The sequence below is a fragment of the Ailuropoda melanoleuca genome, chromosome 10 (assembly GCF_002007445.2).
Source record: "Ailuropoda melanoleuca isolate Jingjing chromosome 10, ASM200744v2, whole genome shotgun sequence".
Lineage (NCBI taxonomy): Eukaryota > Metazoa > Chordata > Mammalia > Carnivora > Ursidae > Ailuropoda > Ailuropoda melanoleuca.
Genome location: NC_048227.1, coordinates 73,944,103 through 74,016,191, shown reverse-complemented (window position 1 = coordinate 74,016,191; position 72,089 = coordinate 73,944,103). Strand labels below are relative to the sequence as shown.

At 35.8% G+C, this 72,089-nt stretch overlaps 1 long non-coding RNA gene across 1 annotated transcript; it reads left to right on the top strand.

The window, feature by feature from the left end:
- The first annotated feature begins 36,830 nt into the window (after positions 1 to 36,830).
- Positions 36,831 to 56,935, top strand: LOC117804063. Its single transcript, XR_004628251.1, has 3 exons — positions 36,831 to 36,895; positions 44,180 to 44,252; positions 56,759 to 56,935. It is a non-coding gene; the product is annotated as an uncharacterized LOC117804063 (long non-coding RNA).
- Positions 56,936 to 72,089: the final 15,154 nt, after the last annotated feature.

The window sequence follows — 72,089 nt, the reverse complement described above, 5'->3', positions numbered from 1 at the left end:
CCTTTGGGAGTTTCTAAGACCCTAACGCAGATTTAACTGTAAAAGAACACATATGCAAATGGGTACTAATGAGAATAAGTGATGTACCAGAAAGAGAACAAATGTAATGAAATTTTTATGTTGCTTTGCAATTATCATTTGAATTTTAGGACAATGGCCTCAGTAGGTGTCTGTTCTTTGCTGCAACTTAAAGAGCTTATAGGTAATAGGATTATGGTCCTACTTTCATCTGTGTGAACTCCTTCTTCCGCAAATGAAGAGCCAAAGTCTTCTTTTCACCCTCTGGGCCTCTTGCACTGGAGTATCTGTACTGATCATAGGCTCTCTGTTGAACTTTGGACCTGGCTAATGTGAGCAAATAGGACCAAATCAAACTCCCAGAGAAATTGTCGACAATTTCCAGCCGTCATTAATGTTCAGTGCTCCCTTGGATTTTAGCCACGTTCTTACCTTTAATCACTGGACACCCTTAGGATAATGCAGCACACCTGGGACTGGGGATAATTTACCACTTGCAGATGGGTTAGCACTGCAGTTCACTTAGACAGAGTTTTGCATTTATTCTGGGTCCCAGAGGCCTTTCTTTTATAGTGCAGTTATATCCACTAAAATTATAACTTCCAAAATTCTGTTCTATTTTATTGCTCTTGCAAAGTATTTATGACCTCTACTGCTTAAGTGGACATTTTTAGAGATTTACTGCTGAAAGCTTTCAGGAGAACTGCACAAAATTGGTGCTGCTGGTGCTGAACTATTACACTGAGATTCTGTAGGAACTTTTTATAAGATGCCAATGGAAAGTGTATTCAGGTTTAGTTTCTGATACCTTAAGAGCAAATCATATTGAAATATGGGAAGTTTATTTTGTGGCGCATCACTATCCAGTAGATTTAATATGCACCTCATATTGTGTAAATTAATGTGTTAATTTTTTTTCTCTTATTTTAATACGATTCCAGGTAGTCAGAGATTGAGTTATTTCCTAACGTGTTAGGAAACTAGTTAGTTAATTGTGCCTTTTTTACGTTTTTATGCATATATTCAAGAGAGACCTCTTTTGGCAACTCCCTGTCCACTTTTCATATCAGTTTCCTTCCCTACTAAGCTATTCAGTGTTCTCATATAGCCTTGGCAGGCAGAATTTCCAGGAAGTGTTACTGGGGAGAGTCCCAGGAAAACAGGGGCAAAGAATTCTCTGGGTTGAATTGCCTTTTTCTGTCAGATTGAGGGATTTTGCACAATCTAGACTAGAACACACAAGAGAAAGGAGTGTTTGTTTCAACCATACCTAAAGGCCTGCGCTGGGAAGAGGATTGGCTGGAGAAAAGCTGAGCCCTTGCCACACTTTTGTCACCAGAGAAGAAACAACTGGACATGTCTCATTAAACTGTCAGCATCTCCTGGTCCCCTCATCCTTGTTATGACACTTCCATGGGCACAAAAAGCCCTTATTGTACCTTTGTCTTGAATATACAGATATATGAGCAAATAAGAATACTAAGAGAGCATACTTGTTCTTTAGGACTCCTGGGGACTCCAGGCTATAAAAACTAACATACACAACATGCATGCACATGCACACACACACAGAGGGCTGGCTATCTATACTGATGCAGCGTACATGGATATTTTCAACAAATCAACTACAGAAATTCCATCTGACAATAATTTCTAAGTAATGCTTTATGTTTTACTGATACTATTGGCTGTGACATGATAAAATTTAATAACAGACCCAATCCAGCTGAATCACTTGCTGACACTACTAGCCACTCAACTGTCCCAGCTTTAAGACTGAAAATGGCCCTTCCAGATGCTCAGGTCACTCAGGGCCATTTCTCTCAGAGTTGCATGGATTCACTGCCTTCCCCAGAACCAGAAACAGAAACTTCCAAGCATCACTCATTTAGTCATACTAGGGAAGCTGGGGGTGGGGGTGGGAGGAAGAGATGAAAGAGACATATTAAACCTATTTGGGCACATGATTTCTCAACTACCCTCATCACTTCCTCTACGTCTCTGCCTCCACCCATACACCCTCCCAGCCACAGTGAATGACTATTTCCTGAACACATTATGTTTCTGCATGCCTCATGCTCTACAAAATACGATTTATTTCAGGCCGGGGAGTACCTAGTTGTCCTTAGGAACTTACTCAAGGGTTAAATCCTCTGTGAAAAGGTCCCTGACTCCCCAGGCAGAACTCATCATTCCTTCTTCTATGAGCCCCTAGTACTTATATTCATTAACTCAAGGCTCTATTGTAATGTTTCTGGGCCTTTTTCAGTTTCTTCCACAGACTAAAAACTCTTTGAGGTCAAGAATCATGTCTTTTTTCTTCCTGGTAACCACCTTTCCATTTTCCTGGTCCCAATGTCTAATACAATGAAGATTTAGCCCAGAGAAGTGTTACAGTGTATTGAATGAATTGATGACTGAAAAATGACCAGAGAACTAAAGTAAGGGAAGGATAACACATACTCTCCAGCACCTAGCCATAAATCTGAATTTGCTTAGTCGAGAATGCTTGGAGGCTGGTTGATCAGAAGTATCCAAAAGATGCCAGGGCTGGTAAGGCCCTTTCTTTTTCTTATTTTTCTTTTCCTCTTCTTACCTTTAGTTTTAAGTAATGCTGCCTTAATTCTAAGCATATTTTTCCTGTATTCTCTATTCTTTTTTCTCCATCTAAGATCTCTGTGCTTTTCCTTCTGTTTTCTCAGCATGTCTAAATTTGCAGACCATCTGTGGAAGGAAATTGATAGACTCAAAGTTCAGGGGTTCCAAGAATCTGCTACCTTGAGCCCTCCTATCCTCAAATACTTGATCCTGCAACATTGAGCCCAAAGTACACACTCAGTGAATCTCGTTGGAGAAGACAGGGTGGACAGAACTCAAACAAGTGGTGCCCAGGGAGAGGCAGTCATGGATCATGGAAATGACCAAAAGTCACTTTAATTTCAAGTAAGTTCCCAAACCACTGTGCCTTAACCTATTTTTTTTTTTTTTGGTGAAATTATGTAACTAAATAAAAAAATAAAGAATGAAAAAATGACAAATGAGAAATAAATATATTTCAATTTCAAGCTGACAATTTTTGGGTGTTTACTATGGTGCCTGCCCCATTCTAGGTGCTTCACATATACTATATAATTTAGTTCTTACCACAATGCAGTGAAGGGATTTAGCCATTTCTCCATTTTTCAATGAGGGAACTGAGGTAGACAGAGGGGTTAAGTAAGTTGCTTGAGCTCGTGCTAGTTGGTAGGTAATGGAGAATGGTTTCAAATGTCTGCTAACTTAAATCCATGCAGTGCCACCAAATATTAACAAAAAGGTAAATTGTAATACAGTATTATAAAAGCAGTGTTAACAGATTAATGTATTATTTATGCATAACAACCTCCCAGCATAACTACCCAGCAACTTGTCATTATGTAAGGATTAAATACGCTACTGTGATTTTAATTTTAAAGAATAACAAAATCTATGTATAAATGACCAGTGTTCATAATTTTTAAAGCTCATGCTGTATAGTTTCTCAATTTGGCTAGCCTCTATGTTTCATATTTTATAAATGCTGAAATTAAGGAATAAAAATGCCTGCTGAATGGGCACAACTTGTTTTGTTTTGTTTTAAGTTAAAACACCAGAATTTCTGATTCCAGGTTTCTCTGTCTTCAGGGTCACAAAACCATGTTGCAGGACATTTGCTTTTATGTTGTTTGACTTCTATAAAGAGGTGCTAACCTCTTTAATGTGAATATTGAAGAATTTGTAACTTCAAATAACTGAGCAGAATTACCAAATGATGCCTGGGGAACTCACTCAGTGTAGATTTAAAGGAAGTGACTGAGATGTTCTTAAGAACAATAGATAAATTAATTATTGAGTGCTTCTTATGTACCAGGAACTGTTCTAAGTTGTATTTATGTATTAACTCCTTAAATTCTCTAAAAATTCTAAGTACCTGCAACTGGTTATTTTTTAGATGAGGAAACTAAGGCTAAGTTAAGTAACTTGCCCAAAGTCACAGAGCAAATAAATGAACGGGTCAGAACCAAGATTGGAATATTGGCAGCATTTGGTCCAATCACTGTACATACTTCTTCACTATGCTAGATTATCAACTTTTTGTAGTTGGATAAACTTAGCCAATGTGAAATGTAACTATTAGTCCAACGTATTTTGTTAGTCAGACAAATGACCAAAGTTATATCTCAGAATCTGGGAGTCTAGAGTATTGTCTAGAGTAACAGTCAGTGTTCCAGTATCACTTATTGACAAGCAACCAAAGTTTTACACAGTCTTTCAGGAGATTCTGGATGTTAAAACATGAAGCTTTTGAGTTTTGGTAAGAATAAGAGCTTTAAAAGTCTATTTTTTTTTCATTTTATAGTAAGTCCCAGACCAAGAGCCTACAGATTTTCTGAGTTATTTTTTCATTAATGTTATTGCAACTAAGCTGTCCATGGTAAAGTGTACATATTTAGGAAATTTTTTTAAAGATTTTTATTTATTTATTTGACAGAGATAGAGACAGCTAGCGAGAGAGGGAACAAAAGCAGGGGGAGTGGAGAGGAAGAAGCAGGCTCATAGCAGAGGAGCCTGATGTGGGGCTCGATCCCATAACGCTGGGATCACGCCCTGAGCCGAAGGCAGACACTTAACTGCTATGCCACCCAGGCGCCCCAGGAAATGTTTTTAAACCAAATTATCACTTCTGTGAAGAATATCTCAAGTCACACATCTTTAATTGGGTTCAGAAGGGATGTGGGCTTTAGCATGGTGGCAGTGGGAATGGACATTCACCATTTATCTGTCAAGTCTTCTCTAATACGCTAGTAGACACCCTTTCCATGATGAGGGGCATCTCCCCCTTCTTTCTTACTTCATTCCCTCCTTCAGCCTCAACCGCTTATTCATCCTGCTCTACTCCTGGTCTTTAATCTTGCTCTAGCTAGGTAGGGCAGGTTGTCTTTATTAGTCCAAGTCTAAGAAACATTTGGAGCTTTGTGGGTCATGACAGCTAGAGGACTGAGTGGGCATTCTTGGAGTGATGGAAAAAGATGTATGTCGATTTATAGTAAGAATGGGATACAACCAGTTACATTTTTTTCTAACAGTGCAGGACACTTTGAAATTTGTGGATGAAGAGAAAGAAAAAATGTTATGCCAAAAAACTAGGTTAGTTAAAATGGATTGGAAAAAAAGAAAAATATATATAGAAAGAGCATGGGTAAGAAAGAGGAGAAATACTACAAGAGGCTTATTAAATATAGAACCATGGAAAAATGAGATGAGATGGAAATGAGGATAAGAAGTATAGCAAAGATTCAAGTAAAAAGGGCATATTTCTCAGTCATAGGCATCTAGGTTTATTTCCAAGGATAAAGTTTATTTCCAAGGGTGAAGAGAGAAGGATGACTGAGGGCCGAGTGGTATAGAAGGTACCCTCTGTCAGGAAGATCCCGTTCTATTTGGTTGACCACAGAAGCAGAATTAATGGACTTGCTGTGCCTCTGGGACGTTGTCTCTTTTATATCTGTGTGAAAACTAGAAAAAGAAAGAATGTTGGTAACAGCTTCTTGGACCTGTATTTTTACTGAGGGTTTGTATAGGTTAAGTGAGCCATTTCTAGGGTTTCATACAGAAGCTGGGTGAAAGGATCTACTGGGAATTTGGCCAAGAGCAGTTTATGAAGTTCTGGTATATGACATGGGATCTATACTATCCCACTTGATTAGAGAAATCCAGAAGTTTACCAAAGAGCTTAGCATTTAAGGACCTGTCCTGGTATTATCTGACACTATCCTGTTGGGGCTTTTCCTGGTACCTGATGAGTTATAAAATATATTTGATATATGAGTGTACATCTATATAAGCTTATCCCTATATACAAAAAGTAAGTTGATCCAGAACATTTTGCTCATCCTTTATTGGTTTATGATACTACCTGTCTTAGCACAAGATGCTAACAAAATATCATATACAGGGTGACTTAAACAACACAAATTTATTTTTTCACAGCACTAGAGGCTAGAAGTCTGAGATCAGGAAACCAGAATGGTTGGGTTCTGATGAGATTCCTTTCCTTCCTTGCCTTGGAGACAACCACTATCTCACTGTGTATTCACATGGCCTTTCTTGATGAGAGAGAGACAGAGAGAGAGGACAGAACAGAAGTTCTCTTATGTCTTTCCTTATAAAGATACCTAATTTCATCATGAGAGCCTCATGGCCTCATCAACCTGATACCTTCTTAAGGCCCCACTTCCAGATACCATCACATTGAAAGTGAGGGCTTCAACATACAAAAATCTTGGGGAAACATAATTCAGTCCATAGCACTACCCTTTGGAGTGAACTCTCTGCCCTATTATGTTCTTAGAACTTACTGAGGTAGGGTGCAGTCGTTATTTATTATTACATTATTTGGAAAGGCAGGACTAAGTAGACATGTCAGGACAATGCTTTCTTTTAATCAAGAAATGCTCATAGAATAAAAATGTGCAGGTTGTGACCTTGAAGAGTGAGTTGTGCCATGTCAGCAAGGGTCTAAATGATATCACTAATATAACCACTTTGCAATTTCTGTCAAAAAGTTTTTCTTTTATTCTGTCCTAGTAGCAATGATTTATATGGAAATTTGTATTTTCTCTCATTTTGTTTGGAGCTTCACAATGCAAAATCATTGATAAATATTTGATAACAGTTATATGATCACTGATGATAATATCCTATAAGCCAATAAATTAGTAGAGTTCCTGTTATAGAGAGTTTGATACTATGGACTAAATCCTCTTCAATATCTTTACTGACACTTTGCTTAAAGTTTCTAATTTTGTTATTGTACACTAGAGCAGTCTTACCCACTAAATTGCCTTTTTAAAACTTTTTCTCATATCACAGGCTTGATAGCAAACACAGCTTTCATGTGTGATAACATACAATTCTATAGTGTAAAGAATAGGCTCCATATGTTTTAGGTATTTGAGACCTATCAATTAAATTCAATAATTGCTTATTATTCATTGGGTATTGAATTCCACAAGCCTAATTAAGTATTTATAATTTTATTTTGTACATGTTTATTTTGTGCATTACATGTTTGTAATTAATGATGTTTGCACTTATTCGTCAAATTACTGTGCTTTCTCTTTCCCTCTCTTTTATTAAATGGATTACGTGTTTTTGCCACATGATTCTTTTTTCACTAGTGATTTTGGCAATTTATACAACTAATTTGTTTTTAATATTAATTATTCATAAAGGCTTAACTTATGTTGACCTTATGTCTGTTTTTGCTTAGGTGTATTATATAATTTTATCATTTACCATAATTTTATATATATAATCATATCTATATATCCATATATATTCATTTAGATGAATTTATGTAATCTCTGTGAAAAGGTAAGAAACTTAGGACATTATAAATTGACTCCCTCCCTCATGGTCATACTCCCAGCCCTCTACAAATGTTATGTTAAAATCACCAGAAGGCTCCATGCTCAGCGGGTAGTCTGCTTTTCCTTCTCCCTGTGCTGCTCCCCCTGCTTGTGCTCTCTCTCAAATGAATAGATAAAATCTTTAAAAAAGAAGGGGGGGGCGCGTGGGTGGCTCAGTCAGTTAAGTGACTGCCTTTAGCTCATGTCATGGTCTCAGGATCCTGGGATCAAGCCCAGCAGCAGGCTCCCTGCTCAGCGGGGAGTCTGCTTCTCCTTCTCCCTCTGCTGCTACCCCTGCTTGTGCTCTCTCTCTCAGATGAATGAATAAAATCTTTAAAAAAATAAAATAAAATCACCAGAGATTTTAGTTCCAAAAATCTGATCTTGTTTGATTTTTCCTTATGCTTCAACAAATATTTAAACTTAACTAGGATTATTGGTTTCTTTGCTCACCACTTTTTCTGGTGGCCTAATATTTCCCACTTCTTGGACTTCTCTTTCCTGTGTTATACTTAGGAGTGATTTTTTAGAAAACAACTGCGGTTGGTAAACTTCCTGAATCATCGGACACCAGAAAATATGATTATTTTGTCTACAATTTGAATATTAGTTTAAGTGTAGTATTTTAGGTTTAAAACCAGTGTTTTAGTGATAACATTAAAGATAGCCTCATTACCTTCTGGCTCTTAGTGTTGCCTAGATGATTTTTGTCCTTTTTGTTAATAGCCTTTTTTTTTTTACTCTAAAATCCTGCAGGATTTTTCTTTTTATCTTTAGGATTCTGGAACCTCAGCAGGGTGGCCTAGATATATTTCTATTTTTATTCATCTTGCTTGGTTCTCCATAAGTTCTTTCCATTGTGCCGTTACAGCCAACATTTTCTTCTATAATTTATGTGATTTCTTTGTCATTTCTCCCATGCCAGCCTCTTTGCTCTTGTTGGAGCCCTTTCGTTTCTTTTTTTTTTTAAATAGGCTCCATGCCCAGTGCAGAGCCCAGTGTGGGGCCTGAACTCCCATGAGCTCAAGACCTGAGCTGAGATCAAGAATCAAATGCTCAACCAACTGAGCCACCCAGGTGCCTCGTTCTGGAGTTCTTAATAAATGGATGTTGGAATTTGGTTTTCCTCGTCTATTAACTTTTCTCTCATTCTTTTTATTTCTTTGTTCTTTAGTGTCGTGTTCTGGGAGATTTCCTTGACTCCATCCTCAGCTCATGGATATTATCTAGTTGTGCCCATTCTCTGTTCAATCCATCTACAGAGTTTCACGTGTTTTTTTGTTTGTTTGTTTGTTTGTTTGTTTTAAACACCTCAACTTCCTTAGCTTTCTTTTCCACAAAGTCTATTTCCTTTTTTATGGATACAGAATTCTCAAAGAGCTGAGGATACTTTTAAAAGTTTGTTTTATTTAATCTTTCTCTTTTTCATTGTTCTCTTTTTACAGTTGTTGTTTGCTTTCACGAAGTTTCTTGGTTTTGGTTTTCTGAAATTATTGGTAATTCTTTTGTTTTCTGAAAATTTTGTATTCAAGTATCCCTGTCTACTAGACTATGGCTTCTAGTTATGTTTATCATAAGCTCTATAGTGATTTGAGGTGAAAATACTTCAAATTATATAACTACTTACAGACTTCTTTCCTATTTTCAAGAATAACTATAGATTTTTTATTTTAAATATAGATATATTTAGATATGGTGATATTATTTTGTGATATTTTAGACAAAATAGCAGCTAGATCTATGTATTCCTTTCTCTGTATCGATCTAATCCTCTTTTAAGTACTTTGAAATTGTTAAAGATTATCATATTCCCTTTCTTACTGTACTCATAGGTAGATATAGGTATAGATATAGTTAGACATATAAGTAGATATTATTTTTCTTTTCTTTTATGGTAACTTAGGTATATGAAGAAGTGGAAATGTATATTCATCCTGCCATATTGATCTAATGCTCTCAGTATTTTGTTAACTGTTAAAATAATGATTACCCAGTTTACTCATCTGGATCACAAGCTCTTAAAAAGTACATGTTGAATCTTCTGTTTTCCATATTTTCTTTGTACATGACATGTTTGATAAACTTCTGCTGAATTAAAATGAGTTAAATTGAATATTAAAGTTCCCTAAGCACCAAAAATTTTGTTTATTACATCTAGACTAAGCATGAATCTCTGGAGAGAGATTCATAGAGGGAATCGTAACTTTTCTTAAATAGTAAGATGAAATCAATCAAATAATAGCTCACTGAATCAGGTAACTAATTTCAGTGATTTTTAAAAATGTGCGAATCAACAATTTGATCAGCTGAAATAATACCATGTTTTAGTTAAAGGGTAGTATTTTTATGCATGAATCAGATGGTCCTAAGTTCTTTAATTTGCCTCACAAATCTTTCTCAGTAAAAGAAAATATAAATCACTGAAGTTATGTCTCAGTTTTTAATTATTTGAACTCTTTCCATTGGATCCAGGCAGTAGTGGTCTCTTTCATGGGTGAAAAGAGAAAAAATTAAAAATAAGACTTTCCTATTTTTTCCTATATGTTATGTCTGATTTATGTCTATGCCACTCTGAGTGAATTTTAGATAATAACAGGAAAAGTGGAAGTGACTCTCAACATTTATGTGGAATTTTTCTTCCCAAATATAACAGTAAACAAAAGAAATTCTCCTTTCAGTTAAAGAAACTCTGCACTAGAACTATGCTAGTCAGTAAGTCTCTGTATATATCCTAACTGTATAGATGAAGCTATTAAAATTCAGAAAGATTCCCTTCACATTTATTAAGATGGCTAGTATTAAAAACAAACAAACCAGAAAGAAAATAATAAGTGTTAGCAAGGATGTAGAGAAATCAGAACTCTTGTTCATTGCTGGTGGGAATGAAAATGGTGTGGCCACTGTGTAAAACAGTATAGTGGTTCCTTAAAAAATTAAAAATAGAATTACCATATGATCCAGCAACTCTACTTTTGAGTATATAACCAAAAGAATTAAAAACAAACACTCAAGCAAATATTTGTATACTCATGTTTTTAACAGCATTATTCATAATAGCCAAAGGTGGATGCAACCCAAGTATCTATCAACAGAGGAATAGATAAACAAAATGTGGTATATACATAGAATGGAATATGATACAGCCTTAAAAAGAAAAGAAATTCTGAGACAAGCTACAACATGGGTGAATGTTGAGGACATATGTATGAGGACACATAAGTGAAATAAGCCAGTCACAAAAATATAAATAGTGTATGATTCCATTAATGTGAGTTACTTAGAGTAGTCAAATTCAGAGAGACAAAAAGTAGACCCATGTTTGCCAGGGGCTGAAAGGAGGAGGGAATGGGTTGTTGTTTACTAGGTATAGAGCTTCAGTTGGGAAAGACAAAAGTTCTGGAGGTGGACGGTGGGGATAGTTGTAAAACAATGCAAATGTAGTTAATATCACAGAACTGTACACTTAAAAATGGCCAAAATGGAAAATGTTATGTTATGTATATTTCACCACACACATACTCAGAAAAGTTAAATAACATTCCTAAATTTCTGCTATTGGTAAATTGTAAGGTGAGAATTCCAATGCAGGCATGTCTTCATTCATTCAATCAGCAAACTACTGTGTTCCTAGCATATGACAGACACTATGCTAGTGTTCACAGAGGGTGAAAGAGAGATCCCTGCCCACTTGGAACTTACATTCAAATTGGAGGGGTGAGACAATAAGTCAAAATAATTAAAGTATAAATTTTGTGGTATGTGAGAAAGGTGATGAGAGTTTCTGGTAAAAAGAAAATTGGAACAAGGTGGGAGGAATTGGGTCTGGCAGCATAAACTAACTTCTAAACTCAGGCTTCATCCACAGACCTATGTTGTCTGTCAAGATATAGTATTTCAGAAAAAAATATGGAAGTTTTCTTTATTTTGGATGTGTTTTTGTTTTGTCTGTTTTCCTAGTTCCTGTAAGTACTTTATTAAGAAAGTAAAAATAAGGCATGTTTTATTTCTCTTCAGAATCAGAATAGAGCTCTTTAGAACAATGCATTGAAATAATATTTCTCTTGTAAGAAAACCTCAGTGTGTAGGTTATTGTCCCTCTTACAAACCTAGGAAATAAAAGACATGTGGAGCTCAGAGAAGACATACACCGTAAATGGGAAAAATGCTATTGAACAATACAAGAATTCTCAAACTTCCAAATATGGATAGTTATACATCTGTATGAAAATCCTAGATCCGGATTTTGCCAGTTGTGGATTTTGTCAATCATGTGGCCTTTAGCAAGCCAGATTTTCTTATAAGCAAAAAGAATATAAAAATATCAGCTCTATTCAGGGCTGTTACAGGGCTACTGTGATAATCAAATAACATAATATTAGAGAACCAGTTTGTTATTTGTCAAGCACTATGTAAAGATGACTTAGGCAGTGGTAATAACATTATTACAATATACGCTTTACTTTTCACTGAATATGAAGAGCTGATTTTGGAAGACCCACAGTTGCTCTAAATGCAAACCAAGGCCTTAAACACTCACAACACAAAAGAAAGAAAGAAGAATCAACTTCTTCCTACCCAAGTGTCAGTGGAAGTGCCATAGCTCTACTTTCATATGATCTCATTGGTGTGGACTGAGGAATTGCTAATGGAGCCATCAAAATCACAAATCTTTACAAGCAGCCATTTTATACGGATTGTATGATGTTTTCTTGATTTTAGCATTTATTTTTCTCTTCTAGGGAAATAATTCTTTCCCTTTCATATTTATAAGGGTGTGAGTTCAATAAGTGGTAAAAATCTGGGGACCAAAAAAAAAAAAAAAACCAATGCATAATTTACAGTCCAGTGTATGCATCTAATGCCAGTACAACAGAGCTCTAATTTACTCACCAAATGAAAATGCTTAAGTTAAATAGGAATTAGGTCACTCATTGATGTGTAAGTATACATATACACTGAGGCACTGGTCCCACGCTGGAACTAAGTATGACTATCCTAAGAGGAAGTGACTGCATGTGTGCAAGACTGAGAACTCAATTCATGATGCAGCTTAAAAAAATATTAATGCAATATATAGGTAATGCATATATGTGTGTGTGTATATCTATATCTATCATCTATCTATTATCTATCTATCTATCTATCTATCTATCATCTATCTATCTATCTATCTATCTATCTATCTATCTATAGTATCTATTATACCATAGTGTAATGACATATATTGTTGTTGGATAACTCCTGGAAGATGGTGTCTAAAAGACAGAAGTCTTGGTTACCCTGTGTCCCTATTGTTTTCTGTAACACTTGGCATGTGGATGGTAGAGTATCACAGCTCTTATCTCCTGCAAAATTCAGCGTTGAAAGTCTGAGTGGTCAGTGATTTGTAGAATGACCCAGGCAATGCCTGATGGCAAAGGATATTTGCTCAGGGGAGAATTTGGGAAAGGCTTAGAGGATACCTCGCTCCAGCCAAGAAGACAAAGGTTCATGGCATGGCTTAGCCCTCTTATGTGTAGTAGAGCACTACCTCATTTCCATAGTGGTTTTTGATCTAGAAAACTCTAAGTTGTGCGTACCCAAAACCAGAAACCAATATCGGTGGAAGGAAAACTCAAACTTAAAGGCCTATATATTGAGATGTCACAAATATGACAGGTAAAGGGAAGTGAGAAGAAACTGAAATAGAATGAAGCAGGGGAAAAAAGGGATGAAAGAATAACACACTGCAAGTAAGGACAGAGATTTGGACATGCTTGCTAGCCATGCTTTATGGGTGAAAGTCCTCTATGGAGAGTTTCCACAGTCATCCTTAGAGCCTTCCTCTTTATTCGCCCCAGGGCATTCTTCCCACCTCTTCTTCAGATCCCCTTGCCCTCATTTGCTTTCCCTTCTTTCCCAGATTATCCCTTTCTGATTAGCCTTTTACAAGGTTAACTTGGATGGAAAGTCTGTCCAGATCAAATGAAGTTCACCTCAAGACATGGCCTTCTGTATTTTTCTCCGTACATCTAAGTCCTATAGCAACTGGCAAGTAATATCCCTCATCTTCAACTGTTCTAAGTTCCGAGGACATAAGAGCCCCAGTAGAGTACTCTGGATCCCCTAATTCTAATTAGTTGGGGAAATTGACATCTTTAGAATTTTTTTTTAAATTACATGTGTATGTTCAGCTATTCATGTACAGTTTAGTTCATGGGAAAAACAAATAACTTTGGTAAATGCTATTTCAGGCATGATGAGTTTGGTGTAAGTATATGAGACTGCCCTGTAGCAGATCAGTTTATGGGTCTAGAGTTCAGGTGAAAGTCTGTACAGAAGACATCAATTTAGGAACTATCAGATCTCTAGGTTCTGTTTCCTGCTAAATTTCTCACATACTTTCAGTTATCATTACAATATACAGATATAATCATGTCTTTGCCTATATACAAAATCTTCAATAAATCCCTAGAATATGAAAAATAGAGTTTTAATACTTCAACATGGGCATCAAACACCAAAATTTAGCCCTTTATAGACTTTTCTATCTAATTTCTCCACCACTGGCTTTCCACAAACATGCTTGGCAATATCCCACTTTCAGACTTTTCCTTAAGTTGTGTTCTCTCTTTTAAGATTGCATTTTCCCCTAATATCCAACTTCTGAAGTCTAGTCTCTTCATCGAGGCCCCTTAAAATTTTCGTTCTCTGATAAGAAAGAAATTTCTTCTGCACAATATTTTTAATAATGAAAATTTTATTTATCATGAAGCTGTTTGCCAAAAATTGTTCCTCTATTTTATCAACATATTTATTTACCAACTTATGTCTGAACATTTTTATTCACTCTCTCAAGAAGTCAGAATAGCATATTTAAGATAGATTCTGTGCTGTTTGGTGGCTTTCATATTTTCAAAAGGAAAAGGTCTGGCTCCTCCAAGAAGTCTTTTATTCCTGTAAGGTAATTAATCTGCATGAAGAAGAGGCTTTGAATGAGAAATTGGAGATGAGCATGGAAAATATACAGTTATAAGTTTTATGGTAGAGTGTACCCACCAAAGCTAAGCTGAGGGAAAGTAAGTTGCCTCTTATGCTCATAAAATTATAGGGGACAATTAAATAGATCATTAACTAATTAATATAAAAGACAACTCCAGGGACCTGGGCTGTCCTTGGGGACAGAAGAGTAGAAGTGGTTATGGATACCTCAGAACTGTAAAGTAAAAAAAGTACTTTTGTAAGCAACAACAACAATAAACAAAAATAAATATAACCTATTTAATAGCATGGGATTGTGATGGAATATGCTACATTTAAAGAATAACCAGCATTTCAGTACAGTGGAAGTATCATGGGCATATGACAAGTTAGGTAGAGATTAGAGTTTGAATGAATTTGTAGACCATATTCGATGTTTGGATAATTTTGGGGGAGTGGGAGAGGAAGAAGCAGGCTCATAGCGGAGGAGCCTGATGTGGGGCTCGATCCCATAACGCCGGGATCACGCCCTGAGCCGAAGGCAGACGCCCAACCGCTGTGCCACCCAGGCGCCCCTGATCACAGGATTTTGCCTGATGTTACATTATATCATATGCCTACTTCCACTTCATTAAAATTTTTCATAAATACTATTTTAATGACTACATTCTATAAAATTAATATATCATGATTTGTTTAAGGATAACTTGGATGTTGGGTATTTAGGTATTGTTTTGTTTTGTTTTTCACTATCACAAACATCAAAACAGTAAACACCTTTGTAGACTTTACTTGTGATTATCCATCTCTGATTATTTCCTAGTAAAGGTACTTCTGAGGTAAGATTAGAAGCATGTTAGGTTCAAAGAAGCCAGACATAAGCATGGCCCTATTCATCTTTTCTTAGATTAGAAAAATGTTGGGTTGTTACAACAGCCTATTAATTAAACTCCCGATTCCAGTCTTGCACCCCTCCAATCCATTCCCTATATTAAGCCAAAGTAAAATTTTCAAAATATAAATCGGGTCCCATCCTCCCTACTAATCCTCATTGCAAGGTTTCCTTAATGTGTCATGTATAAACTATTCACACTCAAGAGTATTTTAAGACTTAATACATATTACCAAATTGCTTGCAGGAATGTTGTGGTAACTCATACACTAACAAGCAGTGTACAAAGTATGGATCTTATGCCTTCACTAACATATGGTATCCTCATTTGTCACACATGCTGTAATGATCTGTAACTGTTTATCTCTCTCATTAATTTATTAATTAGTTACAATCAGGAATGCTGTCCTATTCATCTTTGGATTATAACGCCCAGTGCAGTGTTAGTGAACAATGAGTGAATTAATACCAAACACAAGTACCTCATCTGTATGTAGAAATTAAGATCCTTTTATCCTTTGCTCTGCTGAGATTTAGGGAGAGACAGGGTCAAGGCCAGGAGTTGAGGGTTCAAACAAGGGTTGAGGTATCAGACACGGGGCCAAAGGTCAAAGTAAGTAACACATAAGCCATTAGTTCAGGACATCTGACAAAAGTCAATCTCTTATGGATGATTCCATTCTCATTTTAGATGCTGTAACATATGTACTGTTTATTAAGTAATATGTAGTTATTTGACTGAAAAACTCAAGGTGAAGAGATCAGGTGATAATAGCCCCACTTCAGTTATGCTCACATGAGGGAAGTCTTCCTATTGGAACTAAGTGATACAAGTTTCATATGCAAAGCAGGCAGTGTGCAGGGGAGGGTCATTCACTCCCATGAGAAGCCTCATGGGTATGAATCCTCTCTAGAGCAGTGGGACTTTCAAACTTTAATACGTAGATAAATCACTGGGGAATCCTGTTAAAATACTAGATTCTGATTCAGAAAACCGCTAGGGTCCTGGTATTCTGCATTTTGAACAACCTTCCAGGTGATGCTGGTGTTGCTGATACATGGACTATGCTTTGAGTAGAAAGACTCTAGCATATTTTCTCCTTCTTCACCAGCTTAATGAGAATTTTACTACTTATCTCAAAATACTGTTATCAGACTTAGATATCAAAAATCTAGGCAATGTAACAGGTTATATAAATACTTCATTGATGCTCTTTGTACAATTATCATTTTGTCCTTTTCAGTGGGTCTCAAATTTGGCTAGACATTAAAATCACCTGGAGAGTTTTTTTTTTTAAGATTTTATTTATTTATTCGACAGAGATAGAGACAGCCAGCGAGAGAGGGAACACAAGCAGGGGGAGTGGGAGAGGAAGAAGCAGGCTCATAGCGGAGGAGCCTGATGTGGGGCTCGATCCCATAACGCCAGGATCACGCCCTGAGCTGAAGGCAGACACTTAACCGCTGTGCCACCCAGGCGCCCCCACCTGGGGAGTTTTTTAAACATACTCATGCCAGGGCCTCCTTTAGACCAGTTAAACCAAAATCTTTTGGGATAGAGACCGGGCATGATTATTTTTATAAAGCTTCCCATGTGACTTTATTGGACAGTCGTGTGATAAAGACACATGTCTTTATCAACTTTCCAACTGTCTCCAAAGTTATAAGAAAATTTTAGTTGTTTCTGTAACTAGGTCTTGGGGCTATAATCTTCCAATATAAGGTAACTATGTGCTGATGAATTGAGGGAGCATCTGAATTCTGAGAATGGGGCTCCAGACCCTCCTCTTGCATACCAGGTACTTTGAAGAGGTGTAGGGAATCACCTCATGAGGATCCATTCTTTGGGCATTAGGGATCTCCCACTCAGCAGAGCATCAGAAATCAGACTCACCTCTGGGGCTTTGCACATATATGGATTCCCAGATCCCACCAGTGGGTAGACAAAGCACTAACATCTGCCTTTTATTTTAATTTTAACTCCTTTAAAATGTTTCTTAGGGATTCTGATGCCCCGCTAAGTTTGAAATCACAACATAAATATATGCTAGAGAAAGAGAAAGTGAAATTCATCTAACATGTCTTATCATAATATCTTTAATAGTGAACAAAGGTCTAGCTGTATCTTTAATATCACAAATAATAGTCATTTCACTGAAAAAAAACCCAGATATTTAGTCTCAAATAGACAAAATACAATAATTAATAGATTTATCACTTTTTACCTAATTTGGAGGGTTCTGCCAGCAGTGCTATGACCATAATTTGGGCTCTGAGAGACACTTAGGCCTTCCTTGATTGTGTTTTGCTGTGCCTTGAGCTTTTCAGCTCGTATATGTATTGATAGGCCTCATAGAAAAAGGCTCAAAAAGTGTTCTGTTATGTTTTAACTATAAAGTACCCTTTAAAGAACTTTCTCTTTTATGGGAACATCCAATTGAAGTGTCTTGTGATGATCAAACACAATTATTTACAGAGGAGTATATTGCTTCAGAAAGTATAAACCACCAAAGACAGGGTCCTTGACCTGAGAAGCTTAAGCTTTAAGATAGGGGTAAACACTTGTAAGATAACAGTAAAACAGAGTTGGTCTCAAGGTTGTAGAAGGATCAACCTGGAGACCGTGGGCAAGCTGAGTGACATTATTCACTTGCAGTGCTTCGTGAAGTACACTGACTTCTAGAAAACCTGTAGTAACTTTGCAACACAGCAGTAGCGGAGAATTTGAGGTTTTAGTTTCAGGCTTTCACAGGGAAAGTTGAAAACAAAACGATCACTTTAAAGTGTGGTTTGTTTTAGCTTCAGTTAACATTCTATAGATGAGATTTATCACTAGTTAGGCCAGGTTGACTGCTAATTTGGTTTTGAAGATCTTATGGGTGGATTGTTTTGTGATGCCAAGACTTTTTTGTAGGTCCATTTAATGTCCAATGTTTTCTTTGTTAGATTAAGATATTTATGTTTTATTTAATTTTTTTTGCTAATGCAGCCCAATATATTAAATAAATATGATAGAAGTTAATCAAATGCTTATGAGTCTCAATTTAATTTGCAATTAGTCTTTCTGAGTATTTTGGCTTTGGCTCCATAACATTAGTATAGGAAGGAAAAATAGTCAAGTCCCTAAGTGATATTTGGTCATTAATAGTTTAATGTGTGTTTGTTTTTCCTTCCAGATTTTTATTTCAGAAAATAAATCCTGGATTATGTTCTCAAAAGAATTAAAACTATTTGTGTGTATCTATTCCTTAAAACCCTCTAGGCCTTTCTCCCCCTTCCTTGTGGTTCTTATAAAGGTTTAACAACTGGCAGCCCTGGAATCTGATGACCTCTTTCTTTCCTTTGACTAGATAAGGTAGCACAGCTGCTAGTAAGTTTTCCCACAGACTCTGCCAATGGTGCTGGTGGGGAGGGGTGTCCCTCTCTGGACAGAGAGGTAATTTGATCTTCACACAGATCAGACCTGAACCTTGTCGGAGTTGAGAATGTGTGCTATATTAAATTACATTCAGTGTTTTCTGTTCTACTCCTTGAACTACTGTTCACAGAGACCACCCAACCTACAGCCCTCTCTTGAGCCCATGGGGAACCCAGTTATAACTGTCCACATGGCCATTCAGCCAGCAGGCTGTCTGGAGCTGGCTCCTTCAGAACCCACTGATAATGTTTCTGGCAGAACAATTTCACATTTCCAGTGAAATCTCATCACATAAGGAAAGTTAATAATCTTTGGTGAGAAATGACTTGTGCTATGAACCTGCAGAGCAGGAAATTGAGAAGCAGTCAGGCAAAGTTTAGAGATGAGCAGTCTGGTTTTGGTGCATTGCCTTTCTTTAGGCGGCCCCAACTATAAGCCATTCTGTGTCTGTATTTGTAGCTTCTTGTGCCCCCCACCCTTATCCTCTAGTTCACTGATTTTCAAACCCTAGTGTGTACCAGACTCAGATTCCAGGGCTTCCACAGAGGTCCTAGAATCCACAGAGAGATTCTGATTCAAAGTCTGGTGCTACATGGTTAACAAACACCAGGTGCTTATGACTCACATGATCTAAGGATTACACTTTGACAAAGGCATTACTAACAGAATGCTATCAGTCAGTCCTCTTCCCACATATCAAGAGGAGTATATACTTCATAGATTATATTTTACTATGAATTAATGTGTGATCCTACACTCAAAAAATAAAATTTTGTTGGGGGATATAGAGAAAAGGACCTATTCCAAGATAGGTATACAAAAACAGTAATACAGTTGGCCATATATAACTTTTGACTCCCCCAAAACTTAATTACTAATAGTCTACTATTGACCGAAAGCTTTACTGATAGCATTAACAGTCAACACATATTTTGTATACTTATTATGTACTGTATTCTTACAATAAAGTAAGCTAGAGAAAAGAAAATGTTATTAATAAAATCACAAGAGAAAATACATTTGCAGTACTATACTGTATTCATTTAAAAATGTGTATAAGTGGACCTGTGCTGTTCACACCCATGCTGTTCAAGGGTCATCTGTATAGACTGTAAATGCTGCATAAGTTAACAAAAGTGACACTTAATATGATCAGCTGTGGTCATGGAAATCTTCCTAATGCTTTAATTTCTTTATTTTTGGAGAAATTACTTTTGAAACAGAGAATTTTAAGTGGGAGGGAATCAGCGATTTTTTCCTACAATCCCAGCCAAATAGAAATGAGTTTGTTAATGGCTTCATTTATGAAAGCAGAATACACTAAGTATATGCTATGTGAAAGACATTTTTATTGTTGTTGTTCTTGAAGTCTCTTCATATCTACTCTGGCCAGAAATTAAGTGTTCACCATTCTTAAATTTCTCTAAAGCAATCGAACACGTCCAGTATATTTGAAAAGGAAAAAAGACATCCTCTAAAATTAAGCTCAAGGAAAACACTGGGGCTCTTTGAAAGTCAATTCACTCTTACAAAGTCTAATGAGGGATTTAAAGACATTTTAAGATGGCTCAATTTATTACAACAGCAACAACTGGTATTGTTACTGCTACTTTTGCTACTCATGAGGGGTTTTTTAGGTACTGAAATATAAAAATGTACAATGGTACAATTTTACTTAAGTCAAAATAGAGTAGTAGAAAGATTCCAAGGCTGTGCATCAGGGGACATAGGTTCTAATATCAAGGCTGGGATTCACTAGCTGTATGACCTTGAATAAATAAGTTAATTTTTCTGTATCTCAGTCTTCTGCAAAATAGAGCTAATAATTTTTATTCATTCTATCTTCAAGATTTATTAGGAAGGTAAGTAAATGTAATAGTAACAATCTTTGCATATTAACTAATGTGTTTGAATATAAGGTATGATTTTTAAAATATGTACTTCCAGGTACGTATGCATACACATATTTTTTTCCCCATGCAAATCCACAAAGTAAGCTATATGATGGAATTAAGCCTCTTGCAATGAGGCTTTGTACTCTCTGGTTGCCTTGGGTGTACTTTTCTCCTATCCCTGTTCTCATCCTTGGAAATGCAAGAAGGTTCACAATCCTAAACCAAATTAGTACCAGCTTAACTGGGTTTCTATAAATACTATAATAAAGTTAAGATACACAATTACATTACAGCAAAGATGATTAATAGGTGACGTTGTTATCAAGGGCTTTACTATTTTCTAGTGATTTCTTGATATTAAATGATAATGTCAAGTGTGGTTGTTTTTTTAAGATTTTATTTATTTGACAGAGAGAGAAACAGCGAGAGAGGGAACACAAGCAGGGGAAGTGGGAGAGGGAGAATCAGGCTTCCTGCCAAGCAGGGAGCCCGATGTGGGGCTTGATCCCAGGACCCTGGGATCATGACCTGAGCCGAAGGCAGATGCTTAACAACTGAACCACCCAGGTGCCTGACAATGTCAAGTTTTAATCAAATAATAAGAAAAGTTAAAATTTAAAAAGTATTTTATTTGCATAAACATATTTTCTTGTGGTATTCCCCTAAAGAGAGTGCTTCAGGTTCACGAACCTGGGATTCTGTCACAAATGAAAGGATCCGTATTATTAGCAATGGCCATTTCTAGTTGGGTCAGGGAATTTTAAACTAAGATACAGACTCGGTTGCTTTTTTTTTTTTTTTTAATACTGAACAACTACTATGAGCAAGACACTATACTTGAGAATGTAGGGGATATAAAAATATTTAGTAGTGTTACGAGTGAAAAGTACCTTAAGTGAAACACCAATAAAGAGAAATGGGAGTTCAAAAGAGTGACATCTCTTCAGAAACTTGGAAGGATCAGCTGTTGATTTAAAGATGCTAATTTGAACTAATTTGTAAAGACAAGAGGCTTCAGATACATGAGGAAGGTAGAGAGGGTATTTTAGGTAGAGAGAATATTAGAACCAAATACATAACGAAGGAATAGTGAAGATATATGTTAAAAAATCCATTTTACTCATTTTCATTCAAGTCTCAAAGCAGGTAAGGAACCCCTGTTATTAATTTACTGATCACTTACTGCTAAGGTCTGAAGGCGTCACCACCAAAATTTATATATTGAAATCCTAACCCCCATGATGGTATTAGGAGGTGGGGTCTTTGGGAGGTGATTAGGTCATGAGAATGGAGCCCTAGTGAATGGGATTAGTGCCCTTATAAAAGAGACCCCACAGAGCTCCTTTGCTTCTTCCACCATGTGAGGACCCTGAAAATACGCTGTTTATGAACCAGGAACAAGCCTTCACCACATACCAAATCTGCTCACGCCTTGATCTTGGCCTTCCTTGCCTCCAGAACTGTGAAAAATAAGTTTGTTGTTTATAAACCACCCAGTCTAAGGTATTTTGTTATAGCAGACTGAATGAACTAAGATATTCACATTTATAATGTTCAGGGGAAAAAAATGTCTAATTAAAAGTCGGGGGAAAATATTGACTCTACATTTTAAATCTGCTTCAAATAAAACAGTTTTGTTGTAAATGCTCAATTTGAGCTATTTAAGAAAACAGTTTCCCAGCTGTTAGAGACACTGTAATAGAACACACTCCAGAAATTGCTGGAGCTGCTTTCTATCCTGACCTAACTGTGTGAATCTGGGCATGTCACTTAACTTTGCTGAGTCTCATTTTCCTGGGGTGTGTGGGGTTGTAAGGGGAATTGAGCTAAATGGTCACTAGGATCCATCCCAGCACTAAATATTTACAAATTCTTATTTCCAGCATTTGGAGTTATTCATACATTTTAATGTTTAGTTTCTTTTTTTTTTCTCCAGAGTCACTAATGCCAGTGCCCTTAAGTTTTTCTTCCCCCCACCTCAAAACCACACATTTCTCCATTGCTTCTAGTATTAGAAATATTATGAAACTAAATTAGGTAGGCTAGATATCATCTATAAGAAATCCTAGGTTTATCAAAGAAAGACAGAAAATGAGTAGTTATCACTGGGGTATTTGCACATATATGTTATTCATGTGATACAGATCTTAGGTGCTCTGAAGGTGGGCTTTTTTGGAAGCAGTCTCTCCATACTCAGAAAGAAGTTGAGAGTAGCCTCTTTCTTTCTAATGGAAGACCAAGGGCCCCAGAGTCTTGAAATTGATTAATATTTCAGACTACAGTTAATGTTGAAGAACTAGGAATAAGGTATAAATATATTAATAAATTATTAATATATAGTAAAGCTTATAATGTAGTAGACATTGTACCAAAAAGATTTGTTCTCATTTAATTCTCCTAATGACTGTGTGAGGTAGATATTATTATCAGTCCCATTTTACTAATGTGGAAACTGAGACTTGGAGAGCCTCAGATAAATTGCCTGAGAGTAAACACTGGCAGAGCCAAGATGCAAGACTAACTCTAGATTTCTTCTCTTTATTGCTTTACCATAATCCCTTGTATCATTTAATTTGATAGCAAATGGGGACCACGAAGTATGCTAGCTAGACAGTTTTTTTTCCTTCATTATTGGTCTCATAATAAGCTTCACTTATACTATTTTTTAAAATGTATTTATTTATTTGAGAGAGAGTACACACGTGTGTATGTCTGTGAGCAGAGGAGGGACAGAGCGAGAGGGAGAGAAAGAGAATCCCAAGTTAGACTCCCTTCTGAGTGGGGAGCCTGACAGGAAGCCCTATTCCAGGACCCTGAGATCATGACCTGAGCTGAAACCAAGAGTCAGATGTTTAACCAACTGAGCCACCCAGGGCCCCTTACTTATACTATTAAAAGAAGAAAATAAGGTATTTGAAATGTTTAACTCCGGTCAAGAAATAACCTTAATGACTAAACCAACATAGTGTATAGTCAGGACATATTCTCTGCTCTTGCCCTTTTCTTTCTATTTTTACTCAGTATGGCATCATTCCATTGCACACCTAACCCCCAATATTAGAAATATCTATAGGTAGTAGAATTAACTGTGGCTTCTAAACAAACTCAATGATTATAGAGTGAAATGTCCCTGTCCAAGAGGCTTTTCACTTGCTTAAACCTATTATATAAGCTGCCATGTTTTCTTTCAACAGTTTTACAAATATTGTCTTTTATTGGCTGGAAAAAGTGGCCAAAAGCATTTACACTTTTTTTTTTTTACCTTGTAATGTTTGTAAGTTTGAACACAAAATGCGATAAGATGCTTTGGAATCTTGGACATCATCTCTTCCTTTGGAGCACATGTGGTAGAGCAACAAGACAGGGTATTATTTCCTTGCTGGAATCACATAGAGCCTAGTCAGCCAAGGTAATTTCACAGTGCCTGACCAAAACACCTTGGCTGCTGCCCCCACACATGTGGGAGATGTTTTTGGCTGAGGACGATGGCTTGAGTCAGTGATTGCTGAATGCCCTGTATTTGGCATTCTACTTTTCATGTAAATAGTAGGGAGAACAGAGCAGGCCTTCACGACTGTTCCTTTATTGACTGAGAGATTTGGGTGAGTAAACATCTACCTAGTTGTTAACTCCATTGAGCTTTTTTGTAGGTTAGTATTTTGTACTTTCTCATTTTGAAGTTCTAGTTGGTGTTGCTGTTTCTTTGATATTCATTGATCAAATATCAATTTGATGTTTCTTTCTAAGCTACTCTGATGCATGAATTCAGAAGCATATATTTGGCACATTATTTCTCTATGATTACCTCTTATATTTTGTTTAGCTTTATTTTCTTAGTTAGACAAAGTTTCTTAAGAGCATGTTCCAGATTCTCAAGACTCATATTCATTTACTATTTGTTGAGTGCTTAGTACAGTACTGAGTGTATAACAAACATCCATTAAATTTTTAATTGATTGAGTTCACTTGGCTATTGGCTGACTCCATGGAAGTAATAAATGGGTATTTAGAGTGGGCCAATGAGCTCAGTTTGTAAAAGCATAGTGTGGTTGTCCGCTGGGGTTGGGTGGGTGTTGATCCCACGGTGGAATAATTTGATTTATGAATGTTGGCTGTTGTATTCAACCAACCTCCTCACGAAAGTGTGAGAGTAGTTGCAAGAAGGAGACTGTAATTGAATCAAGAGTAAATAGCAACAGCCTCAGGGTACTCTCTAAAATAGCGGTTCAGGAATGACCCTCAGATACTTGAAAGCAAGCAGAATAGTTAAATAAATTTCTTTCTTTCTCATTCTCTCCATACCTCCCTATTTCTTTCACACACCCTCCCCTTACCTCTTTTTTCTTTCTTCAAAAAATATTGAGCCCCTTCATGGACCAGATACAGTTGCTGGAGGTAACAAATATAATGGCAAAAGAGATATACCCTGACTTCACTGTTCACATTTCAGTGGAAGAAACAGACTAGAGCTGGTGGGGGGAGTTAACCAAGTAACAGAGAATGAATGATTTCTGTGAAGGGAATGGTATGTGCAAAGGCCCAGAGGTAAAGGAAGGAAAGCCTGATTAGAAGAGACAAAATAATGTTGGTATAATTTGGGGTAAGGAGAAGAGGTATGAGACTTAATGTTGAAGTAGTATAAATGGACCACATTGTAATGAAAAACTTCATCAATCCTAGTAGGGAATTGAGATTTTATCCCTTGGAAAAGAATCAGGATTTTAAGCAGAGGAATGGAATGCTCATATTTGCATTTTCATAGCTCAGACTGACTGGGCCAAGGACTGGGGAAAGACAGGAGGCACAAGATAGGATATTAACAGTGAGGATTGAAATAGCTGAATGGATTTGAGGGATACCAGCAGGACTTGTGGACTGTTTGGAGAGGAGAGTAAGTTAAGGATATATACGTTTCAAACTTGAGTCAGTAACACCAGTTACTGAAACAGGAATCAAAGCAGGAGTAAGTTAAGGAAGGGAAATTAGTGAATTAATTTTAGCCTTGATGAATTTGAGACGTAGAAATAACTTTAAGGTCAAAATGCACAATGTACATTTCTTGTTCATAAGGAGCTTGTCATCATATTGCACATTTTCATAGGGGTTAGTTTTATATTGTTCTTTGTGACCTTCATCATTATTAAATAGTCAACATTACCTACTTGCTTTGCTTAAACAAAGGCTGTGAGGGACACAAAGACACATAAAATATGTCTCTTCCCTCGTTGGAGATCAGGGCATGGATAGGTAGATAATAACTACACTAAAAAACAGAAAACCAACAAAATCATGTTCAATGAAAGGCTAATATGTATTGCAAATAACAAGTGTTACAGGATTGCCAAAGACAGAGAGGCTAAACTGATTAGGGAAGGTACAAAATAAAAGGTAATGTTGGTCTTGATAAGGTATAGACAACGGAAGGTGAAGAAGATAGGCATTTTTAATTTGGGGGCAGAAGTGAAGGAAAAATAGACAATTTTATTCATAGTTTTAATGCAATGTATGTCTTGAAAAATAGTACTACCAATGCAAATACTGGCCTATCCTGTTTGTTGTTAAAAGAATGATAACTTACCAGTACATATCCATTCAGGTCTGTAATTTCTGCTTTGGGCATTAAGACCTTGCACCTATGTAAGAAGTTTACTAAACCAGCCATGAAGTGTGGATTCTTTTAGGAAAAACCAGATGGGTAGAGATTCTTTACATGGATTGGCTTTGCCCAGCCTATGTTTCTGATGTCTTAAATAGCTCTATGTAAGGAAGTTCATTGAGAGTTTGTTGTCCTCCCTGTAGTTATTAAAAACAAATTGAAGGTACATTAATGTGGGACCATTGGCCTTTCTATATTTAAGGTAGCCAAATAGAATTAAAATACAAAACTATTTACTTGGTGGGCAAATGTAGTCTAAAGGCCCATGAATTAGGGCAATTCTGTCCAATAGAAATATTAAGAGAGCTACAAAGGGAGTCGCATATGTAATATTAAATTTTCTAATAGCAACATTAAAAAAAGTAAAAGGAAGCAGGTGAAATTAATAGCACATTTATTTAAGCTGATATATCTGAAACATTATCATTAAGCTGATATATCTGAAATACTATCATTTCAATACCTAAGAAACATAAAAATTATTAGTTAAATATTTTACATTATTTTTAATATGAATTCTGTGAAACCAGGTATTATTACATATTTATAATTATATCTATCACATCTCAGTTTAGACTAGGCATATTTTAGGTCTTCAAGACGACTTGACCACCCTATTGGATAGCACAGGCCTAAAGGTTAGAATGGCAAACCTTACACTTTCACCCTTTTACCTGAACTATAACATTCAGGTTGCTAATTACTGCGCAACTTTGGTTGGCTCTGCAGATGCTTTAACTCTTGGTGAAAAGATTCTCAGCAGCAAAAGAAATAAGGGAAAACACACAAAAGAGAATTAACCTCTCTTAAATATCTTGTGGGCTCCAGGCAAAGGGCTAGACACTTCATATTCATTATCTCATTAGCTACTTCATCAGCTGTTTGTACTGAGATAGGCATATGCAAATAAATCCATAAACAAACAAATAAGCAAATAAAGAATTAGTTATCACACAATATATCCAATGGAGAAGGACATTGAAATTCAGAGACATTAAAAAAATTACCCAAGATTACACAGCTAATAAGTGGCAGACCATGAATAGCATCTAGATCTGTTTGATTCTGAAACTCATGCACTTTCCACCATACTTTGCTGCCTCCTAAAGCACATCCCTGTTTTGGCTCAATCAAACTTTCAGTAAACACTGAATCACCATGATTTTGCAGCGGAGAACAAGGTCTTAGCAAGATCTTATAATAAATACCGAAGGAGAATTATTTTAAAGACATGTTGCTGGATCTGGCTTCTGATACATCCTGAAGTTTAGTGAGGAAAAAATAATTCCATTGGATTACTCAGGAAAGGCAAGTAAGAATTTTGAGGAGGAAAACAAAAAGAATAGGTTAGGTCTGAACAATGAGTAAGGGAATCTCAACCTTAATCCAGATTTTGCATTCAATCCACTAATGCACCTTAAACTCACTTAGAAGATTTGCTATTCCAAACATCTGAGGAATGAAAGGAGTTAGTTAACATACAGCATTGTGTAAACAATATCCAGTCATTTTTTACTGGGTTTTCAAAAACTACCTTCTTTGCTCTCTATCCTACCTATACGACCCTAAAACCTCATGGAGAATGTATCACTGCGAATAGATTCTCACAGAATCTAGCATAGAATAGTGGTTCTCACACTTTAGCTTGTGTAAGAATCACCTAGAAAGCTGATCAAATACAAATTCCTGGAGCCCACCCCTGGATATTCTCATTCAGTAGATCAGAGGAGAGACCTGATAATCCGTATTTCTTTCTCTTTTTTTTTGTCTTTTTTCTTTTTTTATAATCTGTATTTCTAACAAGCTCTAAGCAGTTGCTGATGCTGCTGGTCTTGGAGCAACACTTTGGAGCTGTACAGGTCTAGATGGTGAGGATGGGTAAGGCAGCAGAATTATAGTCACTTTGTCATTAGCTCTATGAGAGCTGCTTCTGAATTCCTGACCTTTTCTCTTTTTTTTTCATTCCTCCTGAACTCCATAGATCCTCATAAAGAAGATTTCAAGCTGTTCAAAGAAAGATCAGGCCCAACTTCATAAGACCTTAATTCCTATTTGAATACTGAGTTTCTGGCCATAGAACACTATATGACAAAGGTAGATTCAGTGCTGGCCAGTCAAAGGAGAAAGTGTAAAGACATTATCAAAGAGTTCTAGAATCTCCAAATTTGTACAGATCTGGAATATTTATATACTACAACACTGAAAAAATAAAATATTAAATTGATAAATGCAGTAGTCTCTGAATTGCAGTGAGTGAGATAAGACAAAAGTAGAAAATTGGCATGTGTTATGATTCTCAAAAAAAAAAAACAAGAGAGAAATCTGCTTCTACTATCAAGAGTACAATAGCAATACCTTTATTTTGGGGTTTTTCATGAGTAATAGTGTGCGATTATTTATTAGTAACATTTTTTAAGTATCATACGAAAAAATTGGGATTGTTGAACTCATCATGCTTCTCTAAAGACAAGATATTCTGGGTTTCTTTTTTTTTTTTTTATTGGATTTCTGGACCATGAGGAAGTGTGATAAAAAATTAAAAGCAAAGACAAATACCATATGATCTCTCTTATATGTGGAATCTAAAATAAATAAATAAATAAAAACCAAGCTCATAGATACAGAAAACAGATTGTTGGTTATCAGAGGTAAGGGGTAAAGGATAGGGAGAAATTTTTTAGTTTAAATAAGTAGTTTAAATAAAAAAAGTAAAAGCCAATTTAAGTAGGGAGTTGACATCTACTTTTTTATCTTCTCATGAAGAAAGTGAAGAAGCTTATCAGATGTAAGGACAATAAGAGGTGAATGGCCAATGTAGTTGATTGTAAGATTTCTGTCCCTCTAAAGTAGGTAGTTATTAGAATGTCACACCTTTGGTCTTGGCTTTCTACCAACTCCTTTACCACATCTGGTCATTTGCTTGAATATCTACCATGACAAACAGCCTATTTTCTCTTCTGAGTCATTTATTTATTTACTCATTCAACACATCCCCAAGTATTTCTTGAAATTACTGAATGCCGTAAACTGTGCCAGGCACTGGAAGGATAAACAAACCAATCGTCCTTTTCCTCTAGTTCTTTCTTATGTTGAGCCACAGTCTCTTTTAGTGCTGCTTCCAATCTTGGGTATGAATTTTATCCTCAGAACTATTCAGAATATGGTTTTCAAGGCACAGCATTTCAATATCTTAAGACAACCAACATGCCACTTTGGGTGGGGGTGGGTCCTTCCTCCATTGCTGTTTTATTTTTTTCCTTTCATTTTTGGAGAAGTGAGAGTGGGAAAACTTCCTCCTATGGAGTCATCTTTGGTTTTGAAGAATGAGGGAGGCCATAGGGAAAACAATGGGGAAGGGAGACAAAACTGGTTGTTTAAGGTGGCTCTAGTTTAGCTTCAAGGGATCGCAGTATAAGGCATGCTAGATGTATTTTAATATCATCCAGCCCAGGTTTCCGAGGTTAGGAAGCAGAGGTTTGAAGGAAAATAATGAATACGTATTGGCTAGGGGGCATCTGGGTAGCTCAGCCCATTGATTGTCTGACTCTTGATTCTGGCTCTGGTCTTCATCTCAGGATGGTGAGATTGAGCCCTGTGTGGGGCTGCACATGCAGCAAGGAGTCTGCTTGAGATTCTCTCCCTCTACCCTTCCCCCTGCCCATGTGCACTCTCTCTCTCACTCTCTCTTTTTCTCTCTAAAATCAATAAAATAAATCTTTTTTTTAAAAAAAAGTTCATGCATTAGATGGATCTAAATAATTGTTAAAATCCCTTTGACCTGAAAATCTAGGATTCTTCTTTAAGTAACTGTCCTTTATTCTTCCAATAATACATCTCTACTTTTTTGTTGCTGTGGCTGTCGTTTCTGACCAAACCTTCAGTTAGACATAGTCTGCAGCCAATCGTAGTATTCCTAGATCTTCTAATCTGAAACCCTTACCTGTGTCCCATGTTCTGGTGTTATGAGACATGTATGGCAAGATTTCTGACTTACAAAGTTCAAAATATATTTTATCAATATTTTAAGCCCAGATGCCATTAGGGGACTAGATAGAACAAAATGTGGGACACATTTTATTAGCTTATTCTCCCTGGGAGAAAATTGCCTTCCTCTCTTCTACTTTCATTTGAATATGAATCTTTCTTGATGGACAGGAGTTAGGTTTCTTTATTTTCATGGGGAAGAAGAGGTGGAGGCTAGAAAAGAAGTTTATTTGAAATATTTGCACAAGTCTTTGATACATTAATGCATTCAGTCCTTTGAAATGAAACCTATTTTTGCCTTTACTTCTTTCTTTATATACATATTGTGCCGGAAAACTATAATTGGAAAATCTTTTCTACCATTTGTCACCAATTTGGTTGCTTCATTCCAAGCACTATGCGAGTTTTAAGAGAGGGAAATAAAGAGATCATTACATAGCAATGTTGATTTTTCTGCCTATCTAAAAATAATGAGGACCATGACACAATAAATTTGAGTATGAGGAGCAGCATTGCCCCTGAAGATGGTCATGATAAATAGGGCTTGCTGGGCTCATAAACATAGGCACTCTGGATACCAGCAGTTTGGACATTTATATCCGTCATTGTTCAGTGATGCTGAATTTACATGGAATAAAAAAGTAAAATAATTAGCTCTTTGACTCTGAAATAAATGCTGTCTAGAGTAGTTGTATGGTTGGCACCAAAAAAACCATTTGAAGTGGGCTACTTTCTGACATCAATGCTGAAAATGTAGTCAAGAGCTCAATAAGACTCCAATAGGAGCTATAAAAGTGTGGTTATTTAAAAGTGCAAATCTGGTATATCTTTCAAGTATTAAAAACAGACATTCTCCTTGGCAGCTGTCAGAAGAAATGTGTCTTAGCAAATTTCCTGACTGAACTAAAGTATTCAGCATTTACTTAAAGATTTTGAAGCTATGGCCCAAATTGTAATTAGCATATTTGTTACTGGCACTGAATTCTTTCTTTCCAGGAAACAGATGTAAGAGCAGAGCTGAAAGTGATAAAAATTTCATTCTTCGTCAGTATAGAAAACCATTCAATGATACTTTTTCATTCCTACTCTTGTCATTCACAGTACAAATTTTACCAATATTTCCTACTCATGCACAGAAACAAGCAATGGCTAATGCTCTGAAAAGACATGCTCCATGTTGTTAAGGTGACAGGCAGTCATTGCTATGCCGTTTAATTTATATCTTGAATGCTTAATACCATAATGCTTTTGGCCGCAGTGAACCCAACTGAAAATTTGAGCTATTGATGGCAGTTAATATTCAGATAAACCTTGAAACTGACAGCTAACCAGAGGGAAGAGTGATGAGATTTGGCGTCAATCAAAATTCTAAGTGAAATGTAATATTTTGTTCTAACTTCTTCTTAAAAATATAAACCTTGCAACTCAGGAGTTGTTTTGGGTCTATCCCAAGACAGACGGAGATGAACAAAGACCTGTTACTTATCCAGTCACAAGAGGCTGCCTTTCTTTAACTGGTCTCTGAGGGGCTGAGTATTAGTCCTCCTGGCACTGTGGAGAATATTATTCTACTCAATCAATCAACCATTTCAGCCAAATAGCTCACTTGGCTAATTTTTCTGTTTTGGTTTTATTAGATTTGATCAGCTTTTGGAATGACTTTACTAAATCATCTGGTTGTACCATTGGCTCTGATTCATTGTTTGGCTTATTAGAGGCCCTCAATATAGTTAAAAACCACATGCAATTCATAGTAGACCAAATAAATGTATGTGGATATCTGTGCATATTATATACAAGGATTTATCCCTGCCTCTTACTTTTGCTTCATCTTCGAGTTGGGGGAGCTTTTTAAAGCTTGTCCATCTTTTAGTGGCAGAAGGTATTTACGATATTCTCATTGATGTGTTCCCCTCCTCTTCTTCCTCATCTTCATTATTCATCTTAAACAGTGGAAAGTCACAGAATAAATGGGGGAATCAAGAGTCTTTATTTTTATTCCTTCACATATTATGTAGAAGAAATCAGACAATCAGCTTTTTCTTTTCCTAATTGAATGGCACACTTTTGAACACATGTTATGTGTTGTTAAACAAAGGAGTGTCTGGTAACTTTCAATGAAAAGTCTGTCGACTTTTACTGTGGCTGAAATTACAGCTTGACCAAATTCTTCAGTGAATTTGATGTAGAAACTCTCTTTGTCTCTCCTCTTTTCTTTTTCTCTTTTCTCCTCTCTTTCCTCCTTTTCATTTTTAAACAAAATCCAAACATAAAAATGCCATTTTCCAAATTATACCCCGGGGTACTCATTTACAGCTTATTTCTAAATCTAGGGCAGATACCCCTAAGAGGTGATCAAAGAGATGGAGGATCTTTTCTGCTGTTACGATAGATTTAAAAGTTGCAGATAATAAAGTTTTAGAATGGGGTGATGATGGAAGAAATAATATGTTATTTGATGCATGAAGCTCATAAATGTCTGAGAAGATTCTGTTGGAGAAATATGGAAAAAATATGGCAATTCAGGGAATTAATGAAAACAGAAATCTGAATTAAATGGAAACGGGACTGGTTTACATTTCCACCTTCAAAGTTTTGGGTGTGGGAATGAGCCACCTGACTGAGATATTGTCTGAGTCAGTATTAGAATTGTTCATCTATGTTACAAATGACTTAGCATTATGGGTGAGGCTGAGTATGGCATAACAACCAGTTTGGTGTTGGTGACTACTAGAATTCAGAGAGGGGAAAGAATTTTCTAGGTTTGTCACTCAGAGGTTGAGTCTAGGTGCTTATTAGGAAGGGAACATATAATTTCAGGTCCAAGGTGGGCACTTTTCAGAGTGAAAGGAAAAGCCATTAATATTCATGCTGAGACAACACGCGTAGACTGGGCTGATCCCAGGTAAATTGGATATATGTCACCCTACTTATAGGCAGAATGCTGTGAAGCAGACCTCTCTGGGGAGATCTCTGGTGTAGACTGTCAGAATTACAAAATATTTCCAAAAATGTAGTCTTACTTGTGTCACAATTTTTTATTGAGGTATAATTTACATATGATTAAATTCAGAAATTATTAATGGTCAGCTCAATTATTTTTGACAGTTATTGCTATGGACTAAAGGTCCTCCCTTCTCCCACCAACTCATATGGTGAAGTCGTTAACCCTCAATGTGATGGTATTTGGAGATGGGGCCTTTGGAAGATAATTAGGTTTAGATGAGGTCATGATGGTGGAGTTCTCTTGATAGAATAATTGCTCATATAAGGAAAGGAAGAGACACCAAAAGTTCTCTCTCTGCCATGCATGTGACAACACAACAGGAAGGTTGCCATCTGCAAACTAGCAAAGAGCTTGCACCAGAAACTAGGAACTGAGTTGACTGGTATCCTGATGTTGGACTCCTAAGCCTCCAGAACTTTGAGAAATACATATTTTTATTGTTTAAATAAATGTTTTATTGTTTAAGCCACCCAGTCAATGGTACTTTGTTACAGCAGCTGAAGCTGACTAAATCGCATACACCTGGGTATCTACCAACTAAAACAAGATACAGAATAAGCATAACGGCTTTCAGATTCATCTATGTTTTCAGATGTGTCAGTATGTGCTTCTTTTTATTGCTGAGTAGTATTCCATCATGTGTATGACACACAAGCAAGCACACACACACTAGCCATTTCTATTATTTGGTAAGTTCTATGTGTGACCTGTGACTTAGATGCCTTCAAGCCCCACATTTTTTCCACTATTCGTATTTTGGAGTTTAAGGAGGATTCAACTTAGACTATGATATTGGTAAAATAGTTGAGTTCCCATGTTTCAGTTTGCCCATAATGGAGAATTAATATTCAGCCATTGAGGGGAAAATAAATAAAGAAATCACACATATTAACTAAGTCCTTAAAATCTATCTTATTTTATCCACAAGGTAACCAACTTGGTCTATACCTTGATCTTCAGAGAACATTCAGCCTTTACTTTATGTATACTAGATATAAATTCCAGTATCTGGTCAAAACTACACTCTCTGGAATTGGTAAGGTCGATAGCCTTAAAAAACAACATCAAAATTTGACTAAAAGGTTCCATAAAGAGTATAGTTGCCCTGATTATGGTAGTAGAAGTCATATTAAGATTATATCTAGCAGATATAGGAAGAGAGGGGCATCAACCTGATATTTCAGTAAATATAAGATCTATAGATAGATGATTTGTGCAGGAGGGGGAAAGTGAGGGCTCAGAAAATATTTCTATATTTTGATAATGAGATAGGTTTTTAAAATCTCTATACAACTTGTAATTATATTATGCCATTGGTCTTATAATTGAAAAGTAAAAAAAGATACTATATATATATATATACACACACATACACAGTTATATATATATATATATATAAAATTCAAGTCCAGTTTAGGTAGGGATTATAAATATATTAATACTTTCCACATCAAGCTTTGCATACGACTAAAATAACGAGGTATTCCTGGACATATATCATTTTTATGTGAAAATCATAACCAGCTACCATAACAGAAGTGGATTGCAACCTCTTTTTTATTTTGGTGAAGTGACACCTTATGGTATGACACAACATATTCACTAAAGAAACTTGTGTATCATTAACCTTTTCCTAACATCAGTTTCCACACCTTTGAACAGGTCTTTCCTTTTGGCTTCCATGGCTTGTTAGGGTACTTGAGGCATTTTTAGCTAGAGGAGTTTTACAGCTTATGTAGCATATTTAGTGGCGAATTGTTTTCAGATTTATGTGCCCTACAACAAAATATCTCATGGCATAAATCTTAAGTACAAACTAAGGAGGCAAATCTCTAATTGTATGGTTTCCTTTAGCTGGCATATTCTTATTTATTTCCCATACTTTTTTGTAGGTGTTATTCCAATACATGGATAACATCCATGTGTTCCAAGAGGACTTGAATTAGAAGAGACTTTAGAGATCCCTTCATAGATGAGGAAATAAGTCCCCAGAGGCCTAAATGACTATCTTGGTTTATAATTTAGGTACTGGCAGAGCTGAGATGCCTTCCTCTCACTCCTAATCTAGGGTTTTGTTTTCTAGCCTATGCCCTACTACCTCTGTCTAGCAAACTGTACCAGGCATTTATCCATTCAATAAAGTTTGCCAGAACTATTCCAAATGTGTAATGTTATCATCAGCACAAGGGCGGGTGATCAGACAAATTATGAGTAATCCTGCTCTTCAGATGTGATAGTTAAGTGACAAAGTGAAGGCAGCATATTACTGATGTTGACACCATCAACGTGTTACAACACATTAAAGGACAGAAGCAATAGGATACTTTTACCTAGAAAGAGTGAGGAGATGTTGTGCAGGAGTAGAGCCGTAATTGGAACATAATAATCATGAAGAAACTGGCCCTTCAAAATAAGAGCACAAGTGACAGCAGTTAGAGAAATTTAAGGTCACAACAGAGTAATAAATCTTAATGTTTAACTGAATGAATCACGTGGCCATTTTAAAATATATGCTATCAACAATCCTTTCAAGTAGGCCTTTTGAAGTTGGTAATTTATGACTGTAAGTGTTAGACTGCTTGCTCTCACCATCATACCCCCAAAGATCACCCTGTCGGCTGTCCAACAGTTTATGCTGCTACTGCTTTCCATCCCCTTAGTAGATTTTCCTTTTATTTTGTGTCTACTTTTTATGGTGATACACGTCTATTGCTTCCTGTCATTTCCTGGGTACCTTCTATTAATTTTAGTCAATGATACATAATTGCTCTTTGTTAAGTTTTTCATAGACCTCAGTCCCAGAAGAACGGGAAAGTTAAGACACTTATCACCCTGTCTAGTATTCAAGGTGATTGGGAGTTATTATGAAATTGTTTAGGTGATGTAAATAATTTTCTTTCTTTTTTCCTACAGACATTAATACAAAACAATATCGACTGCTAATTCTCACATGGTTAAAGATCTGAGTAATGTCATATGGGGTAGAATTATAGAGTTCTTTCTTTAAGTAGAAATAGTACTTGTAAAGAAGTGTCATAGATACCTTGTTATTGAGGCTTGCCTAGAGGTGCAAGTGACAAAGATGAGCCCTGGGTAACACTTTAACCTTGGAGTAATTCATACTTCATCTATGTACTTTCTATATATTGTCCTTAATTTTGTAACGTGACAAAGTCTGACAGAGTTTGGTTAAAGGATTGCTATAATAACGATAAGCATGGTTGATAGAAACTGCTGGAAATAACGAAAAACTTTGTGTCATTCTTTCCTCCACATAATATGAAATGGTTACCTTGATTGTGTTTTCCTCTGAGCTGCCGTTGTTAACAATAGAACACAAGAACACTCTGTAGTACCTGTAATCTGATAAAAATATATCGCTGTTGCCCTTGCAATTAGAGTGCTACTGTAGAAAAAAAATGTATGCCCTCATTACCTTGTAAGCCAGTAGAAACAGTTGAAAAGTGTGGAAACATGGCCCCTGTCTCCTTTTCTCTTCCAGATCTTACACAGATGCATCTAAAGGAGGGAACCTAAATTTTACACAGAATCTTAGGTGCGAGGAAGTCTAGAAAATATGTTGGATTGCAGGAATGCACATCATGGAAGGAAGAATGGAAGAAGCTGGTAGGAAGGTAGGACAACCAGGACAGGGGCTAGGGATGGGGGGAGAGAGATAAGCAGAAGCCAGATGGCTAAAGGCCTGCTAATCATCAGCTCATTAACAAGTGTTAACTCTTATTCTGTAAGTTACGGAGGTTCACCACAAAGCCTGGTAGTTCTCAGTTTCTTCCCTTTTTCATTTTAACCAGAATAGGAATTTCTTTTCTTTCACTTTTAATTTCTTGTTTTGGAATACATTTGGACAGATGCTTGTGACACCAGGCCTCGTGGCAGAGGACCCAGGAACATGACACTGTTCTTCCTTCCAAGGTACCAGGAAAAATGAAAAAACCTTACATATTCCTACCAAACTGAAGCAAAACCCTTATGTGATCAGGCAGCAACTGATGCTGAATTAATACTCCTTTAAGAGTTTATGAACACAGGGGTGCCTGGGTGGCTCAGTTGGTTAAGCATCTGACTTAGGCTCAGGTGATGATCTCAGGGTCCTGGGATTGAGCCCCTTATTAGGCTCCCAGCTCAGCGGGGGTGGGGGGGGTCTGCTTGTCCCTCTATCCTCCCCTTCCCCCCTTCCCCCTCCTCCCCGTGCTCATGCTCTCTCTCTCTCAAATAAATAAAATCTTAAAAAAAAAGAATTTATGAACATAAATAATGTGCTACCTTTGCATAATGTTAAGGAGAAGAAGGTTATAGGGATGGAATGCTTTTCCTATCCTCTAAGGCAGTAATAGAAATATTTGATATTTTGCAACATTTCAGCTGAATAAAAGGTTATTCACAAGGTCACCATACATAGACGCACAAAAGGTCTTATTCCTGTAACAGCTTCTAAGTGCACTCTTCAAGTGTTTAGCTGGAGAAGTCCTTTAAACATCACCTACCTACTTTCCTTCCTCTCAAGCAGTATTGTATTTGCTCTTACTGGAGGCAAGGATATCAAAAGCAACCCTCAATTCCCCACCCTCAATGCCAGGCAAATCTTCCCTATCTCTACCCTAAATTCGTTCCATGTAATTCAAACATATTTTGTGTTTGTCATAATAAATAATTATCAGTGAATGTATAATAGCATTTCACAAGCTAGCAGGTATTAATCCCCTTAGTTGTTTTTTGTTTTTTTGAGAAAATATCTGAATTTCATATCTTTCCTCTATCCTTTTCTAACATTTCTTTATAGTTGATTTTAGGAGTTCCTTCTTAGATAGGTTGATATTAATACAAATTGCTTTCTGTGACCCTACCCTCAAAATATATGGAGGACAATGTACATGTTAACTGTCATTTTAAAACATAATTCTGGGAAATGTGCTTACTTCCAGTAGGCTGCAGTTTTTCTAATATTTTATATGAATTAATACATTATATATATATATAATGAACATACCAAGAAACTAAGTAATTTATCAATTAGTCTCACTGACAACAGCCTTCTCCAAAAAGTGAATTTAAGCCTCTTTTCTTCCAGCTATGCCTTTTTTTCCTCCAAACCCTGCTATAACCTGGGGAAAAACTGCTGATTTTTATCCTTCTGTATTCAATTCTGCAATTAAAATATGAACTTTTAAACCTAAAAATTCCAGTGGAGCGTTGGTAAATAGCAGGAGCAACGCATATCCAAGGGTGTTCACGTTTCTGGCATGTGAAGGCCCACAGAAGAGGGCTTATTTTATATTGGTCTTTTGTATTTTTACATTTGACTGATTGAGTCAATGGAAACCAGCCCTAATTGTTGCTTTATAGGCGGACGATGTTTTCCATCACTGGCACATACTGAACTAAACCTTTGGGGAGTAAAACAGGGTTGGGCTGCTGTTTTCTGTTACTCTGCAAATCAGAAAAAGATTGGTAGTTCTGATTAATCTTTTATTTTGTTTAGTTGCCTACACAACACCCTGCCAAATTACTTTATAATAAATAATAAAAGTCACTGAGAACTATGTGTTTATTCTCACCACCAATTCAAATAAAAGGTTTTCTGTAAGTGAGTTATTTCTAATAAAGCACAAAGCTAGAAGAAAAATATTAAAAGCAAATTTGCTGCATGGCTTTATGCTAGTAGAACTGACAAACTTGAGAAGAAGTTCAACTAATGCTAATGTGGTTTTAAAGGTTCTAGAAAATCTAAAGGCAGCAAAGCAATTCCAAATGTATCTCTCCATCTTGTAAATGACATTTAATGAATAAACCTATTAGGGTAAAGATGATGTTATTCAGATTCTCCACAACAGTGGACTTCAGAAGTATAACTCATTGGGTATGTTAAAATAACATTTTTTAAATGTGCTAAAATAAAGCAAGCATTAGACTTTAAATGAAAAAAAGATTGCATTTAATAGCAAACAGAGTGTAATGTTGCCATACGCACTTTCTCAATGGGAAAATAAGTTAATGAGATCATTCTTATGCAAGAACGTGGTGAACATCAAAGTATGATTACTAGTACGCACACATATATATTTTGCAAAACACAGAATTGCTTATATTCATTTTTGTTATTAATATTTTCTTAGCATCACTACTTCCATTTTTACAGATGAGGAAGCCTTAAAGTGGTTAAATTAATTACTCAAGATAAAAAATGAGGAAGACTTAAAGTGGTTAAATTAATTACTCAAGATAAAAAATGAGCCAAGATTCATCTCACCACCAGTGATTGTCATGTGGGACAGTTGTAATTCTGCCTCTCTGCGTCTGTATCTGGAGTGATACAGCCAACCCACTGAAACATGATGGCCAAAGAATTATTAGCAAATGTAACATCTGGAAGTTGTTTCAATAGTGCAGGATGTTAAAGCAAGTGTGTGGGGGTAATTAATTGATTTAGCACATTTAAGGGAAGTTTCTTCTCAATTACAATACTTACTGGGAAATAATGGTGTACTAAAGAAACAGCATATTTTCCATGGCTAGGGTTGCCACTATGCCATTTCTTTCTCCCTTAGTGAACGACGTAGGCACTTAAGTTTAGGGTTTGAGCCATAAAATGTATCTTAAAACGCTGGTCAATAGGATATTGGATAACTTTCTGGAAATTTTCAAAAGATCTGCTCCTAATACATTAAATTATATGGCTTCAGATGTATTTAGTTATTTTGTTTAACTGTTACAGTGACTTCCCTCACCTAATAATTCAAACACCTCTTAAACTACTGAATAACCATTAGGATATGCATTGATTCTATAAGCTGCAGGTTACAAGCGTATTTTACACAGTCAAGAATTTTTAGAACTCAAAGGCTTCCTCTATTATTTGTTAAATGGCTACTTTGCTGAGGGACAAAACTGTACATGGGTTCAGCCTGGTGGCATTAACAGCAATAAGCCAAACCCAAACAAAACAAAACAAAACAAAACTATAATAATCACATCTGGGTCCTGTGGCAAAAAGAGTTAGTGAAGTATGCTATGGAGCCAATATGTTTAACTGAAGCTAAAAATAATTGGAACATAAAGGAATGGAGGCAGTAACAGTTTTCTAAAACACTTAGCTCCGGATGGAATTAGAATAATTTCCTGACCATATTGTAAAAGTCTTATTTGATAACAAGATCAGCCCTGGTTCCTGCAAAAGTATCCTATTTTGTGTGCAGTCTAATAATTCAAGAGAAATAAGGAAAAAGAATTGGACAAAATACCTGTATTAGGAGCTGAATTAGTTGATTAAATTAACACTTTTGACCATGTATTGTGTGCCAGGCAAAGGAGTTTGCAGAGACAAGTAAGCTGCAAGAAAAAGTGAGAAGGGTTCAGGAACAAAGTGCTGTGGGAGTACACAAGAGAGGGACCAACCCTGCATAAGGCAGTGGGGGACACTTACTGAGAGGATGACATTTCTGCTGACAGAGGGCAATGTGTGAACAGGCTCAGAGCGAGACAAAAGAAGTAGCACCTGGAAAGGCTATCCCAATCCCTTGTAATGTTTTATCATCTTTATACTGGTGAATTCATCACATTTCAGAGTCTAGACTCAGCCCCGCAGACTTAATAATTCAGTCTGTTTAGTATTCCAGTCTTGGAAGAATGGAAGACGCACACTCAAACCAGCAAACCTTACAAAACATGATGTAAAGGACTGAAATGCCAATTTGCTCACTCACTACAATAAGTATAATTCAATTAGAAAAGACCTTTGTGCCATCCTGGACAGAGAAGTTTCTACCCATGTAGAACACTAGAATTACCAAAAATTGCTTAGTGAGATTTGGATCAGAACAAAGAAATCAGAATGCATGTGAGCCTTCCATTTTGATAACGTGATGTATCTCTCTGGGATGTTCCGGCTCACATCGTACAACGCGTATAGTAAAGCAGCAGGATTTGAAAAGATACTAAATCTGTTTGGGACATGTATTTGGCCCATCAGTTAGACATTCATGTGAAGAGATGCAGTAGAGAACTGGTGTTTGAACCTGGACCTCAGAAGAGAGATCCTTGTTGCAGGTAAACATCAAGAACCAACATTTAGGTAGTAGCTGAAACCATGGAGCTAGATGAGAGAGTGCGTACATTGAGAAGGAGTGTGCAAATTAGGGAGATAAATGCAGCCATTGTTCCTCTAAAACATTACCCATATAAAGAATTAGGTGGAACAAGTCTGCAAAAGAGAAAAGGTAAGAAAGTCCAAAGGGGTAAAAGCTGAAGAACATACAGTCAAGGGGTTTCAGCAAGGGAGTGATCTACGGAGAGATCAATGGGAAATGAAATACTGGCATGGCGAGTGGAAGCTACTCTTTTTTAGAAGATAGTCAGTGAAAGAAATAAAGGCATGGCACTGACTGGAGGAACATTTCCAGAAGCCTCTCCCAGGAGCCCTAGTAGTACCTGTGCGCGGCCACATTTTAGCATGTTGCCCTGCAATTGCTGATTTTGCCCACTCCTGCAGTTTGAAAGCAAGAATCTGCTCATGGCTTTCCAGAGCATTTGGATGCACAACTGAGGAAGCATTCTGTAAGAGTTGAAAGGAAATAGTTAATAGAAAGAGGCAACATATAACTGACAAAGAAGTAACTGACAAATCAAGGATGATGGTTTGCTTCTAGAACAGGATCCAGAATACAACTGGAAACTTCATTTTTTAACAAAAGACCTTTTTCCCTCTTCTGAACTGGAGGGAAGTGAGGTGAGGATGGGTTCATAGTGAATGAGAAGTACAGACACGGGGCCCAGAAGCCAACGGAATTCATTCTAGATAGCTTTGCTTTCCTTAGTGATGTAGGATGAATTTATTGAGTATCTAATAAATGCCAGACACATGTATTTCCTAATATCGATTCATTTTGAATCTCTATTCATAAGAGAGATCTGTCTTTAGTTTTTTTTTTTTTTGTATAATGTTTGTCAGATTTTGATGTCAGAATAATCCCATATCCATAAAATAGATTTGATTACTTTCCATATTTTTTTCCCTCTGTTCTGGAACAAATTATATAGAATTGAGTTTACTAGTTCTTTTAAAGTTCTAAATAATGCACTAGTAAAACAATCCCTAGAGAGTTTAGAGCAATTTTTGAAATGTTTTTCATTATACCTATGGTTATTATTTAATTCAGATTTTTCTAATTTTTATAAATCTTTATTGTCAGTTTATATCTTTCATGAAAATAATCCATTTCACCCAGTCTTACGTATTTACTGCATACATAGGGTCTTGTATTGTAATCTCATACATTGTATTCTATTTGACTTTTGTACCATTTCTCTTTCTAATTCTAATTGTTTTCTCCTTTTTCTTAATCAGATTTTCCAGAAACCTATCTATTCTAATTTTATTGCCAATAATTCATGGGCTCATTAAATTTATTTTTTCCTGATTTTAATCCATTAAAATTTGCTTTTACAATATTATTTTCTTTTTTCTTTTATTCTTATTTATTTTATTTCATTGTTTTGTTAATTCTTGTTTAATAATGTGTATGTTTAAAGTTGGGAAATTTCCCCTGAATGTAGGCTTTTGCCTTCGATTCCTCCAGGACTGCTTTGCATTATTTTATTTCTGCCAAATAAGTCTTTGATCATTTTTGTATTTTTATTTTTATTCTATGTCATTGCAGCATAGCAGCAAAGAGTTGGATTTTTCTACCCTGATCTGAAAAGCTTTAAATAAGAGGACTTAACTGGTTCATTTTGAGAGTCACAGATGATATTTGGCCTTTCTCTCTGACATTATTTCATGCTTTAACATTTATTTTTTCCTTTTAGTACGTGAGCTATGTCTAATTCATTCATCTAGTTTTTCCCATGTATTTGAAAGTTCATTACATTTAAAAGTTCATGGTTATTGATTTTTAAATCTAGTTGTTCATTCTAATTTAATTCCGATTGTTTAACTCTACTTGTTTTTAACTCTACTTGTTTTAATTACCAAAAAATAAACCTGTATTTTCTCTTTTTATAAAATTAAAAAGTAAAATGATAAGAAAATAAAGAAAATAAAGGCAAGAAGGAACTGCCCGTAGTTATTAAAAGTTTAGTCAGGAATGGAGGGGAAGAAAGACTACTTTTCCACATAACTTCTTTCTTTTAACCTGTTTTAACATTATGCATATGCATATATTAACTTCATAATTTTGTTAAAAGGAGAAAAGTATAATATAAGAGAAAGAACAATTTATACTTTTTTACAGACTTTGTAAAACAAAAAATTTGGTGATTTTTTAGTACGCCTACCACTACTACTTGGTAACCTTGCAAGTCAAATCTAGGATGATAGAGCTGGGCTGTTTTTGTTACTGAATTATATTTTAAATTATATATAATTTTAAGAAAAATTTTTCTTTGGATTCAATAATTCAGTCATTTAAACCCTTATTTTCCCACCCTTAAAATGCATATTAGTAATTACTCTTTCAGTCACAGAATGATTTTGAGTAACTTTTCCAGGAGGATGATATGAATGGTATATTTACTGATCTCTTATAGAACTGATCATATTTTTCCATTTCCTCCTTATGAAATTCTCAAGTCATATTTTCTCCTCTCACAATGTTACTTATCATTCCATTTTCTTCCATTTTGTAGGGGACAAGTCTAATTGTTTCTTTGGACATGTATTGGAATAATTTTTGACATATTTAAGAAGTATATTTTTTTCCTAGATTTCCCACAGCTCTCCCACCCACTAAATCAAAAATAATTATCATTATTCTGGACTAGAGGAGGGCCTAGACTAGAATAAAGATGTGATTATTCAGCTTCGAGTTTCAAATTAAAAGCTGAGTCTATAATGAGACACTAGTGTTCAAATGAAGGCTTTGTTGATTTTCAATAAATTCCAAAATTCTCCCTTTAACTTTCAGAGTGAATCTTGAAGCCTGATCACCGTGTTTTACTATAAACCAAAATAGAGCGAGAAGCATGATTTCACATAAGGTAAGCTCTAAGAGGAAGCTTTGATAAGAAGCAAGGAATTATTAGACTTTTCTATTTGTTCTTTTGCATTCTTTACCCCTGCTTTAGGGTCAGGTCTCACCGCATCATGGAATGTGGCACAGTAGAAATAGGTGCAAGGGTTTAAAAGAAATTCCTCAGCAAAAAGCTTATGTATCTCTCTTTTGAAGGAGTAGATGAAAATGCTGAAAAACTTAGAAAAATTCTGAGCATTTCCTAAAAGAAAAATTGGCATTTCCTAAAAGAAGAGTGGTGTCAATCAAATGGTATAGTAAAGATGCCTGAGGGAAGTATCTAGACAGAGAGGCTTGAGCTAGAATCCCAGATATCTGTTGCCTTTGTTTGGCATTTAGGGAACTCTTGATTGGGGGAAGAAACAGCAGGGCTAAGAGAACTGACCGGAAAAGGCCCTGAGTTCTAGACCAGGAGCCTGCAAAAGGCAGGGATCTCTTGAACTGAGGCTATACCAGGGTCAGAGACTTCAGCTCCAGGTGTCTGCACAATACCGTAATCTGAAACCAATGATGTACGATATGTTGGCTAATTGAATTTAAATTAAAAAAAAAAAAAAGAAGCAGTTGAAAACAGCAGCTACTTGCTAAAACCACTGCAATATGCCCAAGAACCAGGTAAAAAACAAAACAAAACAGAACAAAAACTTACTTTCCAGTGGAGCAAGCGAAGGTCGATGCAGATTAGAAGCCACTCTGTTACCTCTGTCCTGTTATGAGGATACGGCTGCTTTTTCCTGTGCCTACATACCCTTTGAGGGAAAAGGAGGAAAAAAGAATCCTTGAAAAGGGAGAAATAGTACCTGAAAGAGAAATGCTTGACAATTTAACCTGAAGGAACTGCATACATCAGATAAAACTAAAATTAACTAGTTTCAACAGTCTCTACCTTTTAACTGTATGTGACAAGTAGTTTTCTTATCAAGATAATGACAACCATAGAAATTTTTAGTGTGTAAATTTACACATTCATTTGTAATGTGTAAATTTCTTGCATTTCATAATCTATATTTTAAAATTTTTCTCGAGCATGTTTATTGCTTTTGTTAAATAATCCTTGAAATTATCAAATTTTACTAGAGCTCATCTAGCAGTGAATTTCTTTTATTTTATGAATTTCAACCTACACACTCAGATGAAAATGAGGAAAACTTGCTTCTGCTATACAATTGGAAATGTATTATGTTCTTCAATATTGTTTCTCACCCCTTAGTAATGTACGATACGTATATACTCAATCTTTAAGCTCTGCCATCCACATCTACTATATGGTCCTTTATACGCTGCTATTTGTTCTTTTTTCTTTACAGTCTCCAAAACCTACTTTAACTTGTTCTTTATATTCCATATTTGATATCAGTAATGATGATTCCTCCCAACATTTCTATGCTGGATATTGTCTTTGACAAATATTATCCATTCTACCCTGCTTCTGTCCCTCTGCATCACAAGGCCTAGGAGCCTGGCAACTGAATTTCCCAGAATCCCTTACTGAAAGGAATCTGGATATAGTTCAGGTTCTGCTGATAAGGACCATTCACATGAGATTTGGGAGCTAGAAGTCATTGGGTACTGGTGACATACACCAGCTTTGGCAAATAAAAATTTTTGCAATGTCCTTCACTTTCTCTTTCCATTCATCTCTCCTAGGGCCAGTGAGCAACTGTGAAGTTGTCAGTGCTTTCCCGAAGGTTGAAATTACGTCTCAAAATTAGGACTCCTTGACAAAGGCTTATATTGTATAATTATTAATTATGTCACTGCTATAAAGTCATCCCACATATATCACCTTACTAAAGTCCATTGTCCTCCTCTCTGTAATCCCAGCTGTAGGAAGCAGAGAAACCCTTTATTCTTATAACTCCTTGTCAAGATAAATGTGGGAAAGGGGCATCATTTTCCTGCCATAGCAGCATTCTATCATTGCACACCTGCAATTCACCCTTGATCACTTTGTTGGACATCCTCTTAGTAAGGCTTTTCTTCTAATTTTTTACTTTAACCAATCTCCTCTTGCCCTGCTCATCTGTGCCTGTAGACTTCTGGGTGGCAGGGCAGTGGGAGGAGAATCTAGGCCAGGACACGCTTGAGGACATTTATTAAAGCTATGCAAGGATTGATGTTTGTGAGCAGTCATGGTATAGATTCCCAGTGCCTTTCAACTGGGTTCCTTTCCCTTTTTAACAGGGAGCAGATAAAATCAGCACTGCGACCTTGGATTTGGCAATGATTTGATTAAAAACAAGATTGACTAATGCACTTCATTGATATTAAAAACTTTTGTGCTTCAAAAGATATTATGAAGAAAGTGGAAAACCTACAGGCTAGAAGGAACTACTTGCATATCATATATCTAATAAGGGACCTGTACCCAGACCATATAGAGAACTATTACAACTCAATAATAAAGACAAACAACCCAATTTTTAAAAAGCAAAGTATTTGAATAAACTTTCTTCAAGGAAGGTATCCGAATCACCAATACACAATTGAAAAGTTGCTAAACTTCATCAGTCATACAGATCAAATATGCAATGCAAAGCAAGAGGCCAGTGAGGTACTACTTCATACCCACTGGAATAGCTATGGAAGGAAAAAAAAGATAATTGCAAGGGTTGATAAGGATGTAGAGAAATTGGAAATCCTAATACAATTGGAAACGTAAAATGATGCAGCCACTTGGAAAAATAGTTTGGTGGTTACTAAAAATATTACACATAGAGCTACTGTAAGAGCCAGCCATTCCACTCTTAGGGAGCTACCCAAAAGAAATTAGAACATGTGTCCACACAAATGTTCATATCTATATTATTCATAATAGACAAAAATGGAACTCTCCATCAACTAATGAATAAAGTATGGTGTATCCAGACAACAGAATATTATTAGGAAATAAAAAGAAATTAAGTACTGATATACTACAACAGGGAGGGAAAGTGCCAGTTACAAATAACCACATATTTTATGGCTTCATGTATAAGGAATGTCCAGAATAAACAAGCATATAAAGAAAGAAAGTAGATTAGTGGTTATGTAGGACTTGGAGTAGAAGGTGGAAATAGGGAGTGACTATAGGTACAAGCTATCTGTTTGGGGGTGAAAAACGTGTTCTAAAATTAGATAACAGTAATAACAGTAATGGTTGCAAAACTCTGTAGATATATTAAACTATTTATTGCACTGTACATTATTGTTATATTGTATATAAATTAAATATTTGTAAAATTTAAAAAAAAATTTTAAACATTGCAGGAAAGAGCCACAGAGGTTCTCTTCTGAGCAAAGACCTGGTACTACCTCCAGGCCCACTCAGATATTATGCACTACTGCTTTGGTGGAGGCCTGATGTTTTTTTGCCAGGCAAGTAGCAAAATTACCAGATAATAGATCCAAAATCATTATTCATCAGGTAGTTGATGAAAAATGACATTTTGTAAATGAGAGGTGATTCAGTGGCGTCAATGAAAGATGGGCAAAACTGAGTTGTAACAAACATCAGTGTATGAAGGTTTAAAAACATTTGGGTAGATGTGTTGGTGAGGAAGGAAGGAATGACTCTGGGCATCTTGTAAGAGAAGGGTACCTTCTAGCCCTTCTTGTCAGTGGTACAGGACTTGAACCTCTAGTATTCCAAGGGCAATGGGTGGCAGCTTGACTTTCCTCTCTCTGGTCTAGCTTTGCAGATTGCTCTGTGTCTAGGGTTTAGGTTTGAATTAGCTAATGGTCTACCTGTTGCTGCAATTAACAATGATAACTTCCAAAAATGAAAAAGATCAATCAATATGTTTAGATTGGAGTACTTTTGAAATTTGGCATATGTTAGATTTTTCATATATATTTTGTTAGGGTAGTGAATTCAAGAGAAGTGGGTAGATGATCACTTTTGCCACCCATGAGTGGGTAAACTTCTTTTACAGTGCACTTGATTTTCTTCTTCATGTTCTCTCGTGGAATTGAATGTGATTTCTCGTGTTCTTTCACACAAAAGAAGAAAGGTTAGTGGCTATTCCTTTGCCAAACTTATCTGTCCTGACTTTTCCTAAATATTCCTTTCTCTGATCAAGGATTTTCTCCTCCTCTGATGGAGAATTGACTCTTGTACTTGCCTTTTTACTTTGGCCACCCTCACCTTAGGATAACCCTTGAGCTCCAGGCTCACTCCTGCCGCATCTCCTCAGCAATCCCTTTATCTTCAGGCTTTTGGGATTTAAACAAGTGTTAGATTTCACAGAACCGTATCTTCCAAAGCACCTGATTTGAACTTAACCATTGAAAAGTACTTAATTTCACTTCTGAATGTCTTCTATTTCACACTACTAGAGTTGAGCAATGCAAATTCTTTAAAATAATGTTTAAAAATATTTTGTGTTTAACCAGAATAGGGTATTGTACTTAAGATAGAAGAATATAATCAGTGATTTCAGAATGCAGGGGAACTTTTATGTAAATAAGAAATGAAAACTTCTGGATCAGACTAAATCTTTTCCCACAAATCTCTGTTGCTGTTTTAGGCTGCTGTCAAATACGTATTAAAATTTTTGTGATTGAAATGCATAAACCAGAGAAACTGTTCTTAATTTGGAGGACATCTGGGGTCATAGGAAATCTTGGCATTGCAGGGCTAGGCCCAGACATGCTTCGGCTAGCCCAAGGGCTCCTACAATAGGACCCCACGTGGCAAGATGCCTGCTCCTTCTTCAGGGTCTTGCTGTCTCCCTCATGCTGCAGCAGAATCACCAAGCAGTAGCTCCAAAATAGAACACAGTTAAATATAATTTTCTCATCTTGAGTTTATGAAGCCCCTGTAAAAGGCACACAGATAGAAGAAATACAGGGTGCAATTATCCATAGCAATTGCCGAGAACGGTCTTATAGCTTGATCTTATATTATTTAACTTCACATGAATTAAATATGTTCAATGAAGAATGTATGCATGTATTAACAAAAACTAAGATGATTTAACAGGAATTTGGCAACTTTTTTTGTTGAGAGTCTAAAGATAGGAGATCCAAAAATTACGTTTGATTACTTACATGTTAGATGTTCACAAAAGAATAAAATAAAATAAAATAATTTTTTTACTTTTTATTTTAAAAGTTTTTATTATTGGGTTTTAGCTGACATATAATGTTATATTAGTTTCAGGTGCACAACATATTGATCCAACAATTCTATGCATTATGCAATGCTTACCACAATAAGTGTAGCTGCCATCTGTCAACACACTCTGTTATTACAATACTATTGACTATATTCCCCAAGCTGTACTTTTCATCTCTGTGACTTATTTATTTTATAACTGGAAGTTTATACCACTTAATCCCTTTCACCTATTTTGCCCATCCTCCTGACCCCCCTCCCTTCTGGCAACCACCAGTTTATTCTCTGTATTTGTTATTCTGTTTCTGGTTTTGTTAGTTTGTTAGCTCATTTGTTTTGTTTTTTTAGATTTCACATATAAGTGAGATCATATGGTACTTTTCTTTCACTGTCTGACTTATTTCACTTAGCATAACACCCCTGGGTCTATCCACATTGTCGCAGATGGCAAGATTTCATTCTTTTTTTTGGTTGAGTATTGTTCCACTCTATGTATGTATATGTATCTATATCTATCTATCTATCTATCTATCATCTATCTATCTATCTATCTATCATCTATCTATCTATCTATCTATCTATCAATCTATCATCTATCTATCTATCTATCATCTATCATCTATCTATCTATCATCTATCAATCTACCTATCTATCTATATTCATTCATCTATCAGTGAACACTTAGGTTGCTTCCATACCTTGGCTACTGTAAATAATGCTGCAGTGAATACAGGGGTGCATATATCTTTTCAAATTAGTGTGTTCATTTTCTTTTGGTAAACACTCAGAATTTTAATAGAAGCCCTACTTTGATTAAGGTTCAAATCAGTATGTACTCAGATTTCTATCTCGAGCCACATCCCTTGCAAGGCCAAGTTAGTTCAATGAAATCCCCAGAGTTAGTTTTTCCATTTGCAGAACTATAACTTAATTTTAACTATCATTTCTTAATAATTTTCTATAATAACAATTCTCTGAAAATACGTGGCAGGCTGATATTTGGAAGAGACATGTTCTCTGTAAATCAGCTTATGATGATTGGGATCAAGGGCCAGTTCAGGAAGCAGGAGATAAGAGAAGAACAAGGCAGCTATCCATGAGATAGTAAGAGATCCAAGCATGATCACGAAAGGGAGGTTTCCTTTAGTCACTCTAGGCTAATGGCGTCCCTTGGTCTCTGAGGTGGTCTCAAATCACATGGTGGTTGTGGTGTTTGTTATAATAATATTAGCATTGCTGGTCATAATTTTTCTGCATATTGTTGGAATTTCAGATATTTAAAGCTTTGCCTATGAATATATTTTGATGCTATTTCCTGTTTAAAAGCTTTGTTTGTTCTATTGACTTTGTGTCAATAAATCATTTCTACTTCTGCTAATGATCTAGCATGTAATTCTAATAAATTTAACAGGTCTTCATTTATAAGACTAGGTGCTTAGCTTGGAATGTTAATGTGAGGATTACAGGTACATTTTTCCATAACAGGACTCTTGTTTGGTGTAATGAAAGGGGAAACAAACAAACAAGCAGGGATTGGGAAGAAGTAATCCAGATCCAGAATAGTGTTCTTCATATTAAAAGAAGTTATTAGAGAAGTTTTAATGAAGCTCCAGTTTGGGGAAGAAATAGTTTCTCTTACTATTTAATAAGATCCAAAGCTGTGCTTTCAGGGTGATGTGGATCTTCTATAAAGAACAAATGATTTCTGTTGTCAGGAGATGAAACTTTTTTTTTCTTTTTCTTTCTTTCTTTCCTTTTCTTTTTTTTTAGAGAAAGAGAGCAAATGGTCAGGGGGGAGGGGCAAAAGAAGAGAGAGAGAATCTTAAGCAGGCTCCACACCCAGTGCAGAGCCCTATATGGTGCTCAATCTCACCACCCTGAGATCATGACCTGAGCTAAAATCAAGAGTCAGACACTCAGTCAGCTGAGCCACGCAGGTGCCCTGAATTTTTTTAGGACAAAGAAGAATAGACAGACAAGTATACAAAGAAAAAAGAAAGTAAAGACATGTAGTAAACTAAAACAGAAGCCCATCCAGATGATTTTATGGTCTCCTTTATTCTGAGTCTTAGTTTCCTTTTCCAAATATTTGGTAGAAGAAACTGGTGGGAGAGAAAAATGCTATGACTCATTTCAGGAAGCTGCAAAGATTTATAAGATGCCAGAGTAGAAGGGAAGCATAAGGACTGTTGAAGAAGAGCTGCAGTCCAGAAAGGAAGGGAAATGAAGAAGGTCGGGCAGTGAGGCCCATGCTCTAGAACAACCATAGTTGGACTGAGTTTGACTAGGGGACCCAGCATTATTCATCCTCTGTCTCTTATCTTAATAGTTTAAATTTGTGTTCAGTTGCTGATAACATGGAGTAAAGAACGGATTGAAATTTCTCAGGGATGTGTGTCTATGTTCTGTCAGAATCACCCCTTCAGACTTTTTTGATGCAAACGATGGAAAGGCAAAGAGAGTTACTGGTGAAAACTAGCCAAACTCAAGAACAGATGAGCCTAACTACCCTCCCCAGAAAGCCACAGACATTTATAGGGTTAACAATATGGGTCCAGGAATATTATATTTTGAGTACCTATCCCACTTTAGGAAAACTATAGGTGATTAATAATTGATAACAATTATTATTACCCATTAAAGGTGATGGCAGATTCTAACTTGGAGAAAGGATATAGATAAATGGTCTAGCAACTGTAGTTTGAATTTCCATGAACAAGTACCCTTCTCTTCCCCCCCCACACACACCCTGAAACATGAAACCACAACCATGTGATTTACTATCTCATATTTGGGCATGTTAGAAGGTACTTTTATCTACATTTTCTCACCTTGAGATTAACTTGGGTTCTGATGTAATTATCCTAAATTTACTATTAAAGACTTTGGTTCAAAAAAGTCATATAACTTTTCTTTAAAAAATTTATGATTTAATATGTATGACTTACAAAATAGATATAAAGGGTGTTTTTTAATCAAATTTGTTCTACGTGTGCCAATAAAGAAAAAAGAACTGATAAATGTGTATTTAGTAGCACCTTTTCAAAATAATTTTGAACACCTATAGTTGAAGTGTTCAAAAAAGCATTGATTACTATGGGATAGATTACTTGCATGAAATATAGAGAAAAGTTCTGATTTTTGTACAAGCTGTACATTCTGGACTGATGGTTTTTTTCTGTCACATCTGAAATCAAACATATGTCCCAAACCCTGAGGAATGATTTTCTTGTGAAGACCATGATCTCTTCTACATGAACAATTCATGTCTCTTTCAGGAACATTATTTTGGTCTTAGATCAATCAAAGCAATAACCTTGGCTATACTATGGTAAGAGAGTTACCTTAAGCATTATTCAAAGCTTCTCTGCATTAACTATAAATGAATGACATCTCTGCCCTACTTGATTTCCTAAAGTTGAGGAGATAGCCAATCACCTCTTAAGTGGTTTATGTATAACTCATTTAATCCTCACAACACCTCTCTGAGAACAATTACTGGCCCCATTTCACAGAAGTAAAACTGAGGCATAGAGGTTAAATCTGACCAAGTGTACCTCGTTGGTAACAGCTGGCATTGACCAGCCATTCTGGCTATACCCACTTGTAACGTTAGGCTAGTAAAGGTGGAAATTTGGGTTCATTCTCACAGAGAAGAGGTTCTTAAGGGTCAGATCGGAGTGATAGCGTGGGAATGAAGAGTAAACAGAAAACGCAAGGGTCAGTTCTTAGGAAAATAAGACAAAACCCAGAGAATGGCAACTTAGATGAACCGAGAGCAGTGAGAAAGCCAGTGTTTTCTATTTGGGAAGAGGAATCATAATGGGAATGCTGATTGAAATGGGGGGCAAAAGTCTTATGAGGAAGAAAAAAAGTGGCACCAGTTTGATCCTAAAGTATATTTTGAATATATTCTATTTCTCTTTTCATTAGAGGAAATTCAATTTCATAGATGAATAGAGAAAGAGAGGGAAAAGGAGAGTGTTTCAAAGAATAAGGTTAAAGTCATCACAGCTTGACAGAATCTTAAAAATCAAAAAGTATGCCAGAAGAGCAGGTATTTGAGACTTACTGTTAGAAACAATTTTATTTTAAACACATGTGGTTTCTTAATGATACTGCTAGCTTGGTGGCTGTGCAGCCCGCCTTCAGCAGGAAGTGCTGATTTACTTAATTCTATTAAGGCCTTAAGAAAGGTAAATCTGTCTCCTGAACTTAAAGGGCCTCTGCTCCAAAGTAAGTTTGACATTGGCCAATAATCACCCTGACATTCCTGTGGCTTTGGCTGCTCTCAGAGCTGCTGAGTGGCATCAAGCGAAGAGGCGGAGTGGGAAAGCCTACTTAGGGCGATGGCATATCCCGTCAGGCGGCCTCTCCGGTGGATGCTGAGGAAGGCTGGTATTATCAAAACAACACAAGCAGAGGTGCTGCACGCTGTGCTCTCCCACGTTCTGTGCCTTTGGGCCCAGGGTTAGGAAGGTTCTCAAAAACGGGTGGCAGAGATGATGATGTGCTTCCTGAATCATGTCTGAATCAAAGGAGTTCATTGTTGAGAACGGCCTTTGAAAACTGCATGCTTTGCAAAATTGAGCTAGGCAAAGTGGGCAAACAGAGAGTGGGGATCATATTTTGATGACCATTTCATCTCCAAAAATCCAGAAAGCCTGCCTGCAGTAAGTGGTCCCTAAACAAGTGGTACCATTAGAAGGGTGATCATCCCCGTGTGCACGGGAGACTCTTGATTCACATTTTGGTCCCAGGGTCCTGTTCAGTTGTCATATGTCCAAGTATTTTACTTTTTTCAAGTATTATTATTAATGATTGTATAAAAATAAGTCAGGATAGCTCTGATAGACCGCTAGTTTATTTCCCGCTCCTGTCATCTTCTTACTGGCAGTAGGAATAAGACATATGCACTGGCAGATACCAGCAAAAGCCTCTCTCTTTATCCTTTTCATTTTTTCATCCTTTCTAGATCTAAGGAGAATGTGCAGAGCATTCAGGTATGGGCAGCTAACTCCTTTTGTCCTGATGGTGGTTGAAATATTACATGTATTAGATGCTGTTCTTCAGCCAGCCCCTTGATGTACTAACCAGTTGTGTTGCAGGGGTCTCCAAGATTCATCAAGCCACCAGGATCCTAGAAGCAAGTGTTCTATATATAAATATATATATACACACACACATATACACACATATATATTATATGTTATATATATATAAATATGAAGCTGAGCAGTTCAGGTTTAAAATGTGTAGCAAGTAGCTTAAATGCTCTTGCTACAATGATGTCATCTACTGATTGTACATCTGTAGCTATGTATCATATTGTTTGGTAATACTCTGAATTTAGCAATAAATCCTGTCATCAGTGACATCAAGAAATGAAAGTCCATGTTTAATTAAAAAAATACATACTAAATTTTCCACTCATCTCAAAGCCCAAGTGATATCACTGAAGAGATGAGAAGTAAAGGACAAAAAATATCTTCTGGGAAGCCCGCAGTATCAACCAAAAATTGTTATGTTAGGAACACTGTGCCCAAAAGGACAATTTTACATATCAGTCACAAAAGGTGTGTCCACACGTCATTCTTTGAAGCATGAGTTTTCATTTAGATCAATTGACTATTGGTTGAAGTTAACACTGTTCATTTTCAGTTCCAAGTGTTTGTGCCTGCACGAAGCTGGAAGCGATAGCGGAAAATCCTGTGGCTGCATTAGTAGCAGAGCTTGTCAAGTTTAAAGGATGTCAGTTTTGTATGAGCAGATGCTTCAGATTGAAAATCAGTAATTCCAGTAATCGTTCTTTTCTTTTCCCTCCCATATGGTTGCTGGAATCAAAGTAAAGCTTTGGAATTTATTCTCTCAAAAGTCAAACATCTGATATCATTATGAATGTTGAAACTGCAACACTGAGGTTGTAGCATTTGTTTTCGTGGCGATAATATGAATAGAAAATTTGGTAGAGCACATCAGCATGGTTACACCAATGTTCTCACTAAATTAAGGAACCTGTGAAGGAGAAATGTATTTGGAATTGGTTGTAATGTACATAAAATTCATAATTTCACCCAAAGAAACTGTAATATTCTACCAACTGAAATAGAAGCTACAATTATCAAAATCTGTACATATTTTTATAAGTACACAGCTGGAATAACTAATACTGGTAAAACTAATATTGAATAAAAAATTTTCAGCCTTGTAGTATGCTCTTTCTTTCCTTCTAGGTCTCAATAAGATGTTAGCAATGTTTAAGCCTTTAAATAGCTACTTTATTAATCAGCCCTAATGTCTTACAAGGACACTAATATTTTTGTAAAGGATTTCTCCAAATTTTGGTTGCATTTTCTTCAAAATCATTTGGAAATTTTTAAGCAAAGTGTTCAACAAGTGGTATGTCAAGAAAAGCAATTACTTCAGGTTGAAGCTTTTAGCAAATTGAAATTATTGAAGACATTATCTTGCCAATGGGGAAGACATTTTCTACAAAAGCAAAGGGAAGATGAACAAATTAAAAGAATGAGATCACGGACAGTGTATAAAATTTAGTTTTGAAATCACATAAAAGCTTTGGAACATCTGATTTGCAGGAAGAATTAGTTGACAAATCTCCTATTTTTAATCAAATAAATTTATAAATTTATATCCTGTATTGCAATGAAATAAAATTGAGAAAACCTACAATTTTGCAGCATCTAAATTTGGTAAACTTTCAGGTGAACCATAAATAGAGACAACTTATTTGACAAATGTTGTCTTATAAAAATATTTGTTGAAGGAAACTACTCTAAATGGAAGCAAAAAGGCAGTGCCTGTGAAAATATTTGGGCTGAAATATTTACCCCAGTATAAAATAAGTTGGATATGAGAGTATATTTCATCTAGCAGAAATTATTTGGACAGCACATTTAGAAAGGATTTCTTACCTCTTTCACAAAGAAAATGTTTCGTGAAAATGTCAATGATTTCACGTTTTTTAACATAGAATTTTAATTCAAAAATATTATAGACAACTTTATGGAAAAAATAAAAATAGTAAGTCCATATCTTTAAAAACACGTTCCTCTGGTTCTGGACATGGTATTAGAGACAAGAATCAGCTAAGCAATGGGTAAGATATGTGAAAATGTGCCAAGAATATTCCATTCCTAATAGTTTATATAATCAGTGTAATCTTTTAACCTTCCTTAATGTATACAAATATATCTTTAAGCAAAAACTTCAAGTTTGAAAGTAATTTTTGGATAGAATTGCTTTTTTTTAGGTCCATGAACATAATACAGCACAATTTCAAACAACAAATAATACTGTTTTTGAATAGTAAACTTTGCAACACTTATTTATTTTTAGTGCTTTCTTCTGCTTTCAGATATTTCCCACAAATTTTACTGGCATCCTTCTGTTGGGCATCCAGATCAGCTTCTGAAGTCGGAGCAGTAGCTGTACGTTTTCTTCTGAGAGATGCTGGTACTTAATGTAAATCTGACATTGATGTCCATCTCTAGAAGAATATTGAGACCATGGCAGAGTTCCTAAGGCTCCCAGGGAGAGGAGGTAATTGCACTGAAGCAAGTTTTAGTCCATGAGAAATTCAGTGGCCTCAACGTTGTGAAAGAGGCATATTTACCATAGCAAATACAACAGTTGGTCAGCATAAACTCTTGGTGGTTGTTAAATGTGGTTGGGTGACATTTATGAGGTGGCATTTCTCCACTTCCTGATCAATTCTCTTGTTTTTGGACAGGTCACCAGTGTCCCAGCTGCTGCCTTTCAGTGACTACAGTGTAGTTTTGGGTGGCAGTGAAATTCTGACACTACTGGACAGTGATATAGTAGTGAGCACAGTGGTGATGAATCAAAGTCAAGATTTTTTTCTTACTGTATCAGATTAGAGATCACTTCATAGGATTCCTTGGTAGGCTGTAGAGTTCCCAGAAGAAGACAATCTTTCCATTTGCACAACTGTTTACAATAATGGAAAGGATAATTTGATCTTCATTTCCTATTTTCAAATAAAGGGTGGGGCAAATTTACTCTACACAGTAAAGCAAGCACAAGACTTAAAAGAGAAAACCATAGCCCTTTCCTGTGCCTGGGGAACAAAGTGGGACATTTGTTAATTATCCCCCACCTTCACTTGCCATGTTTCCTTAGGAAACACAGTCTGACGTTAAAATCATGGGGACAGTGCCATTCCAAATCCACCACTAGATTTTGGAAAATATCTCATCCATGACTTTATTTCCACCTTCACCACTGAGCAATCACAGATATTAGCTGACAAAATCTTCCCACATGAAGTGTAAGTACATCAGGACTGTAGTGTATCATAGGGCCAAAGGCATAGGTGTCCTCCAGAGTTTCAGCTTTTCCCAAACTGGACTCAAGTATGGGCCATGAATGAGTTACACACACCTACCTCAAGGAAAAGCTTTCCTGGGCTGCAGAAAGGAGAATATTGGAATTAGACATATTTTCACTTATTATATAATACACATGAGTCCTCCCTTCCTTCGATTTTCTTTAATCATGTTGCTAATCAAAATATTATAAAACAACCATTATAGCAGTTGTATACATTACTGCCCTGGAATAAAAATCGGACAATGATGGCTCCTGAAATTATTAAATAAAATAATACTGAGAGTGATGATGATGATGATGATAATAATAATAGTAACACTGATATACACCAGATGCCATGCTCAGCATTTTACGTAACATTTAATTTTCCCAACTGGTTTTTTAAGATTAATACTGTTATTATTCCCATTTTACAGATGAGGAAATTAAGGCACAGAGAGGTTATTTGCTCAATGTCACACCATAACTAAGTGAGAGGACAGGGAATTGAATCAAGAGCTGCTTGGATCTCAAGGTCCCGCTCATAACCACAGGCTATACAGCCTTGTATTAAGTTAGGTTTTCATCCTTGGAAGAAACCCTACTTTAAGATGGTGAGCCATCTTTCTAATATTTTAATTAGGTTTGTGAGCACCTTATTGATGTTTTTGCATTGCAGATAAATGATGCTGTTCTCACTTGTGTGCCTGCTTTGCTGTTTTGTGTTTGTATAGGTTCGTAATAGTTTTTTTTATTTTGTATTTTTGTCCAATTTTATTAGTGTTTTACTACTTTCATAAAGAACTGGAAAGTTTTCCATATTTTATACATCCTAGGACAAATAAAAAAGTATTTAACCTTCAAAAGATTGAAAAAACTAAGCATAAAACTCTTTGAATCTGGAAATTTTTTTTAGAGTTAATGAGTACACAGCTGGGCAAAGTGTCCCCTTACAATTTTTAGTATCTTCCATATTCATTCATTCGATAAATATTTATGAGAGCCTGCTACACCTATGAAATGTTAGGTTATGTGTGTGCTAGGTTATAAATAAATAAAATGAACAAAACAAAGCCCTGAGAATTAAGAAGCTTACTATGAATTCAGTTTTTATTATGTCCCTTTTTTGATTTCTGACATTATTTGCTTGGATTTTAATTTCTTGAGCAGAATTTAAATGAAATTTTGTCAATTTAGTATGTTTTATTTTACTTTTCCCCAAGAATTAGTTCTCAGACTCATTTATCAATTCCGATTTTTATTTCTTTTTTCTAAGTAATTGGCTGTGGTTTTTATTTAGTTATTTTCTCCTAAAACAGATTTTTTAAAAATCTCAGACTTTTTGGCTGAATGCTTAATTATCATCTTTTTAAACAACACAATCCCATAGGTCTACATAATTATTTGGTTGCACTTTAGATATCTTGATATTAATATCCTTATTTTTATCAAATTAGATTGCATTTATTTTTTCCCTTTCTTTCCTCAGTTGTCTAAAAATATTTAAGTACATATCAAAACAATAAGATGTTTATTTTTACAACTTTGCTTTTAAATTTGGATATGTCTATATAATGGTCAAATATTACCTAAAAACTTCTATAATTTACAATTTGTTGAGAATTTCAGTATGTTTCATGACCATATGTACATATATTTTGTAGAGTTCAGTGTTTACTTCTTAATCCATCAATGATTATTTCTTAATTTATTAGCATTACATTAATCAAATTCTTTGCTAATTTTTGATGACATTTGACCCAAACTTATGAATAGCAATATTAATTTTTAATACTACCTTTTTGGGAGGGAGGTCGGTTTCTTCTTGCATGTATTACTATTTGTCTTCATTGTGAATTCTTTTATCAAAATATTATTTATGATCCTTCTTGTCTCTTTTAGTTTGTTTGCCACTAATTTTACCTTGTTGGATTTTCTTATAACCATGTCTGACATCGATTTATATTTGCCTTTTAAGTCATTATTGAATATTCAGTTAACTGTACCATTTGGTTTCCTTGTATCTCTTGTAAGCAACATGCAAATGAATTTGTTCATTAAACAAATTGCCTTGTCCTTTATTGAAAGAGGTTAAATAACTTTTATTCATTGCTATTGGCAAGGTTTATTTTTCTGTCATCTTAATGGAGTATTTTCTTTTTGTTTTGTAAACTCTTTTCTATTTTCCTTGTGGTCTTTTTAGGATATGATGTTTTTGTTTGTTATCTTCCAGTCACATTCCATGAATGTTTATCTTTGTCTTTAAAATCAACTCAAATATTTCTTTATAAAATCAAAGCAAAAAAGAAAAAATATATGACTTTTCATTTTATAAGATTTGAGATTTGGAGTTTGAGAACTCTCTTCCCCTCTTACACCCATTTATAAAATTTTATAAGTTTAATAAAGAATTACAGATTTCCACAAATATTGTGAAATGTTAATGTTTTAAAGTTATTTATGGCATTTGCACTCAAGTTTTTCATTATAGTATTTATTCAGTCTTTCTTTACTTAATGATTACAGTGTTTACTATAATTTTTTTTTCCTTTTTTGAGATAGAGAGAATCAGAGTGAGCCTGAGCAGGGGTGTCAGGGCAGAGGGAGAGAAAGAATCAAGCTCCACACTCAGGAGCCTGAGGAAGGGACTTGATCTCATGACCCCCAAGATCATGGCTTGAGCTGAAATCAAGAGTGGGACGTCTTAATTGCCACCCAGGCACCCCTGGAATATATTATTATTATTATTATTATTATTAAGATTTATTCATTTATTTTAGAAAGAGAAAGAAAGGTGGAGAAGCAGAGGGAGAAGAAGAAAGAGCTTCAAGCCAACTCTGCGCTGAGCGCAGAGACCCACATGGGGCTCAATCCCATGAATCCAAGATCATGACCTGAGCTGAAACCAAGAGTAGAACGCCCAACCGACTGCACCACCCAGGCACCTCATCCCCTGGAATATATTCTTTCTTTTTCTTTCTTAAAGATTTTATTTATTTATTTGACAGAGAGAGAGAGAGAGAGAGAGAGAGACAGCCAGCAAGAGAGGGAACACAAGCAGGGGGAGTGGGAGAGGAAGAAGCAGGCTCCCAGTGGAGGAGCCTGATGTGGGGCTTGATCCCAGAACTCTGGGATCACACTCTGAGCCAAAGGCAGACGCTTGACTACTGAGCCACCCAGGTGCCCCTGGAATATATTCTTAGAAAATTTTCCAGAAACTTTAATGGTTTGTTTGTTTGTTTATTTATTTATTTATTCTTACATATCTGAGGAAATGTATGTTAAATTATTCAAGCATAAGGTCCATAAAACCATTTTATTTAATTCTGATATTTAGTGTTATAGGGAATTTTAAGATCACCTCAATTTCTGTAAATTGTAATAACCTGTTCTTTTATCTGTTTAGATTTAAAAATTATTTAATCTTAAAATTTTTTTAGATGTTTGCACATGTCTAAGGTATGGGTATCTTATTGCTCTTTTTTTGCCTGAGGTAAAAACCTGTCCTCTTTTCAATTTAGAACATCTCTTTAGTCATATGTTTGATTTTTTGTTTGTTTGTTTTATTTGCTTCTAATCTTTCTTAAATTGAATTTATTGATCCTAACTTTTATATATTCTCTGTATCATTTTGTCCCTTTTGCTTGGTCTCATTAATTTAATTTAACCCTTATATCATGAAAAATTTTCTCAAATTTTCTTCTATATTATATTCAACTTTCTGCTTCTGTAATTCTGTTTTTCTACTGCCTTCAGTTAACTTTGTATTTCTGTTACTATGCTGACACTTACATTATTTTAAATACTAGGTTAATAGTGCTAAAAGTTAATTAGTTCCTGACACATTTTTATTAGTGTCTTCTTTCTTCATAGAAACACTATTTTATTTAAAAACTCAAAACAGATACATTTTTTTCCATTTCCACAAGTAAATTAACAAGAATATGACTTTCCTGAGTCATCAGTGTAGTAATTAGTATCTGACTCTGTGAATATGGAGAGGGGAATTTTAAAAATCCCAACAATGTTCTGTGCCTCAGAAATAAATGGAGAGCTCTTAAAAATCAGCTTCTGTATTTCTACCCATTGACCTCCTGATAGAGTATGCCCAACCACATTTTTTGTTTGTTGTTTTAGTTTGTTATTTCTATTTGTTTTTACAGATTCACAGGTGATCCTTATAATGAGATAAGTTTGAGAATTACTGGACTAAGAATACTAAGCTCCTCATAGAAGAGATGTACCTGGAAAACTGTGTCCTCCCATCTCTATCCTGTATGTAATCCTTCAGAGAAAGTTTTTACAGTAGAAATATACATCAACTCACCAATCACTCTCTTTGAAGCTAATGGCATGAATTCTTTAATTCCCAGAAAATAAATTAGCTGCCCTCCCCCACTAGAGTCAACAGCCACTTTCCCCCACAATTGGCATTTCTTGTGTTTCTGAGACACTGCAGAAATACAACAGCTACATTCTACTGAGCATTTAATCTTTACACATTTTCTCATTTAACCATCCTAACAACTCTGAGGAGATATGTAGCGGAATTTTCTTTCTGAAGATGAGTTAAAGGGGCTTACAAAAGTAAAGTCATGCATTCAAGATCACACAACTGGTGAAGACAGAATAAGAAGAAAGATCATTTAGCATCACAATCTGTCCTTTTATTCACTTCACCACATGGTTATTCGATGCTCTATACAAAAAAATAAAACACTATATGCTACATCGCTTAGAGCTCAGAGTTTCCTTTTCCTGCACTGCGGCAAGGACACAATCTACTGGACGGTGTAGGGAACATGCACTTTGTGGAGGGAAGCCAACATTTGGTATTGAAGTCAAGGAAGGAATGGGTGCCTGGCTGTACAGATGCAGATGGTCTTCAAGAAAGAAATGAATTTTCAAGAGCAAATGGTTATTAAAATGTAACCAACCTCAAAAGATTTTGGAGAGGAAAGCCATTATATGTGAATAGATTATCCTCTTTATCTCTCATGCAAATATTTGGCACTGGGAAAGGGGCCAAGTGTAACATCTGTAAACAGTTTGGTACTGTCCATTGTGCTCTCAATCAACAGTACCATTTGAAAGTTTGCTCTGTTGTCGCTCATCTCAATCTTTTAGAAAGATTTTTCTTCAGATGCATAAAACTGGTGAGAGATAAGGCCACAGTGGGAATTTTTTCTCATGAGGCAAATGTTTCACATACTGAATGAAACGTATGGTATCAGTAATTAAGAGTTTAAAACACTACTGACAGAATAAAATAAAGATGGAAAAGAAATATTGCTAAAGCAACTAGGTAAAAATGAAAGTTTTAATCAAACGTGGTATTTGACATCATGTGCCCAATATAGAAATCATTGTCTGAATTTTAAAATATTTCTTTTGATTTAATTTAAAAAACCCACTCAGTGGTTTGATCCCATCCTTTATAAGAAAAAGAGGACAAAATTAACTGGAGATTATTTAAATGACAATAGTATGTCAACTCATATCTTCTGTTTAATAAAATGAAAGATAAAGTCAACCAAATTTCTGACATTACATAGATTTTTTTGTTTACCTTTTATCTAGTTCTGGTGTCTAATCAAAAAAGTCATGATATTACAAATTTACTTTGACATGCTTTGGTTGATTTTAATTTCCCTATTATGTCCAGCATGATGATACGTCACAGAGTTTAACCATAACATGGTAAAGTCAGAAGTTATATAACACCTGGTAATTGGACGCAAAGAGTCTTTGAGTGTGATTTCTGGAAGAAAGTAAAGGAAAACAGGTAAGAATATTTTGGAAGATGACTTCCCAGTTGGTTCCAATGACCTTGCAGGTTTGAGGTGCTCTGATCCTGTCAAATATCTTCATTTTACAGTTGAGGAAATGGAGGGACAGACAAACTAAGTAAAATCAAACCACTTATTACTGATAGAGGGAGGTTTTGTCAGCCAAGTTTCTAGTGCCCATTTCCACATTCAGGTAGAGATCAGCTTCTCTGACAGATTCCCAGAGCAGAGTTCAGTTTGTTTAAGGTCAACAAGCTCTTTGCCCACACTGCTTTGAGAGGAAGTCCCACTTACCCCCAAACATGCCCATGATAAGCCCTTCCTCTGGGCCACCAAATCACTTCTCTAAGGTTAATGCTTTAAAGACTGTTACTAAAATGAAGACATGCTAGGCATCCTTATATTATTTTTATCTTAACTCAAAATGGTCTTTCAGGTTAACTGGACATTACCCTAGGAAATCACCAAAGAACTGAATTTATAAGAGATCAATGAGGCAATAAAGCAGTAGCAAAGTGTCAAACAGGTCAGAGTTCAAGTCTCAATTATGCTTCTCACTAGATGTGCATACTGAGAAATTTTACTATCTTTTCCAAATGTGGACAAAATACTTACATCTTAAAGTGTTGTAAGTGCTAAATATGATAAAGGAATTTTTAGAAGCATGATAATTTATTGTAGTTATTCTTTTGAGCTTCAATAAAATATCTTATCTGAAGACTGTTTAGTCCTATTTAGGCCTCAAAACTCCTAGTCCATTGAGGGGCACCTGTGTGGCTCAGTTGGTTAAGTGGCTGACTCTTCATTTTGGCTTAGGTCATGATCTCATGGGTTGTGAGATCGAGCCTCACATGAGGCTCCACACTCAGCTTGAAGATTCTCTCCCTCTGCCCCTCCCTCCACTCACACTTAATCTCTCTAAAATATATAAAGAGATCTTAAAAGAAAAAAAAACCTCTATTGTTAGTCCATTGTTAGGGATTAATTCTTTTGAATTAAACATTGTCTTCTCTGGTTATTAACACTTTTTAAAAACAAAGCCTCCTGATGACTCAATTCATGAAATTCTAATAAATCACAACCTTTGTGTAAATGTACCTACTTTAAACATTTCCAAGATAAGATGAGCTGGCATAGCATGCACCTAGAACCTGTGATGAGCCAGTGTCTAGATGTAGGAGAGACACTGTGGAGAAAAGGATAGGAAAGTTGAAGAACATGGATTGTTGTACAGGAGGGCATCTCTAGATATTTGCCAATAGATGTTTAAAGGACTGGTGGGAAATAGGTTTGGAGAGGACAGAAGAAGCAAAGTGTTGAAAACTGTTTTCCAGGAAAGGTTGACTAAATGATCAAACCACTCACTTAAAGGAAGTGGAGACATTTTCAGATTCTTAGAGTGGCACAAAATTCTGATCTTCAAGTCACCCCAAGAGGTACCTGGTAGCCAGTACCTACACTCTCTTTAGGACTGAAATAGCAGAACTCTCTGATAGCTGAGGGACATGAGAACAATCTTTAAATGTGTGACTGTTTCCTTTGTGAACACACACTGTTTATGTCTCCAGAAGGAAGTCAAGAATCAATGTATTCATATTACAAGAGGTAGTTACAGTCATTTCCTCAAAATATTTCTTGAGCCTCTTCTGTAGAGGGTAAGAAGGTGACATGTGACAGTTAAGCCTACAGGCTCTGCAGTTAGATTGCCTGGCTTCAAGTTCCAGTCCCACCACTTATCCTTGTGATTATGTGTAAGCACATTAATTACTCTTTCCTGACACACTTTACTCATCTATAAGATAAGAATAATAACAGTATCCATAGAATTGCTGTGAGGATTAAACAAAATATTACCTACAAGGTTGTAATACTCAGTATATGTTATTATTATGATTATTATCATTGTTGATTTTTTTCTATGTGTGCTAACTGTAGGGAATATTAGATATATAACAAGACACACAGCCTTACTCAATTCCCACCTATCACAGATTCAAGGTTGAATCTAAGCTGTGACTATCAGTAGGACATAGACGTGACTGATCAATTGGTCAGGTGATCCCAGAACTCCATTTGCAAGAATAATGGAGCTTCCAGTAGCAACACCTCAGCAATTTTAGAGGAAAAGTTTTTTGGAATACAGTGTCGTATCTGTCATTTCACAGTCATCTCAGAACTCAGCTACTTTTGGAGTCAAATCTGTCCTGAGAGTGGAGATGAGGCTGGGCAGTGAATTAAAAACCCTGAAGGCATTGGGTCAGGGAGGGATGGTATGGACCATACAAGCAACAACAGAGTACATCACAAAAGTGGAATAAACAATGTCTTTCCCACTACTTTACAGATTACTGCACAGTTCAGGGCTGTCCCAGCTACTGCTGACCCCAGAGAATGGGGTGGACGGCGACAAGTCAGTAGTGGGAGACAATCACACCATCAGAAGTGGCAGGTTCTACAGGACAGTTTACTGAACAGTTCATTCGATGTGTTGATCAGTACTTCTGAGACATTTTCTGGGACAATCAGAAATACAGAGTTGCGGGAGACAATTTTGAAAGAGTTGGGTTCCTATGTGAGCCAGTGTGGGGCATGAGCCCCTAAAGTATGGATATTGTTTTAATTGGGAACCCATTTGAATCCACAGACTGGTACACATGGTCTGGGGTACCTCAGTTTATATTAAGGGAGGATTTAGTGATTAAAGAAATTTCAAAATGGAATGTAGTACCAATAACTGAAGTTGGTCAAGCAGAACTCAAAGTCACTCAGTCGAGACGCATTAGATAGAGGACTAATTTAAAGTGCAGGAATAAATGACCTCTTAAGATCCTTTCTAATCCTGAAATTCTTGGAATCTCTAAAATTCTTTGGAACTTTAAAGTTCTTTCTAGTCACAGTCTGCCTGCTTGCTTTGCAGATATTTTGATGAGTGTGTAATCAATTTTGTCTACAGATAGAGTTTGTCTGCATTACAATAATGGCCCATTAGGATGTGAGATACCCCATGATATTGGGACCAGACCTTATTCACCTTTTTATACTCAGGAATGAGGACCATGGCTGGAGCTTGGGGTGTAGAACTGAATGGAAGTGGCTCTTAGATTTTTGTCTTTTAAATTCTTGTGTTAATGATTTTGCTAGTTTGCTATTTAACAATGCTCTATTTATTAGGCTCAGAAAATACTTTTTGATAGTGAGATATAAATACTAAAGAAATAGACAAGTATTACATGATAGTTAATACATAAATAAAAACCTTGCCACATATACTGTTAACTGACCCTTGTACATTACCTTGCACACACGGGGCAAGACTATATAGACATATTTTTTAATGTAGCTGAAAAATTTAGGCGATCTGACATTTATAAGTTACTTCCATTTGATATTATGATGGTTAAAATAATTTATTACATAATTTTATTCTTATCCGTAGCTGCTTTGTGGCATTGTATAGTGGACAAAGACTTAAAATGTTAATTGTTCTGGGGACATTTTTTGGAGGGAGGAAAGGAGGGGGTAAACATTTTAATGTTGATCAGAGTTTTAAGCCAAGCCTGATGATAGAAGTGTGAGCATGAAAGCCTGATAATAAAACTTCTGGTATCATCCTACAAGAGTCAGAGATTCCTGACACTCAGAACTGGAAGATCTCGATCCCCATTCTTTCTCAGCCCGCTGCGTGAATGGAATGACTTAGGAGTAGGCACTTAAACTTTCTAGGTTTCCCCCTTTACAAAGTGAGGATACCGAACTGGGAGTATTAACGTACTTTTTAGTGCTAGCATTTTATTCTACTTCAGTTTTACCTTTTCTTCTGTACTTCACTTCATTTTTTCTCTGAAGGTATCAATGGCAGAATAAAATTCTTTTACACATTTTTAAGTTTTTTTCTCCCGAATAACAATAACTTGGTTCATTGCTTGAAAAAAAGCAAAAAAAATGTGAGGAAAATGTAAGGAGAAGCAAATGAACAAAGGAGAGACTGAGCAAACACAGAGGTAGTAATGCTTGTGAGTATGGTATTTTATCCTTTGGGTTTTAAAGAGAAATTAATCATTTTCTCCTGGAATGCTCATTTCAAACACATGTGAATTGTGACCAAATTTTATCTCCTGCCACTGATTCCACTGGGAAGCTTCTGGCAATAAATCTCTATGTCAGTATACACTGTCTCCCAGAATTGCAAACATGTCAGAATGGAAAAATCTGGGTATACTGGAAATACGAAGATAGGTCAGGGTCATGTTATATGAAACAGTTTTTTATTCCTCTAAAGAGAAATGGCAAGGTTTATGTCTGAAATCAGAGACAGTGTTTTAAGTCACATGATGATAGCCATTTAAAGACTAAGGAGAGTATGGAGCAATCACATGTGAAAATTTTGTATAATTTGGTCATTCTGTTTTTAAATTGAAAGGAGAGGTAAGTGGAAACCCTTATGTGAAGTGCTGATATTTTAGAGAACATTAGAGAATCACTAGGCACTAAAGGGGCACAATGTCTTGTTGGGTGAGAGACCCGGGAACCAAGGGGTCATTCCTTACTCTTTTTCTCCAGTCCTGAGCAGAGAAAGTTTTATTTGCTGTAAATGGCTGGATGCCAGGCTACTATTCAGGGCAAAAATGAGGTTTCTTGAAAAGGACCATGTTCTACAATGGTCCTGAATAGCAAGTTATTTATATCTACTTGGCAAATGTTATTAAATAATAATGATGAACTTCTGACAAGAAAACCAAAAGAACAATATCTGTCTGTGTGTGGCACAGGGGAATATACAAACTGGGGGTTGGTATAAAGAGAGACTATACAGAGATTTGCTCTAGGTCACAGGTGTAACTAAAGAACTGTATTTCATAGAGTCAGGGAAAAATGGTTTAGTCGACTTTTTGGATGTATTATAAAGTATTTGAGGCACTAAAAGCTGTAAAGAGTAATACAATGATCACTCATGGATGGAGCCACCACCTATTTCAGAAATGAGATGTTACTAATGCAGTTGAAATGGATGTGGAAACCTTCCCTACAGTATTCTCCTCTATGTGTTAGTGCAGTCAACAGCCTACACCCAATGATTGTTATTTCCATGAATTCATGTAAATATCTATATAATATATATTGTATATTAAATGTATGATACATCTACATAACATATATTGTATATTATATGTATGGTATCTGTATACCATACATATATGTATACATATATCCACATATGTGTGTTCTTTAGGGCATATCTTAAACAATATTTAATATTTGTTGCAATTTTAAACCTACACATAAAATTATCATTCCTTAATGTTCTTCTGCAACCTGCATTTAAAAACATTTTTGCTCAGTATTGTTTGTGAGAATCATACATATTTATCCATGTTCCTTTAAATTATTATTTTTATCTACTGTATTTCATTGTAGGAATATACAACAAGTCCATCAATCTAGTCTCTTATTGAAAGATATTTGGGTTGTTGTTAATTTTTTGCCATTGCAAATAATGTTTCTACCCACTTATTGAATATTTTTTTAGGTTTTCAAATATATACCTAGAAATGGGATTTCTGGGTCTCAGGGTATATATAAATATATATATGTACTTTGTTAGAATTTGCCAAATTGCTTTCCAAAACATCTGCAACATTTATATTTACTGCTGTTACTGATTTAGTCCTATTTGCCCATGTTCTGGATTTCTTATGGATATGTTATCACCTCATTTTATTCAAGATGTTGGCTGTGGGTTTTTTGTTTTGCTCTTCTATTTTCTCTTTATATTTTTATTGGGACTTGGTGATATTTTATAACCAAATTACCACCAAACCTTGATTTGAAGCCCTTCTTTTGCTTAAACCAAACTTTTAAAAGAGCAAACTTTTCAAACTTTTGGGGTTTTTTTTGAAGAAAATTTAAAAAAATAGACAGTAGTTATATTATTACATATATCAAAAGAGCATAATATAATAAACATTTTATAATTTTAGAAAATACTCATTTGAAAGAAACGTCGCCATAATCAAATCTAGTTTTATTAGTTAACTACGGAAGCTTAGTCTCATAACTCAACTGTTCTTCTAGAAATATGAGAAACCCACACAGAAAATTTTCTCTATTAGATTAATATTCCAGTAGACATAAAATATAAAAATAAGTGAACAGTTATAATCGGAGGGCCTGAAAATCTCCAGGAACTAGAGGATTTATCTGTAGAAACTAAAATTTACACATATATTAAGGTAATAATTATTCTAAAGAGCTAAGTGTTTATAACTACCTATGCCTGATACTTAATAGGAAATCAAATATTTGTTAAGTTAATGATTTTTGTTTTCATTCTTCATTTTTCACTGTGGCAACTGTGACAACTATGATTATTTTGTAAATAAGAGATCACACATCTAGCACTTCAGGAACTTTTTGTTTCCTCCTCATATACTGATATTATGCCATACTCTTGCCAGATGAAGGATGACACTTTTTGTATGATCTCATAATCGAAGGTTGTAGATGTGGATAAGAGAATCAAATGCAATAACATAGCTTTCCATTCAATGGAACTTCTTCCTATAAAACAAATTTTATTAATTCAGCCAAGTATGAACATTAAACAATCTTAAATTTGAAAAATCTCACTTTAAAGTTAGCACTAAAGAATTTAAAAATATATGACATTTTCCTCCAATGAATTTGTAGCTTCTATTAATTACTACTATTTAGTCATTTATTTACCCAATAAAAATCAATGCACAAGTAGTTGTTTTGTCTATTTGAAAATAAATTGTATTTTTTTTTTGGTAGAATTTCTCACAAATCTCAAAATCTCACTTTTATACAAGTGTTCTGCTAAAAAATAATTCTTTTTCTTTTTTGGAGATTCAAAGCACTCTAACATCTTATAATAAAAATTTCTTCAGAAAAGAAACTTGTCTGTTCTTGTTTAATTCATCATTTCCTAAATTCATTTGACCAGAGAATTATCTATTCAGGTAACAGATTGTTAAGCCCCTGCATTAGTCATATACCATGGAACATAGTTTGGGAAACACTCTCAGCTTCTGAGCCCTTTTGTGAAAGAGTCACGCATCAATTCAGACACATCTGAGCTGCAGGGATATTTGGCACCAAAAGACTTTATAGGATGTCTCTTCACAATAAGAAAGTTAGTGCCTGCTGTAATGAATAAAACTATTCTACTGATCTGACTTCCTATTTTCTTTTTTTATCTAAAAGAAGGAAAATATTTTATAACAAGATCCCATGATTTTGCAATAAGATAATATAAAATATTAACATTAAAATCTATGGTTATCATTTCCCTAATATGAAGGAAGTATTTTATTCTTTCCCAGGCATAAAATTTGTACTGCCTATTTTGAAATACCTTGAGGCATGGCAGTATATTTATAGAATGACAGGATGGAAAGGAATGGCTAAAATCTCATGTTACATTTGGCTATAATGTCCAGGGATAAGGTCCAACTGATTATCTATCCAGGTTCAATTACATGGGGCAAGCCTTAGTCTTCAAGGACTATAGCCATGAGTTTTTGGAAACTGATCAGCACCATGGGACTGAAAATGAAGTGGTATTGTGTGTTAACAGGTGAAGAGAGCACTGTGGAGAACCGATTCATTTATTCATTCAGTCATCAAATATTCACAGTCCCTGATCTCATGCATCTCAGCATCTCCCACACAAGTAAATAGCTAACCACAATGCAAAGTGATGCAGTCATATTTCACGGGACCATAAGAACAACATCTAACATGGATGTGAGTGAAGAAGTGGAGACTACTGTTTCAGATGAGAGAAGAGCCAACAGGGACTCTTCTGCGCCTCATTCATGGCCTCATCCTTTCCCTGCTCTGTACCTCAGGAGTGCTCACCTCAATAGATTGTTTCTTGGCCTCCTGAGTCAGCTGATGTCCTAGAAGATATGGACTGTGGTTGACACTGAAGGGAGGGAAGCAAAGAGGCAAGTTATTTTTGTGACACCAGTTCCTACTGGGCAAGCTCTGCCAGGATTCCAGCTTCCTCTAGCTAATTCTAATAATCTTGTCTTCTCCCTTTGTCTGTCAAACTTAGGGATGGTTTCCTGCTTTCCCTACTCTCAGAGTTGACCCACCCCTGGTTATTCCTAAACTTGTCCTTCATATGCAAAGTCGATTTTCTGTGTTAATTTCCTGTGTTTTAAATACTCAGAGGGGTTTGTGTCTGTTTTTCTCTTTGTATTCTGATATAGAAGGCTTCCTAATTCAGGTAAAATCTGAACTGAGTATTTTAAGGTTAATAGGCATTATCTAAGCAAATAAGAGAAGCAGATCATTGGTTCAAACTTAACAAGAGTATAAATGGAAACATGTCAACCCAGCTTCTTAAAACTAGATAGTGTTCAGTATATTGCAGTGGCCTCGTTGTTTTCTCTAAATTTCACTCTGCAGAGAGCCCAAGTAGCCTATTCTAAAGACACTTTTCATTTAAAAAATTAACAGTAGAAACCTATTTTTAATTTCTTGTTATTCTTTTCAACGAGATGGCAAATGCAATTTTTTTTTTTGGTATTGAGCTTGAAC